This window comes from Pinus tabuliformis, chromosome 3_1, assembly GCF_031772625.1.
Source record: "Pinus tabuliformis cultivar Carrire ecotype Pingquan chromosome 3_1, CPIR1, whole genome shotgun sequence".
In the NCBI taxonomy this organism is placed as follows: domain Eukaryota; kingdom Viridiplantae; phylum Streptophyta; class Pinopsida; order Pinales; family Pinaceae; genus Pinus; species Pinus tabuliformis.
In genome coordinates this window covers 535,416,314-535,488,402 of record NC_142301.1, presented here as the reverse complement: position 1 = coordinate 535,488,402, position 72,089 = coordinate 535,416,314, and the positions used below count along the sequence as shown (strand labels likewise).

Genomic DNA, 72,089 nt, shown 5'->3' with positions numbered 1-72,089 from the left:
ATGACATACATGTGACAACAATTGACACAAGTCAACACTCATAAATTTATCTAGTTTCATTGTTTTCACACACACAAGCTCTCATGTATGTATAAAATTCTTCAACTCTCCCATAAGTACAACACAAGTACAATAAACCCAAAAAATGTATGGGTACATAAGAGCTGAATTGACAAATTTGCTACAAATGAAGTGAGTAGCATACTCTACTTTCACACACCTTCATGGTGAAAATATGCAAAATTAAGAATGCTTTCAAAAGAAATGCATTCACATACAAACTTGCAACCACAAATTGCCTTCTTTACTGCATTAAAGTGAGTCAAAAAGAACTCTTCTTTCAACAGAAAAGTAATGCATCCATAAGGCAAAGAAATGCATTTATCAACAAGACAAACTAACATTGTAATGCTTCAAGAAAAATAATGTTTCATATAGGTGATTTATTTATGAGCATCACTTTTACAAGTTACCCAACTATGGGGTTACGCAACTAGTGCAAACATAAATTTGTAAACTTCAATTGGACAAATAGTCCACCCATTTCTTACCCAACTAGGTGAATGAACCCTCTATTTGAACTTTCTCTTCTTCTGCAGTTGTTTCAAGGATGGTTGCATCGTGTGCCACTTTTTCTTTTGTCGCTTCCTCTTCTAGTGCTTGCATGATCTGCCTGCCCTTACCAGGATGAAGATGTGGAAACAATTCACAACACTTCTCGACACAATGACCACTGATATTGCAGTGAGTACAGAATTTATCTTGAACTCCTCTTGGCTCACTTGCCTTTATCTTTGGATGAGATTTTCTCCTTTCAGTCCCACATTCAATAGATATAAACATCTTCTCAATGATTGCTTTCTTCTTTTCGCAATTATCTACACAACGGTTAGATGAAAGGCAAAAAGTACATGGAAACATTTTCCTTAACATGTTATTCAATGCCACGTTTTGTTTTCCACCATGAAAAGTATTCGATTTCTGAGCACTTGAATTAATATCAGTCGAATTAACAAAATGATTATACATCTTTTTGGAGTCTTTTGGCTTATGTCTTGTGCATGAAGAACTTGCATGGCAAGAAGAACTTAGCTTTGTTTCTTCCTCAACTTTTTCATCTCTATTTGGAGATGTTTTGTACTTCAATTCCTCCTTTCTCTTGTGGAACCAAGCAGGCACCATTTCTGGATGAAAATCCCAACATCTTTCCTCCTCGTGTCCTCTCTTATGGCAGAAGGCACATGATACCCATGAGATGCTGCTAGAACACCATTCCTCTTTTGAAACATAGCCTAAGCCTTCATATTTAGGCCACTCCTTGACCTCATTTGGATTTTTAATGCCTTGTTGGTTTATTCCAAGGCCTCCTCCCTTGTACCCCATCTTGGACAAGAGTTTAGATCCAATGCCTTTACTATATTTTTGAAAGACTGCAAATGAATTTACATCAATACTTTCACACAACGAAGAAGCATGTAAATTCTTGCCATTTGCTTCATCTTTCGATTGACATACAAAGATGTTTTTGAATTCCTTTTCGATTTGAGATGTGTCCTCTTGGACCCTTCAACTCTCTTCTTTCAGCTCCTCAGATTTGGGCGTTGATAGAACCTCATATTCCAACAACGTAAACTTTGAAACGGGAACTGATACTATTACTCGCTTCGTAGAGATAGCAAAAAAGTGACCCAATTTTGAAAAGGGGCGATCCAGAACATACATTTTTTTAAAGCATAGTTTTTGGCACTTTAAATAACCGATACAGTTACCCATTTCGTAGGGGTAATAAAAAAATGACCCGATTTTGAAAAGTGGTGATGCTGAATACACTTCTTTTTTTCAGAGCATAGTTTTGACACTTTAAATTTTTCTATGTATCAAATATAAATATTTGTTTTTAAATGTTAGTGATTTTCAATGCTGATTTTGAAACGTGTTGATGTAGCATACCTTTCTTTGTAGAGGACTTATTTTTCACATTTTAAAATTTATTATGTCCAATTTTTTTTGAAATTATGATTACTTAATGAATTTTTAAGTTGTTTTAATTTTCATTTTTTTTAAATGTTGATTACGTGAAAGAAAAAACAAATATTAAAATATATATATATATAAAAAAAGACAAAAAAAATGTTAAAAAAAAAAAAATTATCTCACAAACCATAAAAGAATTTGGTAAAAAAAACAAAATTTAAACAATTATGTATAAAATTAAGTAAAAATAGAAAAGTTTAAAAAGAGATTAAAAAAAAACAACAACAACAAACAAACAAAATTAAAAAAAAAAAAAAAAATTAGTGAAAAACAAATTAAGAAACTAGTAAAATTGATATTAAAAACATTTAGAAAAAACAAAAATAAAGTCAACTTATAAAATAAAAAACCAAAAAAAATATAAAAATTATATATATATATATATATATATATATATATATATATATATATATATATATATATATATATATATATATATATATTTTCAAATTCAAATTTAAAAAAAAAAAAGAAAAAGATATTTAAAGTTTTAAAATAAATATGTATTTTTATTTTTTTAATTATTTTTTATTAAGCCCGGGATTTTTTTATTTAAAAACAAAAAACAAAAAAAAAAATTAAAATTAAAAAATTTTAAACTTTTTTTTAAACAATTTTTTTTATTAAAAAAAATAAAAATAAATTACCCTCGCTACAGCCTGGCCACACGTGGTGGCGCGGCCCTGGGCGGAGGGGCTACATGCAGACCCCTCCACCGATGGCCGAGCGACCACGGGCGACGGAGAGGCAATACCCAGAATCGCCTCCCCATCGCCCAACCGCTCATGGTGGCGCGGTCCTCAGCAGAGGGGTTTGCATGCAGCGCCGCGCCACCACAGGTGGTTGTGCGGCAGCGAGGTAATTTTTATTTTTTTTTTGAAAAAAAAAAAGAAATAAATAAAATAAAATTTTTTAATTTTTAATTTTTAATTTTTATTTATTTTGTTTTTAAATAAAAACACTTAAATTTTTATTAAAAAAATTAGGGTTAATTATTTATTAATCTTGTTTTAAATAAAAAATATTATTTTTTAAATTGTTTTTTTTTTAATAAAAACTTTAAATTTTTTTAACAAAAATTGTATATTTTGTTTTAAATCTTCCTTTTTTTTTAAATACACATATTTTTTACTTTTTAATTGTTTTTTTTTGTATAATTTAATTTTAGTAGTTTTTTTTTGGGTTAATTTTCTATTTTTTAAAATCTAGTTTGTTTTTAATTCTCATTCTTTTTTATAGATTTTTCTTAATGCTTTTTTTTATTTTTCTATTTTTACCTATTGTAGTTTATTTTAATTTTTTTTTCCATATTTTTGTTTTTTATCTTTTGCCAAATTTTTATGGTTTACAAAAAAAAAAAATCGATTTTTTTTAAATATATTCTTCTTACTATTTATTTGTTTATAATTTTTAGGTTTTTTAATTCTTATCGTTTATAGGTTAATTTTGTTATTTTTTTTAACTTTTTTTTGTTTTGTGTTTTTTCATTGTTTTAATTTTTTATTTTATTTTATGTTTTCATTATTCTTTTGAAATTTTAATGCTTTTCGGGGTCATGATAAAATCTTTTACACCATTATTTCGAAATGTTGGAATTTTACCCTTGAAAAAAAAGTGTTACTCCAACGTCAACACTTTTCGTTTTGAGGGCGTTTTTTTGCACATAATGTACCATTGAAAAAAAAAGTGTTATTCGAACAACTACACTTTTTGTTTTGAGGGTGTTTTTGCGACAATTTTTGCACAAAAAATTGGTTTTCACCGCCATTTTTAAAACATGTTGAAAATTTACCCTAGAAAAAAAGGGTGTTGTTCCAGCATCAACACTTTTCATTTTTAGCATTGATTTTTATGTTTTTACGGGGTTTTTTGGCCAGAGTTCCTGTTTTGAGTTTATAGTTCCCGTTTCAAAGTTTACATTGTTTTCCACATCATGTGGACAGAAGGTGCAAACTTGTCCATTTTTCCTCTCTGAAGGACTTTCTACACTCGCATCTTGCATAATAGTTGTAGAAAAGCATGAAGATTGTGGAGAAAATGGAGGTTTATCACCACTCTTATTATCTTCTTCACTTGAAGAACATTCTCCTCTTGGAGGTCTAAATCCTGCATCTTGCAAATTGGTATCCCTCTCTTCATAAAGGACTTTCACCATTTTTGTAATGTCTAGGAAAGCCTTTCTAAAAGCCTACATATCCTCTGACATCCTTGCAGGTTTTCCTCCTTGGGACATGCTTTGTTTGAATTTTCCTTCACAAGTATAATGAATTAAAGAGATTCAAAACAATTCACAAAGCTTCACAAAATTCTTTACTGTGATTTGAGAACCAAGCTTTCAATCTAGAGCTTCTCCTTGCTTCAGCTTGTACACACAAACTTGCACACAATTAAATGATCCTTGCACAAATCTTAAGCAATCAAGCAAATAAACCTTTGCTCTAATACCAACTTGATCTGTATCTGAATTTTAGCTTTGTTGTGATAATTTCATTTACAGATTTAAAAACACACGCTTATCCATTGCTTCAGGTGCAAGGTTCTCTTATGATGTTTGTGATTGGAAACAAGTAAATTTTATGTCAAGTTTTATGTGAAATCATTAGCGTAATAGCATGAAAGTAAGTACTCAAAAACAGTAAGAAAATGAACAGAAATCCATCAAGAAAAACACTCAACACGATGTTTTGATAAAGTAGTTCACCCCTCTTGGGCTACATCTCCTTGGTCCAACTTCCATGGCTTGGGCTTCTATATTTTCTCAAAAATGGAAAACAATATAGCTTACAATGATCTACAACTCCTGAAACTTATTTAAATGGACTCAGAGCATTCCAAAACCCCTAATATGACCCTCCAAACTCCTCAAATGGACCATAGTTGTTTTGGGCATGATCTCCTTCCCTAGTGGCCCTAGGCTTCATAAAAATTCCCTGTAGAAATATTCTATTGCCTTTGAAAATTGCACCAATGAGTTCCAAAGCTCAAAATCATCCAAAATTGACTATTCATTTTCCAAAATTGGTGGAAGATTGAGCAAGATGTGCTTCATTTAATTTTTCCTAGGAAACCCTGCTAAATCTGGAGAGACTCTAGTTAAGTCCACCAAAACTGGAAATTCCGCTGAATTTGGCTCTCCGCTGAAATAGACGCCAACTTAAAATCTAGTTAATTAATACAAAACTAGATTAATTAATCTTTACACACAATTAAGGGCGCGCTTAACGCTGGCCCCAACCCCAGCACAGGGCTGGCTCCCCTCCTTCCCCCGCCATTGGTTTTGCAGTTGCTTTAAACGCAATTTTGTGGTAATTTTTTTCAATGGTTCTGTCGGTGGTCCAATGGTAAAGGCATGGAGTTTAGGTGGGGGAGGTCATGGGTTCAAACCCACATCCGCCCATCCCATATATGTTTTACCATACGAATTAATACATTGTCATTCAAAACTCAAACTTTGGAGTTATATATGTATGCGGATTTTGGTATAAAGTTTGAAAATTATATATGTGGATTTAATATAATGTTTGTTATTATTATTATTATTATTATTATTATTATTATTATTATTATTATTATTATTATTATAATATTAAAATAAAAACAAATTCAAATTCCACCTTGGAGCCAACTAGGCAATTTCACCTTCCCACAACTAAACTGGTGAATCTGGAGGTGACACTTGTCACAGCCCCATTGGGTGAAAATTGAAGAAGATTCCCCTTATTGACTCGACTACTGATTGGACTGCCATTTCATCATTTTGTACCATTTTGCAATTTTTTTTAGTTGTTTAGGAAAATGAACAACAAACCTTTTCTCCTTCACCGGACTCCATTTTCAGTTAAATGAATTGCGTTGTGATCGTCTTGACGAGATAGATGCAGCTGTACAGTTTTTGAGCCAATCTAAGAACTTTTATTTTTTGGCAAGTTTTGGCCCCTAATCTAGATTATGATCACTTATGTAGATATCTTCCCCTAGATCCCAAAATCGGGACTACCAAATTGATTTTCATTATATTCCTTTCAATGTTACAATACATATATAGACATGTTGAAGCATCCATAAACCCCAATCCATTAACCCTGGGTTAGAACATAATCGTAGTTCCCTTGACTAGATCTACAAAATACCATGGGGAAAATACCATCATGCCCAAAACCATGTGCAAAAACCATGCACAAAACCATAGGTAGGTTCGTCCACCTAATATAGGGTCCAAAACAAATTTCCCCGGGGCGCTGCCCTAGACCTCTTATAGGGAAAACCCCCCGACAAAGGGGGTTTCCACCCCTCTATTATGCCCACTGCAACGAACAAGGGGATCTAACATCCCTAGTCATGGAAAGAATATAACAGACATCCAACATTGGGGAATAGGTGTACTTGTGCATCAAATTAGAGAAGAGCTCCTTGCGGATTGGATCATGTGCCAAGCTGGCACCACAATTTTGTGGACCCTTCAACATTATTGAGAGGATTAGGCCAGTATCCTATCGACTTGCACTGCCTCTGAAAATGAAATTCCATGATTTCCATGTATCAATTCTTAAGAAGTATGTTAAGGATGTTGATCACGTGATTGACTAGTCTGTATTGCAGGTGGAACTAGATGGAGAATTCCAGTCGAAGCCTTAATGTATATTGCAGGAAAAGGTTCTCATGCTTTGGAACCGAGCAATCAGGCAAGTTAAGGTGTAGTTGAAGTACTTTGGGCCTAATGAAGCTACATGGGAGATGGCAAATCAAATGTGAGCTATGTATCCTTCCTTGTTTTCTAGTTGAGGCAAAGCAGTTTTGGCTTGGTGTTTTGGTATATTCTTTGGTATATGTTTTGATGATGTTGTCTTATGTGCATATGTATATGGATGTAATTGCCACCAGGAGTTATGTTATAAAGCTCTAATATGTAGTATGTTGTTGTGACGTCATGTTATTATGTTGTCATATTGGTTTTCTTTTCAGCATGGTGATCAGTATAAATACTACATCAAGCTAAGTTATAGAGCTACATCAGCAATATATATTTTTCTTACAATAGTTTTGTAGTGATATATGTTTTTGAACATTGAGGATGGTGCTCCCCCAAGAGGGAGGGTTCTGTAACAGCCCTGGTGAAAATTCCATGTAATAAAAGTAAATAAAGGCAAAATAATAACCATAGATGATGGGACCCTTATTCCAAGTTGAATGTTGGGAAAAATCCTAATGATGGGGATCACTTGTGATTGCTTATGGCTAAGGAAATTGGCAAAGGCTTTAGAAAGGAAAAATGGTATTTTTTGGCACATTTATTTATGAAAATAATGGAAATTAGGAGAAAAGGGAGGTGAAAGGTCACATGTTGCATGTGAGGAGTAAATTGAAGGAAAATAATGGAAAATGAAGAAAATAGAAGCCTCATTCATAAAAAGGCTTCTGAGGATCAGTTGGTAACCTTTTGTTAATTCAAGTTTGGAGCTCTCTCATTATTCTCTCTCTCTCATACTCTTGGAGAGTTAGAGTTTTCTTGGAGCACTCTTGGAGGGTGTGGCATACTTGGATTTTGGAGCAAGAAGGAAAAGGAAAAGTATGAAAGTGCAAGAGGGCATTAGGATCAATAGCTACATCAAATTTGCTTACAGGTACCGAGTTGCATCTATGTTTCCTTCACTATTTTTTGCATGCATGCCATATGCATGTGAATTTTTGGTTGTGATTTGTCATTGGCATGGAGGATGGCTGGGATTGACAATGGATTTCCTAGCCTTGCCATTTCCTGGATAGCCATGGTGTTTGTGGGTTTATTTTCATTATTTTGTTTTGGTTGGTTCTCATGTTTCCTTATTTTGGGTTGAGTTGTTAGTTCCTGGAAGCCCTAGTTAGAAAAATGCTCTAGAAACCCTGTAACAACTTGGGTTGAGCTACTAGTCCTGGTAGCCTTGGTTGGACTAACGCTTTGGAAGCCCTTGGTGGGTTGAGTTACTATCCTTGGAAGCCCTGGTTTTAAAAATGCTCTGGAAGCCCTGTATAAGTTGTGGGTTGAGTTACTAGTCCTTGAAGCCTTGCTTGGAACAAACACTCTCAAAGTCCTAGAAGGCTTGGATGGAGACCAATCTGATGATGGTTTTGGTGATATCCAACTAAGTGGTGGAATTATTGTTTGATGAGTTGAGGTGGATGGCCTCTAGAAGATCTAGATGAGTTTTGATTGATGTTTTCTATGAGATCCCGTATTCATGCCTAGAATATGGCATAGAGGTGAATGGCTAAAGAGATATTTTGCTCAGCCATTCTACAGTCGGGTGGAAAGTGGAAGTCTCATCTTGGGTTTGGATTTTGCATCATTAATGAAAGGTTATTTCTCCTTGTATTTCTATGAGCATTTTGATGGATTATATGTGGTCTATATGGTTGTACTTTAATCAATATTTCTGCTACTATTATGCTAGTTATATATGTGTTTTATGACAGCCATATATGGCTTTCGCCATGTTAATACTTGTAATCTAATGATCAATGTATCTATGATGTAATGGATGGAATGGCAATTGATGTATTGAGGCATCAATGGTTCTTAGCGATTTTCAGCTAAGTATGAGACATCTATGCTCGGAAATGTTAATTACACCTATAGATTACACATTTTCAATATGTTTGATGAAATTCATGTTGTGGCTAGTAGAGGTACAATCAAGGTCTTAAACAATTATTTTCTTTAGTACTATCACTTCCATGTTATTTTAGTGATTTGAAGAGATTTTTCAATTATGGGCAAGGACCTAGGCTTTGGGCCTGAAAAAGTGGCTCAAATCCCAGAGTCGTTGGCATAGCACTGGCATCTTTTCTCTCTAGTCGCTAGTAGGAAAACTTGTGAGAGCGACTTTAGGTTTTTAGTCGCCCTGATGCCTATATCATGGGAGCGACTGAGGCTTAAGTTATCCAAAAGATCAATCAGACCCCAAGGCAAGTTGTCTAAAGTATTGAATGGGTTCCTAAGGGTCTTGTAGTTGATTATTAATGTATATATGGTGTGTTTCCATCAGTTCCACTTCCTTAACGTGACTTAGGAGGTCGAATCATATCATAGTGGCCTCTCGTCACATGTTTTCCCCAGCTGGTCGGTTGCTTGGGTAGATGTCGGAGGAGGGTGTTACATTTAGCCCCTAGTTCGAAATCAATTTGGACTTTTAGCTATCATTTATGATAGATCCATTTTACGTAGTCCTCTTCTGAAGGCCATATCCTAATAAACTTATATATGAGGGAACAATCTTTCATATATTGTCTATATGCTTCTCGTTTATTAGGTCAAACCTCATATTTAGGGTTTTTTGTTCCTTTCGGTAGGCATCTACTTTTGAATTAGGATTTCCATTGCTCCAAGAATCATAGTATCCCATGTATCTCCTTCTCCATGTGAATCTCTATATCGTCCCTTGCCAGACTAGTTTTCCAAGTCATAGTTTTTTTGTAGGAGGGGCTCATACCCATCCCAACGTGGACACTCATAGAGGAAATCATATGTGGCTGAAGTGATGGTTTCCAAATCGAAAAAATCTCCTTACTAGGTAACGTTGGCTGACGAAGGTGAACAGAGATTGTATAAAGACTCTGTTAAACCAAACCTTAACCCATGGCAGAGCTCTCTCATTCAAATAGAATATTCATTATAAAAAATATCATAAGAATTAACTAAACTATAAGTATATTAGAATAATAATAATTATTATTAATGGTAAAAATAATCACTTCTAAGTGTTAAACATAGTAGTCTTTAAGTGCGACCTTTCAGAGTTTCCGATGGATTTTTGGCTGGAATCCAACGAAAAAAATATGTGGCCAAATCTTGATTTGTGTTATTTAAATTGGTTTTTTGACTGCATTTATGGATTCAGCCCCCTCAAAAATCCCTATGCACTTTGGTTGTGAAGAGTTCACCTGTCAAACTTTTGATTTCAATGAATCCCTGTAGTATTCTAGAAAGATAGATCGGAAAATTAACAGGAAAACTTTCCGAAAAAATAGTACTTAAAACTATTCAAACATATATACATTTTTAAAAAATATCTAACAAGATTTTAAACCGTGGAGATTCACCTCTACATTATCATGGATATTTTTAATCTATAAATTGACTTTGTTGCAATGTCATAGGTCCATACCATGGTTTATCAATGCCACATGCCCAAAAAAACCTTAACTCATTTCAAATGACACTAGTTCATATGACAATTTTTTTTAATTAATGAATTTAATTAAAAAAAAAAAACATAACTCCTTTGCAAATAAATCTCACCCATTGACTTGTCTATACTTCTAAGAATATTATAAAATATTTTATGTAAATTAAATTTAATCAACCATATATATATATAATAGTAGTCTAACGAGGCCACAATTTTAATTTTGCCTAGAAAATGGTGCAAATTTCAGCATGATTTTAGCTAAAATCCCATAGAAATTTTTGGACATCTAGTTTACAATTTTAATTTTTCCCGGAAAATGGTGGCACTTTTGGCATGATTTTGGCCAAAACCCGATAGGAATTTTTGGAAATCTAGTTTACATCTCTAAGTTTCAGGATTTTGGGTGCCCCAGGGGTTTTTGATAGCATTGAATCAATTTCCACCATCAAAGAAAAATTCAAACACTTCTATAGTGAGATTTTTTGAAAAAGAAAATAGTTGAATTAGAGTGATTTCCAAATAAAATTGTGACCGATAGACAACACATATATAATTTAAAATTTTATAATATATATATATATGTTAAATTTTATAATAAAATAAATCTAAAGACCATTAAACAAAATATAAACTAAAAATGTAAGTGCGTTTAAGTGACTGTGTACATCCATAAATATGTCATCTCATGTAGATTGTCTCCTTTTAACGACTAATGTTGATACACCACGAAACAAACGGAAAACACTTCATTAGCTGATGCACATTTTCGGTAGGATTGATGGTTTATGCTTGGAGTTGTTGTAGTGTTCCCGAAATTTCACAGTGGATAGCATAATACTTGACTATCAAATCTCTGTATTTGTCCGCCAATGTGCCAAACATCGACAAAGTGTTCATTTACTATTTAATTGCCATTAGAATTTGGGAGAGGAATGCCTTTGATAAGGCGTACGCTATTTTTCAATGTATGAGATTTGATAAGGGTTATGTAATTTTTCAATGTATGAGATAGACCAGGGTTAATAACCATTACACATAGTGTTGGGCGAGTGAGCATCTTTGTTGGGTGGATTAGAAGATACTAAAATCTATGTTTTTAATTAATTTATTTTATACATTACATTTTGTTGATTAAGAAAGTTATACCAAAAACTTTTAGTTCATATTTTTTAAATTGTATTTTTTAGGTGATTAGATAAAATTTATAAAGCCATAAATTTATGAAAAAGATATTTAAAATGGAGATATTCTAATTAATTTTAATCTATAATGATTTGCTATTTTATATTAAATAAAAAATAAACATTCGATTCAAATAAGATGTAAATTTATTAGATAAATTATCATATTCATTTCCACTTATACCAATTTAATATGTAAAACATGATCTATGTAAAGATGAATATAAACTAGCTAAACACTTTCCTTCTTACACACATACAAAAGCTTTATAAATATTATATGCTAATTTAACCATATTTTATTATTGTATGTAGTAGTTTCCCTCTCACTTCACATAGGTTTGTGCCTTCATTAGCATTTGAAAGTTTTACATTTATAAATTACATTATTTATTTTAATTTTATTTTGAGCTTATTTATTTATTTTATGATTGGGTGGTTAATTAGATGTTTATTTTTTTTTATTTTTTTTTCACATTCTTTTTCTATTTCCAACTCTTATAAAAATGACATTTTTGATGTTTCTAAGTGTTGAAAGAAGCTTTTACAAGGAAATTAACTCCTTAGAAGTCTTATGAAGCTATACGAATCACCCAAATTCCTCCTTTTAAGAGCCATTTATTTGGCCTTCTTCCAAGAAGCCAAAGAGGCCATTGATCACACTTTGACCTCATTTGTTTAAGTTTTTGGGCATTCTATTCCAACCAAGGAAATATTTTAGCTAGTCAATAGTCAGAGATCAATATGACCTAGTTGTTCATCCTTTTATCTTGTTGAGTAAATGGCAACCACAATCACTGAAGGTCACAGAAACATACATCTAAGTGCTTTGACAAACTTTCTAGCAACTCAAATGTTCTTTAACGAACTCTATAACACTTTACCTCAACTATTTTGTGAAGATTGTTCAACTGCTTTTACAAACCTTCCAGCAACTCAAATGTTCTTTAGTGAACTCTATAACACTTTACCTCAACTATTTTGTGAAAATTGTTTCTTTTGAGTCTCCACTTTGCAATCAAAAATTTAACTCTTATATCTAAGTCCATATCATCAAAAGATATTATGATCACCACAATAGACTCATAGCTTATTTAGACTATCTAAAGCATACCAAGTTCCCTTCTTGAAACTCACAAGAGTCTTTCACATCCAAAATAACCCCAATCACTAAATTACTAACTCCATCACCACTGACCCATTAACCAACACAAACTATAATCATTGGTCCACTAACTCACAATCCCCTTAACCGTTGATCAACCAAGTAACTAATGTGTCCTAATCATTGACGTGTTAAATTCAACTAGAATGGTTAAATATAGTCCAACATGGTAAACAATGTTGGAATATAGTTATGAATTTTTTGATTGACACTACTAACCCATTAACTTATAAATCCTTTAAGCATTGTCCAATTAACCCCTTCAAAAGTAGGTTCCCAATAACTTTGCTATATCACAATCCATTGAATATGTTAAGCATACCAAAACTAGCATAGAGATGCAAAAATTCTTTGTTACACATTTTAAACAAGGAGTAAATATGAATGCATGAAAATGCTCACGTTTTTCTAATACAACTTAAGTGCAACATCTAAATTTCTTTAAGCTTAATCTTAATCACTAATAAGCTCTTCAAATATCACTAATAACTATTAGTCTTAAAATAATTTATATGTTGCAAGAAAGTTGCCTTGGAAACATGTAAGCCTTTTTATAACATTTACTTGTAAAAAATAATAATTCATTAATATTTTTATTTATATTAAAATATATAATAAATTTAATAAAAATATACCATACATTAAATATTAACTAAAAATCAATTAATAAATTATTATTTTCTAAAAGCTTAACAAATATTTACTATTACATTACAATAAAGTAAAATTATATATATATATATATATATATATATATATATATATATATATATATAATATTTTATATGTTTTATTTTTCATCATTTTATAATTTTCATTTAATAAATTTGGAGTAATAACAAAATTGACCCAAAAAAAAAAAAACATGTTAACTGGAAGTTCAATCCCTGAAACATGTATCACTCACAAAACTTACAAATAAAAAAATAAAACTTTTATTTCATAATAAAATAAAATAAATTCTTAACTTAAAAATATTATTTTTTGAAACACTCATAAATATTTACTATTACATTAAAATATAAAAAATAATTATAAACAACTTTACTTCTCATAAATAATTGTAAACAACTTACTTCCCATATTATTTTATTGGTGTATATTTATTATTACATTAAAACCTAAAAAATAATTAAAACAACTTTACTTCTCATAAATAATGATAAACAACTTTACTTATTTTATTGGTTTATTATTTACTATTACATTAGAACACAAAAAATATTTATAAATAATTTTACTTTTCATAAACAATGATGAACAAATTTATTGTTGATTTTATTTGTTTATTAAAACATATTCATTTGATTATTATTATTTTCCATATTTATTTTATAATATTATTTATTATTTTATTATAAGTGTAAATTTATTTGTTTTTCAGCAATTGCTTCTCAACCCACGAAACCATTAAAAACACAAAAATTTTATTCCATAAATAAAATAAAATAAAATTATTATTAACTTAAAATTATTATTCTTTGAAATTTTAGTAAATATTTACTATTACATTAAAATAAAATAAAATAAAAAATTATAAACTATTTTATTTTTCACTTTTATTTTTTATTATAAATAATTTATATTTACTATTACATTAAAGTAAAAATAAAAAATTATAAACAACTTTACTTCTCATTTTATTTTTTTATTATAAACCACTTTACTCCTCATTAAAAAAAACTTATAAACAACTTTACTTCTCATTTTATTTTTAATTATAAACCACTTTACTCCTCATAAAAAAACTTATTAATTGGGCCTGGAGTATGCCCTAAAACTGCTTCTGCTTGGCTAAGAGCTCGTCTTCCTCGGACGTAAGGAAACAGGTTAACGGCCCAAGACCCAGACAGGAGTGAAAGTCTGCTCCCTTACGGACCACCAGCGAGTTATTTCAGGTGGCGTGGTTTTCCTTGATAACAGTGATGTGTCAACTGACATTCGCGGATAGCAGCCAGAGATGGCTGTCCTCAATGTTGGTTTGACACACTGAGTTTGATAGGTTTTTCCACCTTAAAAAAAAAACTTTACTTTTCATTTTATTTTTTATTATAAATAACTTTACTACTCATCTTATAAACAACTTTATTTCTTATTATTATTATTCCATAAAGCGCTTGAAAGTTCAAGCTACTTAATTTATACCTAAAGAATGTTTAGTATGTGGTGTGTATTTTATGCGGTTAAAGGAACGGTCGCAAGGATAAAGCATGATAGTTCGACCCATGCATCATCAAGTCACGTTAAAACCAGACAGATACATGCATTGTGGCCGGACCCTCCGGTAGGACCGTATTTTTATTGGTTGATAAATTGTATATCAGGATCTGCTAAATTGATAACTTGAGATATGCATCTCTGCGAATTCTGCTTCATATGTACTGCTTCTGGATGATAGTATGATGTTGCAATTTTGAAAATTAAATCAACCATGGCAAAAGTCGGTTCTGGTAAATCCGCTGCTTGGGTGGCTGCGATACTGCTCTCGCGTTTATTGACTGTTATTGCTCAACCAGGTTATTGATTATATCATTATAAATTTTGAGTTTCGCTTAGTTTCGAATCATTCTTACAATTTCGTTTTTCCTTGATCGGCAATAGTTTATTTTTTATATGCTTTGCTTGACAAGATACCCTTGAGGCTGCAGGATTTCTCAGTATTGCTTGTGGAGGCAAAACAAATTACACTGACGAAAACAATATAGAATGGGTCACTGATGCTAGTTACATAGGCGTCGGTCAGACAACAGACATAGGAAAAGTCATTGATCCAGACTCCGGTTCCTCCGTGCATAGTCTACGGCACTTCCCTAAGCCTCTGACGAAGTCTTGCTATCAATTGCCTGTGCAACCCAATGTGCATTACCTCCTAAGATTATGGTTTGCCGTTGGAAATTACACAGGATTTCAAAATTCGTCAAGCTTCGCTTTCTCTATTGAGACGCTGGGTATGTTGACTACGAAATCCCTAACGCTTACGAATAAGACGAGACCAGTGAGAGGTGAAAAAATCTTTGTTAGTTCTGGCAATATGTTGTATATTTGCTTGATCAGAACCTCTGAGACTGGTGATCCCTTTATCAGTGCTATCGAGTTGAGAACCCTCCAGAGTGGCATGTATCAACATGCTAAGCCAGGAAAATTGTTGAGTTTAGCTTCGAGATATGATGTTGGTGCAAATTCATCGGTCAGGTAATTGTTTAGAAGTTGATATGCTTCACTACCGAAATCTAAGCTTCATACACGAAGAAGTAGAATTTTTTAATACCAACTAGGACAACGCAGAGATGCTTCCTATGTGCACACCAATTTTTGTAGCCTGAATATCTTTGCTTGGTGATTTGATCAGGTATCCACTTGACAAGTTCGACCGTCTCTGGCTGCCAGATGTGGGTTTAAAACGTGCAATAAATCCAGATGATTTACCCTATATACAAGGTGCCAATTCTGAAGAGCCCATTCCAACGAACAATACCCTAGACCTTCCTCCATCTGTTGTGATGCAAACGGCGTGGGTGAGCAGCGCCTCGCTAGCACTCAATCTAGATGGATCATGGGGCACCAATTCATTACTGCTCTTATATTTTGCAAATATACAGCCGTTTAATATGGGTGAAACGAGATCATTCTACCTTGAAATAAACGGTCAACCATTTGCTAAACCCATTACTCTGGTGCCAAATTCTTCTGCGTTAGAGCTACCAATCCCGTTAAACATGGTACAATACCGTCTGAGTTTCAGCATGGCCTCTAACTCGAGTTCTGGTGCTATAATCAACGCTCTCGAGTATTACGTTATGGTTGATACGGAACGGGAAACAACTTTAGAAGACAGTATGTGCTCTATATCTCTAACACTCTTCATCATGTTGAAATTGATGTGTTAGGCGTAACCATGTAGTGTTTAACCTGCAGTTGAAGCTCTTAATGCTATCAAAACAAGGTTCGACATAAAAAGTTGGATTGCTGATCCTTGTTACATTATCGAGTGGGACGGAATCAGCTGTAGTAATATCTCTTCTGTTAGAAGGATTTCGGAAATGTAAGATCAATTTTCATTTTTACATTTTATAATTTCTAGCTGAAATTGCGAAAGCTTACCAATTCGTATTGTTTCTAGCAATTTGGCGGGAATGAATCTTACAGGATCGGTACCTCAGAGTATTGGACAGTTGACTGCATTAGTTAACTTGTAAGTAGAATTCTTTGTGTATATCCGTTGCCTATATTTTCATATCAGAAAATACGCAGACGATTTTGAATTATCTTCGAAGTCCAAACATTTTACTTTATCAGAGACATGAAATCCACCCTTTTGGTTGAAACTAGATCTATGACTTTTGTTTAGAGTTCCAGCAGCGTTCTTTGGAATTATTCAAATGTAAAATAAAATAACAGTAAGCGAGCTTTGATGAACTACAATCTTTCATGCCGAAGAACTTATGAAGACAACGTAGCTTATCTTTAAATATATCTGTTCGTGTTGACATTACCAGGTCACTAGCGAATAACCATCTGACGGGACCATTGCCAAATTTCTCCAATTTAACCATGTTGGAGAGACTGTAAGTGCCTTGTTCTCACCGTAAACCCTACGCTCTGACGAAACCATGATAGGTCGTCATTTTTATAAAGCATCCACTCAGTTGGCTTATCGTGTAAATACCTACAAAACAAAGTAAACCCTACGCTTTGACAAACTATTATTGATCATCATTTTTATGAAGCATCGATTTTATTTGCGTACTGTGCAGACATCTACAAAACAACAACTTGAATGGTAGCGTTCCAGACTGGCTCTCTGAACTTAAATACCTGAAGGAGTTGTACGCCTCTCTCCAATCTTGTTATTGTAAAATATAGCTTCATTTTTTTCTTTCCTTTCACTTTTATGGTCACAGGTTTATAGAGAGCTCAATAACTTCACAGGTTTATACAAAACAATAGCTTCAGTGGTGTAATTCCTGCCCAACTTCTGTCCAACCCTTCATTGGACTTCAGGTAATCTAAATTTTTATTGCCTGTATTACTTGTGTTCAACGATGGATTCTCTCTCTTATTTTCAGGTCTAAAATTGCGGCAGACAGAAACGCAACTGAATTATTTTGACCTCTGATGTTCTTCGTTTGATGTGTTGCAGATACTCTGGGAACCAGAACCTACATGTCCGGAAAAAACATAGACTGCGGCTTATCCTCGGAATAGCAATACCTGGGGGTATAGCCATCCTTTTAGTGTTTATAGTGGGCTTTTTCTTGCATCGCAAAAAACAGAGGAGAATAGAGAGCAGCATGCTGGAAAAGGAATCAAAACATGGCGTCGACGAAGGTAGGGAAATATCTTGAATTTTACGATTTTGAATAGTGAGAGTGCTACCATGAGATAAGGCAACCTAAGGCTGTCCTATAATGTGCAGACAACTCCATGATCATCCGGCCAAATACAACAAAGTCCCGCGCCTTTACTTTAGAAGAGATAACAACAGCCACTCAAAACTTCAGTCACAAGATTGGGCAAGGGGGTTTTGGATCAGTCTACTTTGGAAAATTGCAACAAGGAAAAGATATAGCCGTAAAGGTGCTTTCCTTGTTTGGAGGACAAGGAGTTCAGGAATTCCTGAATGAGGTAATTAGCATGTAACATGGTTTAATTTTTCTATCAAATCTAATCATATTGACACTAGTTACACTGCTCTCATGAGTAATCAGAAAAAGAACAAATTATATAACTCGTGAAATTCATGCGTGGCTTCACTTGATGAGCAGGTTGATGTTCTTTCTAAAGTCCACCATAAGAACTTGGTGTCATTACTGGGATACTGTAATGAAACAAGCGAACTTATGCTGGTCTATGAGTACATGTCCGGAGGGTCCTTAAGGGATCACCTTTACGGTAAATATGATGCCGAGAGCTCTGTTCGATTGAGTTGGTGCATATTAGATAGAACATAGACAAAGAAGTCAAAATTTGTTTTCTGTTTTTCCTTTCAGCTCCTACTTCAGAACTTTCTCAACTGAATTGGAAAACCAGGCTCAAAATAGCCTCAGATGCAGCACAGGGTAATTAATTATCTCCTCGTCAAATAATTTCATGTTTTGTGATAGAGCTCGTCGTATTATCTAGTGATTATCATGTTTCTGATCTCATCCACATGCGGTTTCTGTTTGAAGGACTGGAATACCTTCATGTAGGTTGCACCCCAAAGATAATTCACAGGGATATCAAGACGGCCAATATCCTTCTAGACAGGAATTTCAACGGAAAACTAGCAGATTTTGGCCTCTCAAGAATGGCAATTGAGGGGGAAGCTTCTTATGTTACCACTTCAGTGAAAGGAACATTAGGATACTTGGATCCAGAGTATATGACAGTTTGCAATATTTTTAATGCTGAAGCATTTAGATCACCTACTAATAGTAGACGTAACTTCATTTTTGTTTCAGCCGCTTTCCTAACTCTCTTATGGGATGCTTTCACAGGTATTTTAGCACACAAATGTTGACCGAGAAGAGCGATGTTTATAGTTTTGGAGTTGTTTTGCTGGAGATTATTTGCGGTAGACAGCCCGTAGATGCAAAACTATCTGAAGAGGAAATGAACCTTATTCGATGGGTAAGCAATCTGATTATCGAATTCCCATCATTTAATCCTATGTTACCAGAAACGAGAAACGGGAAACGGAACGGGAAACGAGAACGATACGAGAAACGAAGTTTGGAGGTTTCGCATATAAGAAACGAGGAGAGAGAAAAACACCATATTAAAGGTGAACAATATAGAGAACGCTAAAATTTAGTAGAGAACGCTACTTGCCAACTAACTTAACCAAGTCAAATTTATTCCAACTACCCTAACATTTAATCATTTACTTATTTAATGGTCACTTTCCTACATTCTTATGACACTTTATATTGTACTGTGGTTTATTTTGAATCTGCAAGACATCTGCTGCTTTTGAGTATCTCAAAGGTATATCATGATAAAATGCCTTAGCATGTAAAGTTCTAATTCCTTTCTGTGTCCCAAATTTGCGTCCAACTCTATGGATTTGCCTTTTGATTTTTAGTCTGAAATACACCAGAAAAGATGTATGTAAGTAATGAAAATAGATATATGGATTTGCCTTCTGATTTTTAGTCTGGAATACACCAGAAAAGATGCATGTAAGTAATGAAAATCGAATATGGATGCATCGAAGGAACCTGTTTTAGCAACAGTGCATATCCTTTCATGATATGCTTCTTCTCAGAGATGGCATGACAGAGGATGAGTTTTAAACATGTTTTAATATAACCTCTATCTATGGCCCTTCATAATTACAGTCATTGAAGGCGTTTCTTCAACATTGGAAGGCTACTATATTCGACAAAGGTTAAGGTCTTTAAGGTCGATTCTGTTTGTTTGTTTAGTTCAGGTGATTGATAGGCTTTTGACATAGTAACTTTAATGTTGAATGAACATTCTACAATATGCACAGTTTTTGCCAGGGTGACTCTGTAACGGTTCTAACACAAACAGCTGTTACTGTTCCAACAGCCCTGTTAGAATGTAATTTTCAGGAAAACACTGTAACTTGAGCAATATAATACCAAGGTTTCATCATGTTAATTTCAATGTCAATTCTTCGAAAACCAAAATGTGGTTTGTATTATGTGGTCTAGACTCTAGAACGCGCATTCATAAAAATGTGGTTTGTATTATGTGGTCTAGACTCTAGAACGCGCATTCATAAAAGAAAACCAGAGATTGAAGTGTGTAGGTAGTACCTTTTGACAATGCTGTTAAAGATGCGGGCGATGAAGCTGCTTGGCTCTGATCTGTGCCTGGTTGCATGTGAGTAGTGATGGGTTTGCTCGCTTCCGTTCTCAGCGCGTTCTTTCTTCAGCTGCTGGCTCACAAATACCCTGGACTCTGGAGTTCTTATGTTTAATTTCCATAAATTAACAGTCCAGCTCAGAAACTAACAGTCCAGCGTAGCAGACTAACAGTGAACTGCCAATTAAACTCTCTGTATGTGTAATCAATTGATAATTAAACTTGATTTAACGCAGTTTGAAAAAATTAAATTTAATTTGAGTCTGACAAAATATATGTCTATCCGGAACGGCCAGAAGAAACTGCAAGTCTATCTGGAAACGGCCAGAAGAAACTGTTTCGTTTCGGCAGAAACCGTTTCTTGCCAATGAAAACGAAAACGGCCGTTGCAGACGGCGTTTCTAGTATGGTCGCGGTTTCTGCGAAGGTTTCTGCCAGAAACGGGGGACATCGTCCCGTTTCTGGTAACTAAATTTTAATCTCAACAACGGACTATAATTGTGGTGCATCTTGTTCTACAAAATAACAATAATAATATTTCTGTTTTAATCATAGGTCACACCGTATGTGGAGATGGATGAAAATCCTGGCAAATTAGCGGAAATCGTAGACAAGAGGTTAGGTAAAGATTACGACATCAAATCCATCACTGTCGTTGCCAAATTAGCGATTCGATGTGTTCAGGCAGTACCATCATCTAGGCCGCGCGTCAGTGAGGTAGTGGCAGAGCTTAAAGAGGCTCTCAAACTTGAAGATAAGGATTCTCTAATTTCGAAGACTGATATCGAATATGGAGATTTTAGTACCAGCCAGGTCTCTTTATCCGTACATTCGAGTGGACCCAAAGAATTGGAATCTGCTGAAAGCAGCAGCTCGAACAGACCTACAGTACCTGCAGAAGGACGATAAGTTCAAACGTCATGGATATCGATAGTCAGGAGAACTAAACATTAATTCACCTCAAATCAGCTCGAAAAGCTGAAACCCGTTAACAACAAGCTTTAATTGGTTGCTTTGAAAGCTTAAATATCTGGATATTTCTATCATATTAGATGATACTGAGTTGAGGTCGATGTTAGTTTGTTTATTGATGGTAGAATTATTTATATTATAATCCTTTACACAATTATGGGCGATTTGCTTGTTTGGTGCCTGCGATCCGTCTATTTGTCTAGTTGCACAAATTAACCGCTATCTCACACTAGTTTTAATTTTTCTGCGTCATTTGAAACTGTGATGGTTACTATTATCAGTCAGACATGAATCTTTATGGAAACTCAGAACCAAAGTACAAGCAAGTAAACATTTGAAAGATAATCATAGATGATAAATTTTGGGCGTTACTGCAAGGACCGTTCATGGTTACTGAGAATAACAATATCAAGGCGCTCCAAGGGACTTGTTTTGCGGTTTCTTAACTTTGAAAATACGCAAGGATGAGAACACGTGGTTACCGAAAGGAACAATTTAGAGGAATAAATTTAGGTTGAACATTTTTAGGTTATCCTGCAATGTCATTCGCGTTTTGCATTCATCTTTAGACCTTCTTAAAAACATCACTAATCAGTTGTGTCCCATGATTGTTATTTATCTAAAACTCCTTTCTTTTTTTGTTTAGATATGGCGATTATTTCTAGGTTATTATGGAATGTTATTCATATTTTGCTTTCTTACATAGTTTTCACAAACAGAGCTAGTTATGTTTACAATGTAAATTTTATATTTTCGTTTTTGGAAATTAAATCTAATTTTTATTTAAAATCAAAATTAGATTTTGGAATGATTTTTTTTAATGAACAAGTAGGTGTTTAGGATGAGTTACATATTTTAATGGATACGATTTATTTTATTATTATTTTATTTTAATTATTAATGATGTTTTTGATATTTTAACAAAATAAAAATATGTATTTAAAGTAGATGATTTCTTACTTTAATTTGGTGTTGAGTACATTGAACAAATCATGTGGAGCACTTACACATCATGCTACAACCATATAATTACTTTTCATGATCTAGATATAACTATAGATAGTGAAAGTCATATACATACATTCTTAATTATATGGTGTTTGAATTTGTAGCACTCAGCCCGACCCCCTTGGGCCTTCTAAGTTGAAGGAGAGGTGTTACTTTGACCTAAATGAACTTCCAAGATCTCATTATGGAAATAGGTATACAAAATCCCTTCTTTTCCCAAGCTAATGGAATTAACTTGGGATTTCACCATTATGTTCAATTCAACGAGAGCTATCTAACGATATAAACCTTATCAAAATCCAACACCGAGATCAAAAGTTATGGCCATTTAAAGATTGAGGAGTAAACCATCGCCGCTCAAACTTGCACTTACAGGTGGAATCTCAGATTAGTCTATGTGGTACTGCTATAACACCTATGATCCCTAGTGTGGCTCCTACCACGTCATCATGCCCCCACCCTCTGCACCTTTGCGCTAGTACATTGGCATTACCATAGTAGACCTCTAAGGCACAACATAGAATTTTAAAATCCTCTACTAGGTAGTATTAGCATCCCCTAGCCTCCATTAACTATGGACTCCACATAAAACAGATAGTTTCATCCTCTTAGGGTTATTGTCCATGATGACAATTTTTCCATCAAGTGCTTAGGAGATTTCACATCCCCTGGCTTCGTCAATTGCAACCCATCCCCTAAATTATACTCTTGAAACTCCCAAGGTTCGTGAACCACGATGATGTCATCTTGAATTCATGTTGACATCAACCTGTAGTGACATCTTTCTAATATAACAATGGTGAGTTATCTGTTAATTGATAAAAACAATCTCGTTTCCCCATCACCCTCTATTCTGGCTTAGCCTATGAACTCGCACTTTGAACCTCTTGGGATCCACGAGCATGACATGACATCATGCTGCTATGTGGCCTCTCCCAAAGGTGCCACATATCACTCAATTGTAGACCACTTAGCCCTCCAAAAGGGCCTCTTATGCTTGCCATGTGTCATGCCTCCCATGTGCCACATCGTCTCCTCATCCACTTCATTTTTTTCACTGGCACTTAGTCTTAGGACCCACTAGGGTCCCAACTCCTCATACATAATAATAATTCCCTGTTATAATGTTCTTAGGTCTATTGTTGAGCCCATCCTTTGTCCCTTGATGTAATTGCACACTAATTCACTTCCATTGCAACACCAAAGGGAAACCCCTTGGGTTTCATCAAGGTGGCATACTTTCTCAACCTCCAGGGCAAGAATGAGAAATCCCATGGTAAAGTGACGAGAAGAGTCTCTCTGTCAATGCCCTCTAACACTTAGAGATATTTGTGTCTATCCCTCATGAGTTGTGGATAACCACGAAGTCGTAATCTTGTGGTTATAACACTAAGGCACAAGGAGCACACCTTCATTGTGAACGTGTAGAGCATAGGGTCTTTATTGACTGCAACATATCCACAAGGAAAACCTTGACTATAACCTCTTGATTATTAGTTCACTGGCCCTCTGGGCCTTAAATCCCCAAACACACTTAAGCATAGGAAATTCAATCCTTAATGTAAAGGAGACAATTTCAAGGGTGACTATATAAAGATTAAATGTAGTCATAGATACATGAGGCAACCTTCCCCTTAAGTATCACCATAACCATTGCATGGAAATTAGCACTTTGTAAACCCAGTAACAACCACACCACACTTTACTGGTCCATCCATGCACAACATGTAACTCCATGAGTAAGAAAAAGTAAAGACGAATAAATAATTCAAAGTCCATAAAATCTATGATAAACATATTTAACACATTAGAACATCCTTCCCCCAACCACAGAGGCTCCATGCCACTCCTGACATGAAGGCCAAGGAATTCACACACCACACTAGCACATATGAATGCTTAAAACATCCATCTGAGTCATGCGATTACTATAAACATACAAGCAGGTGCACCTCATGCAACCATACACAACGATGCATATAGTTCTGTAACCATTAGAACAACAGAAGCCCATAGATCATAATCCATATCTTGTTCATGAATGATATAAGTAAAAAATCATTCAACAACCTCTTTAACCCAAAGCTCCCACATATGCATAGCACATAAATGCACTACTCACAAAATTACATGCGAACATGGTCAGAACAGTGAGTTTCCTAAACCTTCTAGATATAGAGATAACTAATACATAAGATGTTGTGATAGTCAAGCAATCCCATATGCACCTTGCTCATACATGTTAGCTACCCAACTTATACTCATATCAACAGGAAATAACTAAAAGGGAATAAAGTAATGAAAGAGTTCCTCGATGATGTTAGACCACTAGGAATAGACACGTCACATCTCCTACAATGATTCGAAAAAATTAAATCCACCTAGCTTAGATAGCTCATAATCACCATAACACATTACATAACCAATCACCTTTGCTATATGATGAACCACACATTATTACTTGAATGTTACAAGAGATAATTATTGGTCATTCATAATACAAGTATTTACAATAAGTAAACACTTATATGAATTAGATAAAGATGTTCAAAACTAGAGGAGGTACTCTGACTCTGCTCCCAACTGTAGGTTAATATCCACTACAATATTTCTTGTAGATAATGAACCCCAAGCTAGATTCATAGTCTAAGTAGTGAAGTGCTAAAGAGAATATGCTTCAACCAATCAACGAAACACATAGGGTTCTAAGGATTCCACAATGATTCCACATGCAACCATAGCATGACTCTTTTACAACCACTATGGCTCCTTCTCCTCAACAACAACTTCTTGTTCTTTTCTACTCCTTAGTTAAGCATACTAGCATGCCTTCAAACCAATGTATATGCTTATGCGTTCTTTTCTCCAATCTTTATGCATGGTCTCTATAGAGAAAGGCATTTTTCCTTTTCTTGTCTCCTCTCTGCTTATTCCCAACCATTCCTTCCATGCCTCATTTTGCTTGAGAGTTTTTGTTTTCTTCATCTCATATGCTCCCCTTGTGTGTTGACCATGCCAACATGTTCCACAATAATAGGTGATCCAGGTGGATATTGGTGGCCACCTGCCAAGTCCACCTGGACCCCCACTATTGTTTCTCTCAGCATTTTCAGTTTCCTTAATTGTAGCACAACTTACTATTTTTAGCAGTTTTTCGAGTCCTGAACTTCCGGAGCCGTTTTGAAGCCCTAAATGACGTTTTTTGGGAAATCTGGGGGCAACATGGGTCCATGTATCAATGTTTCCCTTCCCAAAGTGGTTGTGCTCAGATAGATATTTCTAACGAGCTATTGTACGCGTCAAAGAGAGATCATATGCCAAAGTTACGACCCCGGGAAGTTGATGTACCAATTTACCCAAACAGGGCCCACAGTTTGGCGTTTCATCTTCTAGGGTTAGGTTTTGGAATGTTAATGGTTTTCCATTGTTTTTCAATAATAAATAGGCCTTCGAGCCTCATTGTAAGACAGTTCAGAGGCGTGTAGCCACCACATCTCTTCTTAGAGATAAGCTACCATTGCCCTAGCTGGTTTATTTCCATTACTGTTTGTAAGCATATTTCAGTATTTTACATTAATGAAATGAAGTAAATTTCCACTGCATCTCTATGTTTATGGTTATCTCTGTAATTTGTTGCGTTCCTATTTAAGTCCGGATCAGTGGTATCAGAGCGGTCTGCTTTTTTCTCTGTTTTTCTTTGCATGTCCCCAACGAGGTCGGGATATAAGGAGTTAGGGCTTGAACTGGTCGAAACTTTGCAAGACCAGCCTCACAAATCCTGACGGCCTCCCATGGCGGATGAGAAGAAAGACGAGGGGGCAGGAGATCCTATCAAAATCTTGCTCTAAGAAGCCCTCGAGCGACAACGGAACACGATGATGGACAGCTTTGCCCAGATCCTTTGGCGGCTACCCAGAAGCAACGCATCTGCTTCCAGCAGCTACTCTGGAAATGCCATGCCCTTTAAGGTACAAGTTAATTTTGAAATCCCCATATTCGAGGGTCAGATAGACGCAGATGCCGTAGATAAATGGTTAAATGTGCTAGAGGGTTATTTTTCTGTTCATGAATTTTCGAGTCGGGAAAAGAATGTTTTCGCTCTTCTTAAAGCAGCCCCCCACGTCAAGCACTGGTGGGAAACCTACTGCGAGCAGAAGGATGAAAGCACCGGCTCACTATTTTCAGCTGCACCCACCTGGAAATCATTCTGGGATGCCATCAAGGAGCAGTACTACCCTGTCGGAAGCTATGAGGATGAATACATAAAGTGGACCACGCTGCGGAAGGGAAGGGACCAAGACATGCCGGAGTTCACCAATCTTTTCCATACCCTTTGCACAAAGTTGGGTATCAAGGATTCGGAGTAGCATTTGATACTCAAATACCGCGGCTGCCTACACAAGTACATCCAGGAAGAAATACAATTCTTGAACATCTCCTCGCTCGGCACAACATACCGATATGCCATCAAGGTCGAGCAGAAGTTTAAACAAAAGAAGCGAGACTTTGGATCTGTGAATCCAAAGCAAGGGAAAGGTGCCCCTAAACCGCAGAACAAAGGACAAAGCCAAAGCAGGGCAGCCCAAGACAACCCACCAAAGCTGCAAGCAAAGAACAGCGCCATGAAGCTGAAAAAGGATACGAGAAAATGGTGTGAGTTCCATAAGAGCTCCACTCACAACACAAGTGAGTGTCGAGCCAAGCAGTCACTGGTGGCTGAGCTAAAGGTTTTAGAATCAAATGCATGTTCTGACTCTGAGTCAGAACCCGACAAGGGAAATGACAAAGGGAAGCAGATCATTGATGCAGATCCGAATGCCACTGTTGCTACTGCCAAGATCCAGCAAAATGAACCCAAAGATCCAGAGGAGGAGGAGCGTCTCTTCCACTCCCAGATGTGGGTAAAGGGTTCCCCGCTACAGTTCATTGTCGATAGCGGGAACCAAAAGAACCTCATTTCAGCAGAGGTCGTGAAGCAGTTGGGCTTACCGACCACATCACATCCACAACCGTACACCATCAAGTGGCTTCACCAAGGACGGGATCTTCACGTGAGCCAGCAGTGTCACCTTCCATACAACATCAAGCCCTTCACGGACGAGGTATTGTGTGACATTGCTCCCCTTGAAGTTTGTGATGTATTATTAGGAAAACCATACTTGTGGAAGCGACATGCTCTGTATGAATCAAGGCCCCGTGTTGTTATTATTACATTGGGAAATAAGTTGTACAGGATACCAGAGGTAGCACCGCCTACTGCTATCTCTTTGATTACTGCAAAATAATGCAGTAAGCTCATTTCCAAAACCGGGAAATTTGTTTTCCTGATGATACGCCCTCAAGGAAAGAAGAAGACAGTGGTCGCGGCCTCCAGACAGGGCCCATTTGCATGACAACTACAGAAGGACAAGGTCGTGGAGGAGTACGAGGACATTTTCACCTCCCCCGCAAGGGTTCCTCTGCATTGTCAGATCAAGCACTCCATCGATCTGACCCCAGGTGCACCGCTACCCAATGGACCAATTTATCGGCGCTCTATTCTGGAGAACGATGAAATCAAGAGGCAGATTCAGGAGCTCCTGCAGAAATGTCATATCTGTCCGAGTTCATCACCTTGTGGGAGCCCGTTCGTGTTGGTACAGAAGAAGCATGGACTTGGAGACTCTATATTGACTATCGGGCGCTAAACAAGATCACTGTCCGTAATAGGTTCCGGATCGCGCGGATTGATGACCTCCTCGACCAACTAAAGGGGGTGAAATATATCAGCAAGATCGATCCGAAGTCAAGATATCACCAGGCACCAATCGAACCCTCTAATGTGTGGTAGACTGCCTTCAAAGCCAAGGAGGGCCTTTTCGAATGGTTAGTTATGCCTTTCTGATTGACGAATGCTCCTGCAACCTTCATGAGGCTAATTAGAAGAGGGATTAGTGAAAGGGGTTGCTACAAAACCCATCCCCTTAGAGGAATAATGTCCTATGTGCTATGTTCCTAAACACAATTTTAACAGTGAGCTTTATAACACAACTCATTTACAATTATATTTACATCCATAGTTGCTTACCTAACAACTCAATGATAACGACCCATGAAATCATCCATTTTCATAGTGGCTACTTTTAGTTGACATCGCTCTCAATTCACCTTGTCTATTTGTTTAATTGGCTTTGAGAGTGATGTTTGCCTCCCATATTTAGCGATGCTTTCCACTATGCTCAATGCTTCGTCAGTAAACAAATTAAGCTCATTACTACTCAAGAAATACCCAATATACCTTTGATCCAAATTAGCATTCTGGTGACTCTTTAAGACCAATTCAATTTGAAGTTCCAACATCCCTTTTTTGCTTCCTCAGTCTCTCGAGTGATGCAGGGGATGAAGTTCATTTTTTCATGCAATCACTCACTTTCCAATTAGGCGTCTAGATGCAAGTGATGCAGTTCATCTTTTCGTGCAATCACTCACTTTCCAATTTCACGTATCCAACTCACTGCTTCTCAATCCCTCGAAGAATCCATCCTGATCGAGGAATCCGTCCTTTGGAAAGTCTTCCTCACATCAAAATAGTCTTCATAATGATGGCACCTTGCTACCTTAACGCACTCATATCAGTCATAACATGCCTCATAAAAGTCATGCATATAACTTTTTATAAAATAAATATTGCAAAGTTAAAAAGAATATCTACTTTATATAAAAAATAGATCTAGTTAAATGACCAAGGGCATAAGAAAAAATAATGTTTTTAACTATATTGTATAGTAATGAGCTTTACTATTTTCATAACAATACAATTCTTAAAATGTAGCCGATATATATATATATAAAATAAAATAATTTTATGATTATTAAAACATATCAATTCATAAGAATTTTTTCTTACGTCGTAGTTTAGTATAAGCCGTATATAATAATTTTAAATTTTTTTTATAAATTAAATTTTTTTATATCTAAAATTATAATTTATATATATATATATATATATTTACGGTTTGAGAAAACAAAAACCAAAAAATATTGGAGTAAGTTCACTTAAACGATGGAGTCGCATTAAATCTACGCATTGATATCATGGCGTATTGAAGTATTTGGGGAGGGAGTTGCAGGTTCTATTTGATTTGTTTAAGAATGTTTTGGACGATGTTTTTAATAGAGGAGTTTAAGTAGGTGATAATTTTGATTAGAAAATATAGATTTTTTTAGGCATGTTTTTTTGAAAAAATAGTAAAAATTTTGAGATTACAGTTTTTAATTGTGAGTGCTAAATCTATTTCTATTTAGATTAAAATACTTGTATAAATCAAACTTTTGCAAAATAAAAACATCCAATTTTGATGTAAAAGTTAGCAGGTGAAATTTCTCTTCATTGGACAACTCCATTTTTAGGTACGGTGCAACGCGACGAAGAACGATCAGGTTAAGGTACCTCTTCCACACGAGAGGATGACAAACGTATCCCTCTCACCTTTTGGAATGCGAATAAAATGAAGGAAAGTAAAACACACGAGAGAGTATACATTTGACGTCCATGCATTTAGATTAGCTGTCCTATGTTTTGGTACTTCCTATTTTTGGTGAAATTTAAACTATCATCATATTTAATCATGTTTTCACTGGCTTGGAATTTGATGTTTCCGCATCATTTTTAAACTTCGTGCCCATAATTGACGAATCCTGAAACTTCACAGTTACGGGAAAAAAATGCAAAACTGTACATTTAACGTCCATTTCCTTTCGGTACTTCCTTTATAGGTGGAGGCGGCTTAGCTTGAATGTTACCGTGTTTAACTTAATTAAATTACCTATAGCGTTAAACAATAAAATGGATAAAGTTACGGTTACGCTGTTTACCCTCTTTTCGCGAGCCAAGCATGGTTTCTTTTTACCACGAGTCATTGGGTGAAGTTGGCTTGTCTGCCGCTAATTTAAGTGTTCAAGTTTTGCTTACCTCTAACTTATGTTTTCAATTTTAGCTATCGACGGCTACAAGAAGATGACGACTCTCTTGTGCTCGTTGACACGTAACTTTTATTCATGCATGTTAGCCTTTGTGTCAAGGTTTTTGACTAGAGGTTGCATTACATTATATTGATTAGCTTCTTCACACTTCATAGTTAAACGATGTTGCATTACATTATATTTGATGGCTTGCTTCACATTTCATAGTTACACTTCATTTGAATTTGAATTTTTCAATGTAAGTGTATGGCTCAAACCCTGAAATTTTCAAGATACAAAAGCCACGAACCTGGATATGAGTTTCCCCGACAAAAAATTATGTCTTTTAATTAACCATCTCGCGTATTGCATTAAACATACTATGCTCCGTGGAACTTTGCAATTTTGACTGGAGTACGATTACTATTACTCTTAATTTAAGTAATTGTTAAAGGACAAGTATAATTTTTTTTAATCACTAATTTAACCAAAATTTATATAATAAAATTTACATAGTAGAGAGTACCCGCTACCCAGATTAGATATAACAAAATTAAAATTATATATATATATACAAAATACTTGTTTATTTTAACAAATTTTTCATTAAAAATATTTAACTTTTATATGCTCATTTCATAAGCTACTAAATATATTTTAAAAATATTTAACTTTTATATGCTCATTTCATAAGCTACTAAATATATTTTACAATTATATATATATGTATATAATATTTTTTATTAAGTTTTAAATGATTATTATTTATATGTCAAAATATGAATCATTATTATTTAAATTATTTTTGAAATAATATATACTAAATAATAAATATTTATTAAACAAAATACTTTCACAATTAAATATTAAATATTTATCAGAAAATATAATCTTAATCAATTATATATAAATTATAATTTATTAAATATCAAATTACAATATTTTTTTTATTAAATAACATTATTTAATTTTAAATAATATAAAACTATTTTTATTTTATATATAAATATATTTATAACCTATTTGATACATCAATCAATTTTTCAAAAACAAAATTACCTACATAACTATTTTCCAACATTTACAAACATGATAAATAATAAATATTTAATAATTAATTTATAAATGAATTTGAAACATTAAAGCCCATTATGACACCTCACTAATAAAACATAGCCAACTGTGCACAACCATGCACTAATCTTAAACAAATTTGAGACATTGAAGTCCATTATGGCACATCAGCCCTGAATAAAGTAGTTTTCCAATAGACCAAGCGTTCATAATATTATATACAACCATGAAAAGAATGTTATAATGTATTTTTTTACTTATATAATTCTTTTTCTCCTTATATACATAGACATATACCAAACTGATCTTGAAATAAATTAGTTTGTATAGATATTAAAAAAAAATTATGTGTTTTGAAGTATGGTTAAAAGGTGTAAGAATTGTACATCTTGTTTATATCTTACTTTATCCCTCTCTAAAGTTAATATAAAATTATATACTTCGCATGGATATTGAAATATTTTATTTATGGTTAAGAGTAAAAGAGTGAAATATTTTTATAACATTTCCCACACAAAATGTTGTGTTTTATTATAGCGGAGTTTTTTTTTTTTTTAGATAATCTTTTTTTTTTCTTTTAAAAGGGACACATGTCAACTCGTTGAACATTAACAAAATCACACATTGCCCTCATACTAGGTTGTAGAATAAGCCTTCCAACATAATTTTCCTTGTAAGTCATCCAATTCATTGATTTCTCAGTGATGTGTCAGTCATGTGTGTTATCTAAGATTAGCATGATTATTCTTCACAATTTTAGGTCTTTATAATCATGTAAGATTTAAGAAATTGAATCAAGCAATCCACTAAGAAACAACTCTCATTTGAGTGTCTTATTTTGTGATTTCCTTCTCTATCCCTTTATCAAATTGATATGAGAGCAAAAAATTCAAAGAGGCAAAGTATCTGAGGTGTGCAAAAATATTATCCCAAGCTACTCAGAGAGAAATGGAGTTAGCATTGTTCCTTTCGCACATCTTTTATCTGAACAATAATCATTATCATTGAAAAACATGATTGGTCATGGTTCTACAATGTCGTTGCATCAACACTACTCATTGAGGGTTTAAAAACCCATCTGTTTGGAAGAAACCATCAAAATATTGAGAAGCTTCCACAACTGTCGTGCAGCGTAGTGGTTGTCTTTGGAGCAATCTACAAATCTAAGCCTGCATGAATTGATGCACAATACTGAGCTATCGTAATCAAGTTTGTTTGGTGTACAGACCGTTGACACCTAATCTTTGAGATTAAGAAAATTCATGTGAAAATTGTAAATAGTCAAATAAAGGAAATTGGAAGATGGAGAGACATTGGAAGATGAAACCTAATAGTCTTGCTCTCCTTGTATATATCCATGTTTTCTCTTAATGAAAAACATAATTCATTCATGGAGTTACTGTCCCAACCTAACATGATATCATGGAACATGCCTAAAATTAGTCCCTTTCTATTGTAACTCTGGCCATATTGTCCCTCTATACATAGTTTCTGTGTTTGGACAAAGTATTGAAATATCTCTACAAATTTTGGAGCACTGCGTTTGATTAAGAACTAGAATAAAAAAATGGAAGGTGTATTTGTGCTGCAATCGTCCCTGTAATGTTTGTTGATTAATTTATTGTGCATTCTCTACGTGAACTGTGCTATGAATTATGCTTGGTGTGTTTGAGTTTGGTCGTTCTTGCAATACGTTGGAGACTGTGTAATGCTTATGGTGTGATGGTAACTCCTACAATTCGTGTATGTGGTGTCACTTCATGATGCATAACAGTTCAACTCATGCGTTTTGGTGCAAGGTTGTTTCATTTACATTTCAGTGGTATGTATAGTGCAATTCTTGTTGTGTTGATGATGTTGTGTTGAATAGTTGCCATATATGGTGAATGTTGATTTTTTTTTGAGATATGTGTGGTATGTGCATTGGTTGTTGAATGTTTTGAAGATCGTGCTGGGCACTTACAACTCATTGAAGTCTTTTTATGGTTATATTATATGTAATGGCATATTATATTAGTGCGTATTGTCCGTGAGGTTCTCACATATGTAAAGTGTGTATTCTATGGTGAAGACCATAAGTATATGAAAATGTGTTCTGTCTTTTTTGAAGACCATAAAGTATGAATAGAGAAAAGATATATATATCACATATTATATATTATATGAGTAGCGATATATTATATGGTGGTGTGACTATTTATATGCACAATAAAGAGTGATGTTTTTTCCATTTACATATTAAACCAGTGCTCTACTTAAATATAAGATATCAAAAAAGGTTGTCACTATTTTATTGAAAGAAAATAATCAACGATGCATTCACTTATCTCTATAATTGGATTGGTTCTGTTTGGAAAAGATAACTACCATGAGTGTTTCGGGAAGATAAATCACACCTTGATTTTTACTGAGTTATGGAAGGGGGTTTGTGAAGTAGAAAGAGGCAATCCTCCTCAAAAGCCTAATTCTAAAAAGGAGCTTGCCATATGGGAGAACAAGAACATTAATTCTTATACCTTGATTGCAACATTCGTCAATGAAGAGATGAGTCATCATATTACTCCTTTTACAAATGTTTTTTGTGCTTTAAAGAAGCTGAAAGAATTATGTGACTCACACTCTGAGCTAGAAGCTGTTCAATTGATTATCAAACAATTTAATTTAGAATTGTAGGATGATGATCCCCTTTCCTTAGCCTCCGAGATAAGAGCCATTATGTATGACATAGAAGCCACTAGTGTTAAAATAGATGTTCCTCTCACATCTTTTGTCAAGGAACTGTATGTGTCACACTTATTCCCATTATCTTGAGTCGTTACAATCTAGTGGCAAACTTTCAAAGATTTATTTTGACTATCTTGTGGACAAGTTTGTTCAAAGAGAAAAAAATATTGAGAAGAATAAGACAGTTGCTTAGTCTCCTGAAGTAGTTGTATGCCTTGCACAAAAAGAGAAGAATCAGGTACAAGATTCTTCTAAAGGAAGAGGTGGTCGAAGAGGACAAGGAAGGATGAATGCATTTCCAAGGAGAAAGGTCTGATCTTCATTGCATAAGGTGTAACATAAATGGTCATGATGCTTCCACATGTAAGATCTCATGGGATAGGATTAGACAAGAAAGGGATGAATAGAAAGGAAAACCATCAAATAAAGGGAAAGGGAAAGCACCCAAGTACACTCATTATGTTGTGGCACATTGCAACATTGGAGTAGTTGAAGACTTATTTAATGCTTCACTTCATGGAAAGATGCTTAGTTGCTTGATTCGGGAGAAACTTGCCACGTGACTTTTAGAAGAGATTTCTTTGTAAAATTCACTGACAATGTTGATGGAGTAGTCTAATTTGCTGATAAGTCAAAACTCAAGCAATCAAGGCTTGGCATCATCAGGCTCAAATTGCATAGTTTTCCAAACTTTCTTCTACATGATGTTCTTTACCTCTCGGAGATGAGGAGAAGCTTGTTTTCCTTGGTTCACATCCTCTACCAAATACACTCCATTCACATATTTCATGGAAAGGTTGAGGTTAGAAAAGCATCATATAACTCACTTGTCATGACTAGCATAGAAGAAGAAAGACTTTTGAAGTTGCAAGGAACCTCTGCTTATGCACAAAACTTTTCATACAGTTCTCATTATGATGAACGTATACTTCCATCAAGCTTTTTATGGCATGCTAGATTTGGACATTTGAACTATGACAACCTTCGTTTGTTGAAGAGAAATGGTGTTACTGGTTTTCCTACATTCCTAGGAAACTTAACCAATGCAATGCTTGCCTCTTAGGAAAGCAGAACAAACATTTTTTTCATGATTATCATTCCACATCACATAGAAATCTTGATCTCATTCATTATGATTTGTGTGGCCCTGTGTTTGTTCCTTCTACAAATGGTAATAAATATGTGATTACATTTATTGATGAGTACACCAGAATGTGTTGGGTTTATTTGTTGAAGAAAAAATTTGAAGCTTTTGAAGCATTTGTTGGTATCATCCCAAGACCCCTTTTTCCTTCCCAAAAACATATCATTTATCCATACATTTTCATCATATATCCCTCAAAATCCTTGGAAATTGATTATTAATAGTCTTATAGTTATTAAATTGCATAGAAATTGATTTAGGGATTTTATGTTGAAGAATTAGAAGTTTTTGATGAAATGGTTACAGGAAGTACCCACATCCTGTAATGAGCTTATCGTTTGACATGTGGCGCAGCAGATGGGCTAGAACGAAAGGCATGGACGAAAAGCAGAATGTCCAAGCATGGACAAACACCTATCTCCCAGCCAAATCGATCCTCCTATGTACGGGTTCAACTCAAGTCAAAGCATGGCACCTGGTAGACAAAAGCAGCAACAACAGCTCGTTCTATTTTCATTTTAGTTTTTGTTCTTTTTGAAAACACTTAGCATGGAAACATTTTGAAAAGGCTTGATGTAATAAATGCGGCAACAGCCGAATGTACATTCATTGTAGCAATGACATGGCTGTGGATATACATATGTAAATACAGTCCGGTTAATGGTTAATGTTTTTTTCGTTGAATCGTTCCAGAACAGAGTTTTAAGTTTAATACTAAGACCTATTCACAGTTACGACGTGTGTATCTCTTGCATTGATTTGGTAGCCGGTCGATTATAGCCAGTGTACCCTTAGGACGTGGACGGGCCTTGCGTTCAATCGATATACTGTCCATTTGTTTCATTTACATTTCGGTTATCGTATGTTTGCACAGTGATTGGATTTCGATTTACATAGCACATGGTTTGCATAACAGTTACATAGCTTTCGATTTACATAGCACATGGTTTGCATAACTTTCGATTCCCATAGCTTTTGATTTCCATTGAATGTATATGGTGTGCGCTTATGAATGGTTTGCGTTTGTGGTTGTGCTGCACAGTCATCACTGAGATTTGGAAGGACGTCCTGTAAGGGATTCAATCCCTGTGTGTCTTGTAAAAGCATCATCATAAACTCTGTTTTTATTCCACAATTCATTTATGCTTTCTATACAGTTTGATATAGTGTAAATATCATCGCATGCTGTGTGTTTACTGAACAAGGGTTTTCTGGGTAATATCTTTGTAAGGAGATTAAAATCATTGTTACAGTCATCCACAGTGCTTAGGTTTGCACAGTCATACATAGTGCTTAGGTTCAGGGTTTAATTTGGTAAATGCATCTCATGACAAGCATTGTAATCAAGTATATCAGTAGGGTAATCTGAGTGTTTGAATTATAGGCTACATATTCCAGTCTTCCGTAAAGAAGCCTTGTAACCTACATCATAATCACTTGGCCAGCGATCCTTTATGTCTATATATTTTAGACCACGCCTCTAAGCTTACGCACCTCGGTCGATATTAAATATAGAGTCTAGACTAGTACGCTAGCTGAAACACTACATTTTGGCGCCGTTGCCGGGGAGGCGTACTTAAAGGATTCAAACAAAAAGAAAAAAATTTCAATACACAAAAACAAACAAAAACACAGTTAGAAATCATGTTCATTTATGCCTAGACTTAGAGACAATCAAGGGAGATTTGTAAAAACCCCCCACCATCTAAAAACTAACCCATCATCATCAGGAGCAGACTCTCTAGGGAATACAACACCAGCTGAGGAGGATATCCAAACATTGGAAGAAAGATTTTATTCAGGACAACAAATTACTCTTGCTGAGAGGGAAACTCTATTTGCACATAGATCACAGCAGAAGCCCTTTCCTAGATCTTCTACACAAGGGAAAAGTAGTACCATTACCAAGAAATCTTCCTTTCTCTCTTTTCCATCCAGTGACACTGACACGAAGAGACCAATTAGAATGGCTGAGGAAGGATCTGGATCAGTTCCCCACCAAGAGGAGGAGGAGTCAACTTTCAAGTTCCCTATACAAGAACCACAGGAGGATGAGGAGATCAAAATGAAAAATATACCCCCATCCGTGCTACCCAATTTCTATGGTATGGCTTCAGAGGATCCGGACTCATTCTTATTCGAGTTTGACATTGTGTGCCGAACTTATGGCTATACAGATGATGATCATAGACTGAGAATGTTTCCAGCCACATTAAAGGCAGCAGCCTTGAAATGGTTTATGGGGCTAGGTGAGCATGCCATAGTAGATTGGGATGGCATGAGGAGAATATTTCTAAGGAAATATCAGCCTTATTGCAGATCCAAAGACTCTAAAGATGACATCTTTAGAATGAGTCAGTAGGAGGATGAAACCTTAGAAGAATATTTAGAACGGTTTGTCTATAACTTGCAAAAATCTAAACACCGAACAATGCCTCCTGATCTAGTCTGCACAATATTCTTGAAAGGTATCCGGGAAGAATACATGGATGATCTCAACTTAATGGGCAAAGGTGACATTTCTGCCTTACCCTTTGAAGAAATAGCTGAACTGTGTGAAAAATATTCAAGGAGTAAAGCCAAAATGGGAAAGAGAACCTTGTCATCTAGGGTCACAAAAACTGCCTCTGCTAGTGTCACCCGGGCTGAAATTGGTAATCTTTTAGAAGAGTTCAAAACAGATTTGTTGAGCACTCTAGGGAACCAAATTGATACCTTAAAAGCCAAAACGAAACAGGAGGAAGAAGATAATATCATGGCTATTTTCTGCCCCAAATGCCGCAAGAAACATGCATTAAAAGACTGCCCTCTAGAGAATATCCAAGTTTGTGCTTTCTGTAATGAGCATCATGATATGTTTAGCTGTCCTAAAGTTAAAATTTTGCATAACTGTAACATGGCAGCCAGTACAGAGATGGAAAACGTGTATTACATGGGCGCAAAGCGACCATGGCAGCGAAGGCAAGCACCCCAAGGTATGTTTCCTAATCAAAATCTGCAATTTCCTATGAATGATCAGATGTATGCACAAAACTCATGGAATGTACCCATGCCATGGCAGCATGGAAACCAATCACAAAATCAATGGAGACTGTCTCAACAGTATTCCCAATCCTATCATCCATATCCTCAATCATACCCACCTTACTGACAGCCATATCAACAATACCAACAGCCATATCCATCACATTCTCAAACATATCAGCAGCACCCTCAGCAAGTTGTTTATGAGCCCCAACCTTCTCAACAAACACTGCTTGCTCCTCCACCAATAAATGTGCCACAACTGCAATTTCCAACTAACCCACAACCTCCCAGACCCACTCAAATTCCTGCTCAAACTGTCCCAAATCCGAACAATAGAGCAGAGAGGCCAACCTATAATGTAGAGGAAGGAACCTCATACTCCACAATGCCTTTGCAAAACATTAATCTGAGGTCTGGTAGGGTGCTCCAAAAGGATTCTCCAATAACAGATCAAAAAGAAGAAAACTTAGAAAAAGAAAATGAAATGACAATTCAAACAAAACCAAGCAGTGATACCAGAGATAAACAGATGCAATCACTGCATCCACCTTTTCCAGACCGATTGGTCCAAGTAAAACCACCACTGCCTCCACCACAATTTGATGTCTTGGATGAACTTAAAAATGTCTACATAAAAATCCCACTGCTGCAAGCTATAAAGGACATTCCTATCTATACCAAGGCCATCAAAGACATGTGTCTCAAGAAGCCTGCTAGAAAAAGGATTGATCCTCAGACAATTCATGTTTTAGGAAATTTAGCAGGCCTTATGACCAATACCATCTCCATGGAGAAGTATGTTGATCCTGGCATTCCCAAAGTGACCACCATCATTAACAACATACGGATTCCAAACACTTTGATAGATCTTGGAGCCACAATTAATTTCATGACCCTTGAAACCATGAGAACACTCCAGCTCATGAATTTGCAACATACCATGATTGTTCTTGAACTAGCTGATAGGTCCAAAGTCATTCCTGAAGGGATTTTGGAAGACATCATTGTCTCACTAGACTCTAGGGAATATCCAGTGGATTTACTAGTCCTTCAACCCAAATCCAATTTAGGAGGACACCCTATCATCCTAGGTAGACCATGGTTAGCGACTGCTGATGCATTTATCGGATGCCGATCAGGCAACATTATTATTTCCAGAGGGACCGAACGAAAACAACTCACCCTCTATCCATCGGCACAATCACCAGCAGTAACACATAACTTGTGGCTTGATGATAAATTTAATGATAAAGAAGAAGTACAATCTGTTTTTAGCATTGACCAGATCTATGATTTCCACGAAGACAATAATGATTTGGTCGAATTATTTCTTTCTCAACCGGATGTATCTGAAAATTTGAGAAACGAACAATATAATGCTACAGATGTACTTTTGGCTCAAAACTTTCAAGAAACATGCACTATCCACTCTTTGCAATCTACATTTCACGACATCTTTCCAGTTCAATCCATCACCAATACACAGAGTCAGGTCATAGAGATCAGTCCAGGGAAAACTTTGAACATAGGAAACCACCTAGACTCATCTCAGCAAGAGAAATTGATTGGACTCTTGAAGAAGTACAAAAAAGCCTTTGCTTGGGATTACACTGACATGCATGGGATTCACCCCGATACATGCACTCACCACATCTACACAGATAGCACCATTAAACCAGTGAGGCAACCACAAAGAAGAATGAACCCCATGCTCCAAGACATTGTCAGAGAGGAATTGCAAAAACTTTTGAGAGTCAACTTTATATATCCTATTTCTGACAGTCAATGGGTATCCCCATTGGTTATCGTGCCCAAGAAAAATGGCAAGTGGCGCATCTGTGTTGATTATAGACAGCTGAACTAAGCAACGCTCAAAGACTACTTCCCACTGCTATTTATTGACCAAGTGTTAGACACCCTAGCTAGCAAATCATCATTTTCTTTTCTTGATGGTTTCAGTGGCTACAACCAGATCCGGATTGCCTCTGAAGACCAGGACAAAACCACATTCACTTGTCCTTGGGACACCTATGCCTACAATGTTTTGCCATTTGGACTTTGTAATGCTCCAGCTACATTTCAGCGAGCTGTGTTAGCTATTTTCGCTGATTTGATTCATGATTGTGTTGAAGTGTATATGGATGATTTTTCAGTATATGGCAATTCATTTGATCATGCATTAGAAAATATTGAGAGAGTTTTGAAAAGGTGTATTGAAGCTAACCTGTCCCTCAGCAACGAAAAGTGCTTCATGATGTTAAATGAAGGGATAGTGTTGGGACATTATATCTCTTTTCAAGGCATCCAGGTTGACCCAGCCAAGATCCAGATTATTGCCGATTTGCCTATTCCACAGAATCAGAGAGAGGTAAGAAGTTTTCTTGGGTATGCTAGCTATTACCGCAGATTCATTGAACATTTTAGCAAGATAGCCTTACCTTTGTTTAAACTTCTAACCAAAGATGTACTTTTCAACTGGACTGAGAACTGTCAACATGCATTCGAACAACTTAAAAAGAAACTATCTACCGCACCAGTCTTGAGAGGGCCTAATTGGAGTTTACCATTTCATATTTTTACCGATGCATCTGACACTGCAGTAGGTGCATCATTAGGCCAAAAAGAGGAATCTTGTACTTATGAAATTTATTTCATTAGTAAAAATCTAACACCTGCAGAGCTAAACTATACAGTTACAGAAAAGGAAACACTTGCCATCATTTATGCTGTGAATAAATTCCGACATTACATAATTGGTTATGAAGTCTTTGTACATACTGATCATTCTGCCATTAGACATCTCATGAATAAACCAATAACTAGTGGCAGAGTTACCAGATGGTTACTATTGTTACAGGAATTTAACATCACAGTGTTAGATAGACCAAGCAAAGAGAACCAGGTGGCAGATTTTCTCTCTAGACTGCAAAATCCAGGTGAGGTTGTCCCAGTTGAAGATTCTTTTCCGGATGAGCACTTATTTGCAATTTCCATAGTAACTCCTTGGTATGCTGATTTGGCTAATTACTTGTCTACGGGAAGGACACCTCCGCATTTCACTGCAAAGGAAAGGAAAAGACTGATCAAACAAAGTGCTAGATATTCATGGATTAATGGCGATTTATTTTACACTGGTTTTGATATGATCATTAGGAGATGTGTAAGAAATGATGAGGTAATTGACATTTTAAAATCTTGCCATGATGAACCGTGTGGTGGGCATTTTGCAGTGAAGCGGACAGCCTTCAAAGTCCTTACTCTTGGATACTACTGGCCATCCATTTTCAAGGATGCCAAGAAGTATGTAAAGAGTTGTGACAACTGCCAAAGAATGGGCAGACCAACAGCTACTGATGAGATGCCCCTTCAGCCCCAAGTTCACTTAGAACCATTTGACAAGTGGGCTCTGGACTTTATAGGACCTATTAACCTAGTCTCCAATGGTAAGAAGTACATCTTAGTATGTACTGATTACGTCACAAAATGGGTAGAAGCAAAAGCACTGGTGAGAGCAACCGAACACACAGTAGTCAATTTCCTTTTTGAGGAGATCTTTGTGAGGTATGGAGTACCAAGGGAAATTGTAACTGATCAAGGTACTCAATTCACCTCAAAGCTCATGAAGGACATCACAGACAAGTACCAAATAAAGCATAGGAAAAGTACCCCCTATCATCCACAGGCCAATGGGTAGGTGGAATCAACAAACAAAACTTTGGAGGGGATCATTACCAAAACTGTTGCAATGAACAGGAAAAACTGGGAAGAAAAGCTCAAAGAGGCACTCTGGGCTTACAGGATTACTTGGAAAGATACCACAGGATTTACACCATACCAATTGGTGTACGGTAAGGAGGTCATGCTTCCTATTGAATTCCAAATTCACACTTTTAAATTGGCTGCAGATTTACAAATTGATTTGGACCAAGCACAAAAAGAGAGAATCCAGCAGTTGAACCAGCTGGATGAGATGAGGCAGCAAGCAGAACAAACCACCATCCTCATGCAAAAACACAGGAAGCAATGGCATGATTCACACATTAAGAAGAAGCACTTCAAAGAAGGTGACTGGGCTTTGCTTTTCGATTCAAAATTCAAGGATCATAAAGCCAAGTTCACCACCCATTGGATGGGCCCCTATGAAATTATTCAGGCTTATGACAATGGTTCAGTCAAGCTCACAACTATTGATGGCGAAGGTCACTCCTTCACAGTCACTGGTCATCGCCTGAAATTGTACACCAAGCCCATCAGCAAGCAAGATTTTCTCCATACACTATCTCAGCAAAGTAAGATACTGCAGCCCTCAGCTGCAGTATCACTGCCTTAGTTTCATTTCCTTTCAATTTCAAAGTCAAAAAGAAAAATAATAAAAAATAAAAAATTTATAAAACAAAAACTAAAATAAATAAATAAATAAATAAATAAATAAATAATGGGTTAGATGTGAAAACCAGTCTCTGGCACACTATAACCCCGAATTCCTACTTGAAAACCAATTCGTTGGCGGGTACGAATTCTCTTTCTTTTGTTTACTGTTTAATTTCTCAGCTGAATCATGACTTGAGGACAAGTCAAACTTTAAGTCGGGGAGAGAGGCATCAACATTTTGTTACTTTTATCTCTCCCTTGTAAATTCTTCAAGATTTCTTATTCTATATCTTCACTGTAAATTTCCAAAGCAGCTTGTTACCAGCATTCCAGACTTCAATAAATAAGTTGTTTTGTCATGATTTTATTTCAGAGGGACCTGGTTATAAACATTTTGCAGGGGGACCTGTTCTGTTCATACATCTATGCTACCAACACCAGCAATTGACACCTGTTTGAGACACTCAAACCAGCAGTAATGGGACCTGTTTAAAACATTCAGTTGGGACTTGTTAAAGAAATTGACACCAAGGGCTACTTCAATAGAATTTCATCAAGCTTCTACAAGGATTTGGGCACCAACACCCCAGCAAATGGCAAGCTCAGTGAACCTGTAACAATATAAGGAGCTGCATGAACATTTTCAAAACTTTCTAAGGGACCTGTTACATTCAGTTTTCTAAGGGACCTGTTACATTCATTTTTCTCAAAGGACCTGTTACATCTTCAAAATTTTCTCAAAGGACCTGTGCATTCAATCTTCCTCAGAGGACCTGTTACAACAAGCAAAAGAACAGTCAAAAAGGGACTAGCTACTCAGCATGTCAATACAATAATGATCAACAAAAGAGTAATGTATTTCTGTTCTTAAACATTTAAATTCCTAGATTGGTTTTTAATGTAACTTTGATGACTGTGAGCTGTTATAATTGATTTCAAGGACACCTACATCCATCTCCTATCACCCCTTATCCCACCGATTCTCATCATTTCCATACATCAACCCATTCATATCCCTAAAACCCATTACCAACACATCCACCTTGTCATATATCCTACAGTCATACCAACATCCTCTATACGACCGAATACCAATTGAAAAGGGCACGTGGTGAGTTGTGTTTTTAAATACAAAGGAAGAGACAGATGTAAAGCGGCCTATATATATACTACTCCACACAGCCAAATCATAATAAGCGGCCTATATATATTTCAATCCACACAGCCAAATCATAACTTCGCCACCCAACGTACCCAATGATCAAAAGGCACTCCCCGAAATCATACCCAGCACTATAGCCCAACATTATAGATATGCTACCAGCGCTCTTGTGGTGACATCCATGCAAGTGTACAGCACTGTATTTTTTTAAATGAATAGTTACATTGTGAAGTGAGTACATGGTTATCTCACCATCATTTCCACATTCGATTCCCGTAACTTTCAAAGTGAGAATCAGAAGCAAGGAGCGCCGAGGAGAGTATTATCATTTGGGTCGATTTACACAGTGAGAATCAGAAACAAGGAGCGCCGAAAGGGGAAGGTATCACCATTCTATTTTTGACTTCCATCACAGTCATATCAACCGGCCGAGCATCATATTGAAGACTAAGGAAGCGATACACCAAGTAACCAACTTGAAATTTCTGTGTTAAAATTGTAAGAATATAGACAGAGAAGGGTTAGAGGCACAACCCTCTGCCATCACCATGACTAATAGGGTCGAACCGAGTGTGTTTGACAGCTCACAATACCATTATGATTGTATTGAGATTCTCAGAGAAATACAGTGGTTACCATTTCTAGAGAAATTCCATGGAGGTAATGAGGAAGTCACCAAGCAATTTGCCTTCACCTTTAATGGAGAAAAGGCCCTAATAGGTAACTTCTCCTTCAGAATTTCAGAGGATACTATAGCTCAGGCAATAGGGATTAGTCCAGAGGGGGAGAAGTACTTTAAAACCAAGCAATTTAAAGAGAAATCATGGACACAGTTCATGTCTAGATCTAGAGTTTCCTCAGTAAACTGGAAGAAGGGTGTTCCAAGAAGCTGGTTAGTGCATCCTTGGGATGAAATGGTTTACATCCTTCAAAAATTCATAACCTGTGAGGGTAGGTACAATATTTTTTATCTATACCACATCAAAATACTCCTCCATTTGAAGAAACAATGTGTAATCAATGTGCCATATTTTCTGCTACAAAGTTTAACCAAGATGGCCAAGACTATCCAGAAGCAAAAGGGGAATGAAGACAAAAGCTTGTACCATTTTGGCCTAATTAAAATCCTCATTGAAAATGAGTTGCAGAAAAGAGGTAAACCATGGAAAGAATTCCTAGCTGTCAATCAAATTAGAGATGAGGAAGAAAAAGAAGAAGTGCAAGAGGACTCAGGGTTTATGAAGGACATTGATGAAGAAATTCCAGTATCCAAAGCCAGCAAAGCACCTTTACCTGTGGGCAGCATAAGGACCAGGAACATGCAAAAAGAAGATGCTAAGAGGGCCGAGAAAGACAAATTTTTTACCACTTACTCAAGAAGAACAAGGAGGACACCAAAAGCCCAGTTGCAAGAAGACCAGTTTGAATCTCATGCACCTGCACAAATGGATGTTGAAAGTAGTGACCATTCACTACCAGCACCAGAAGTTGACATGGAGGTAGAAAGCAATAACAAACAGGAAAAATGTTCACCACCTCCTATTAAAAGACAGAGGAAATTAGAAAACAAATTGAAGAATTGAAGGACGAGCTCATGGAAGCTAACATGTTGGAAAAAGTTATTAAAAGAGAAAATGAAATGCTCAGGGCGCAAAGCAAAGAAACACAGAAGACAAATGAAAAGTTAAAGGAAAGAATCAGTGAATTGGAGACTGAGCAAACTGAGATTTCTAACTGGGCCACTAAGTGGTACAATCAGAAGAAGGCTCTTAAAGAAAAATATCAAAAGTTAAAGCAGGAGCTCAAGGGACAGAAAGATAACCAGGGGAAGAAGAATGTAGACACCTTGCTCAAGACAACAGAGATCTAGGCAGGGACAGAGTTCAAGGGAAGCACTTCTGGGATAGCATGAGGACATGCTAAGTCCTTAAGTCGGGGAGAGATGTTGGTATCATCCCAAGACCCCTTTTTCCTTCCCAAAAACATATCATTTATCCATACATTTTCATCATATATCCCTCAAAATCCTTGGAAATTGATTATTAATAGTCTTATAGTTATTAAATTGCATAGAAATTGATTTAGGGATTTTATGTTGAAGAATTAGAAGTTTTTGATGAAATGGTTACAGGAAGTACCCACATCCTGTAATGAGCTTATCGTTTGACATGTGGCGCAGCAGATGGGCTAGAACGAAAGGCATGGACGAAAAGCAGAATGTCCAAGCATGGACAAACACCTATCTCCCAGCCAAATCGATCCTCCTATGTACGCGGTCAACTCAAGTCAAAGCATGGCACCTGGCAGACAAAAGAAGCAACAACAGCTCGTTCTATTTTCATTTTAGTTTTTGTTCTTTTTGAAAACACTTAGCATGGAAACATTTTGAAAAGGCTTGATGTAATAAAAGCGGCAACAACCGAATGTACATTCATTGTAGCAATGACATGGCTGTGGATATACATATGTAAATACAGTCCGGTTAATGGTTAATGTTTTTTTCGTTGAATCGTTCCAGAACAGAGTTTTAAGTTTAATACTAAGACCTATTCACAGTTACGACGTGTGTATCTCTTGCATTGATTTGGTAGCCGATCGATTATAGCCAGTGTACCCTTAGGACGCGGACGGGCCCTGCGTTCAATCGGTATACTGCCCATTTGTTTCATTTACATTTTGGTTATCGTATGTTTGCACAGTGATTGGATTTCGATTTACATAGCACATGGTTTGCATAACAGTTACATAGCTTTCGATTTACATAGCACATGGTTTGCATAACTTTCGATTCCCATAGCTTTTGATTTCCATTGAATGTATATGGTGTGCGCTTATGAATGGTTTGCGTTTGTGGTTGTGCTGCACAGTCATCACTGAGATTTGGAAGGACGTCCTGTAAGGGATTCAATCCCTGTGTGTCTTGTAAAAGCATCATCATAAACTCTGTTTTTATTCCACAATTCATTTATGCTTTTTATACAGTTTGATATAGTGTAAATATAATCGCATGCTGTGTGTTTACTGAACAAGGGTTTTCTAGGTAATATCTTTGTAAGGAGATTAAAATCATTGTTACAGTCATCCACAGTGCTTAGGTTTGCACAGTCATACACAGTGCTTAGGTTCAGGGTTTAATTTGGTAAATGCATCTCATGACAAGCATTGTAATCAAGTATATCAGTAGGGTAATCTGAGTGTTTGAATGATAGGCTACATATTCCAGTGTTCCGTAAAGAAGCCTTGTAACCTACATCATAATCACTTGGCCAGCGATCCTTTATGTCTATATATTTTAGACCACGCCTCTAAGCTTACGCACCTCGGTCGATATTAAATATAGAGTCTAGACTAGTACCCTAGCTGAAACACTACAACATTCAAGAACTTTGATGCATGGATCGAAAATAATACACAATCTCATATTGGCTCCATTTGTACTAATAATGGAAAAGAATATACTTCAAATGAATTTGAAAACTATCTTCGCTAGCATGGGATCAAACATCAAATAACCATGCCGTATAATCCCCAATAGAACAAAGTAGATGAAAGAATGAGTAGGACAATATTAAATTGGTATGCTCAACGATGTTTTTCAAGAACATTACACTGATGTTTTGGGTCGATGTAGTTCTAAGTGTTGTGTATATAAAGAATAAGTTTCGATCTCATGCTTAGAAAAACAAGTCTGCCTATGAAATGTGGTTTGGTCACATTCCTTCGGTGAGGCATCTTAGGGTTTTTGGTTCCACCTGTTATGCCTTCATACCTAATGAACAAAGAAACAAATTCAACGCAAGGATTCTCAAATGTATCTTCTTGGGGTACTCAGATACCTCCAAAACATATCATCTCTATGATGAAGTAAATAAAAAGTTTATAATATCTAGACATGTGATATTTCTTAAGTCTCCCAAGCCTAACAATGTTGCTGAGCGACATCTTGATTGTTTGGACAGAATCAAGCATGCAAAATTTTTCTAAGAGATTGATAATGAGATTCCACATCTTGAAGGGGGGATTGCTATACTGGATCAATATGTGGAATCTCCTTCTGAAGCACTGATCCATGTGGCTCTAGAGAGGCTCAACACTTGACGTCTTTGGATTCTGTCGAAACTAGGACCAGAGTGAAGAGCTCATCATCCTCATTCTAACAACGTAGATGACACTCAAATTTGCCCTTGTATGTGCAATTTATTGGCAGTCAAAGTTCAAGTCAAAGGGAGCAATACTTTTGTTGCTAGCTAAATTTGGAGGGTTGATAAATTTGGTGTTCCTCCTAAATTTGGCATAATCCACTAAAATTGGCAGCCACTAATAGAGTGAAAATTGGGACTTATCAGCAGTCGAAAATGACCAAATTATCACCTGTTTAATTTTTTCGGTGACCCTAAAAAAATCTGGTAGAGATTTGTATATTGTTAATTAAAAAATAGAAAATGAAAAACAAATTTGATTGGAAGGCCACCAACCTCACTTATTGTTAACTATATATCAAAAATATATATTTAAAATATGGGTGGGTTGCCATTGACAGACCTGCCAAATGAACCACCATTTAATATGGGGGTTGGCGGGGATCGAACAAGCCCATCTAACTGGTCGGAACACCCAATGAGTGGCCCTATCAAACAAAAAAAAATGAAAATACTATATCATTACCATATTTAAGAAAAAAAACACTAGCACTTTGTTGTGAAGTCCCACTAGGGGTGGGGTCGACCCTAGAAACTCCAACAACCCAATGGCCCAAACAATGAATGCTAGCTAAGATGTGAGCGGGGTCAACGTTGACATTAACACCCCAAAGTGATATATAAAACCAACTTTTTCCATGCAATGGGGAGGAGGAATGGAAGCAAAATCAGGAGCTTGAAGACCAAGACTGGAGGGGTATCACCTAGGCACGATTTTTAAGGTGAAATATTCAAGAATATTTTGTAGAATATTCTAAGACAATATTCTAGACTCCAAGGGAATATACCTGTAGTAGAATATTGAGGAATCTAAAAGATTCCATGGGCGCCATATTTTGACAGTGTCAGAAATATGCCGAGTTTATACTCATCTAAACCGATTTTTCGCTAGGAGTTTGATGGTGTAGTTCGTTTCTTTATATGAGCAGACAATTTATCTCCTACCTTGAGAAGAGAATCTTGTGACGAATCTAAAATATTCTTCGGAGCTTAGATTTGACCGTGACAGAAAGGGGTTGTGTTTACACTCAAATTTCATGATTTTTCACCAGGAATATGATGGTGCAGAGGGTTTTTTGGTATGAGCATCCCATATTTAGGCCATCCCCAGATTTGGAGGTATAAGGTGTATTTTTTCCATGTATTCATTTGATTTTTCCGCTATTGAATGAAGAGGCCTCCCCACATTGAGTAGGGCCCAGGGACATAGTCCACATTGGATGAACTCCGTTATCAAGTTTTTCATGTTACTTGTCTTTATGGTTTCCTTTGATTTTACTATTCTTTAAAGTTTATGCACATGCTATTTTCATGCCTTTTTTACATGAAACTCTGAATACATCAATGAAGTAAAAGATACTGGATCAATTTTGGTATTAGAGCGGGTCTTTGGCTGATGCGAATTGCAAGTGTGAATGATAATGAGAAACAAGTTCCAAAAGGGTGAAGGTAAACTTAATTCCTTTGATCCAAAAGCAGGGCAGGCAACACGAAGAAGGAAAATGGTAGATCATGATGCTCATATGAAGGAAGAGCAAGCTTTTCGTAAATCTTTTTACAACATGCTTGAAAAAGTGGACAAATTATTTGCAGAACACGAGAAGACAATGGTAAAGAAGGAGAAGATAAAAGAACCAACAAGAGAACATGCTAGTGAATTCTCCACCTCTTCTTCATCTTCTTTTCATTATAACAATAGAAAAACTCATAAAAATCATTTTTATCAAGTTGGATGTAAAGTTGTATTTTCTCGTGTTTAACAGAGAGTCCAATGTAGAAAATTTGAATAATTGAATCAGATAGATTGAAGTGTATTTTCGTATTTAGCAAATTGAAGGAGAAAGGCTAAGATTTAGTTAGAATCTCCTCAACTGGGAGGTGCTACTCTCACATGGTGGGAGAACAAACTTCAGAAAGTAAGTAACAATGTGGGTAAGCTCCTTTCTTCCTGGTCTAAATTTCTTTCTTCTCTAAAAGGATAGTTTTATCCATTAGCATATTGGTATAAATCCATGAAAGAATGACAACATTTAAAACAAGGCAAAGGTCAAGATGTTTAAAGTTTCACAGGAATTTAGAAAAAAAACTTTACCATTAGGCATTCCTTTATATTCACCTGGTACTTTGATGAAGTATATTGGTTCTTTACATAATTATCTTTGACATTGTTTATTATTGTTTGAACCCACTACTCTTGACTCGGCTAGTGTGAAATCCATTCACCTTGAAAGTAGGGGAAAGCATGAACATGGAAACTATGCAAAGAAGCAAGCGACAACAAGGAAAAATGAGGCGAACCACTCTTGTACTCATTGTGAGAAAGAAGAGCATGATGAGGAGCATTGTTGGAAACGACATCCGGAATTGAAGCCAAAGAAGAATGGAAGAAAAGAGAAAAAAGAGAAGGTATCCACCATGCAACAAGACTAAGAATCTAATTTAGAGGATGAGTTGAAGGTGACAAATGTTAGATTTGCAGGTGTTCGACCAATTGACATGGGATTTGATTTAGGTGATGCGGTGAAGATCACAACTCTTGGGATTATAGGTGATGGACCTATTGAATTAGGTTCTAATTTAGGCAATGAGATGAAGATTTCAGCAGAAGTTGAGCCAAATATAAGAAAAGAACCAAATATTGCATGGCTCCAAGAACTTGAGGAGATCAACCAAATAATTCAAGTAGAGAATGTTGAAATGAGGAGAATCCTATAAGAAGCAGAGGAGGAGAAACAAATTTTGCAACATCAATTACAAGCCAAGTTGCAACATGAAAAACCATGATCGCCCACTTTAGATTCATAACCTGAGGGAATTGTGAATCCCATCAAAGTGGAGGAATTGCCTTTCTATGCAAGACTTGGTTGTGTCATAAAGGAGGTTGGAGAATGCTCCAAGAAAACTAGTGATCAATTAATGAAAAATGTTGAGAGCACATCATAAAATTCCAGTGATAGTGAGTATTCTATAAGAAGAGCTAACAAAAGTTCTCCTCACTAGAGACACACTAGAAATAGTCGTTCAAAGAAGGAGAAGAAAGTATAGAGGAGAAAGAACCATTGTAGTCATTGCAACAAGAGTGGACATCAAAGAGCCATAGTCTGGGAGCCCCATGACCATAAAGCACCTATACAGGAACGAGTCAGTGAAGTAGAGAATCAACCATAGGAAGAAGACCTATTCACCTTGATGAGTGAGAGATGGTGGCATCAAAACATTTTTTGATCATGGCCACATTTGTAAATCACATGTTGTGAAATGTCTGTAAAAGTGGTGAAGTGTTTTCCATCACTTATGAATGCAACATGGTGATATTTTTGACCTTTTAGTTGATAGCCTGGGATATGAATTCTATTATGATTTTGATGTAAACTTGACCATGATTGTGTTATAAAATTTTGGCAAGTATGGGTTTTTCTTGGGTCATTATTGGTCTTGTAATTGAACATGTATTAGAAATTAGGGGTTTGCATATGATATAGGTGTCAGCTTCATCATTCCAAGTTCCAAAGACCAAAGGTGAAGGAAAAGTAAGGTGTTGAGTCAGAGGAATCTATTGTGCAGATCAAAGTTGCAATCATATTTATGCTTTTGGACGACGAAAATCTCTTGAGTAGGAAGGAATGATCCAAGTGGCTCTTAAGAGGCTCAAAAATTGAAGTCTTCATATTTCTTTGAAACTAGAACCAGAACGAAGAGTTTGTCATCCTGAGTCCAATGGTGCAGACAAGACTCAAATCCGACCACATATGTGAAAGTTATTCACAGTCAAAGTTCAAGTTAAATGGAGAAGTACTTTTGTCACTAGCTAAATTTGGAGGCCTGCTAAATTTGGAAATCCAACTAAATTTGGTGGAATTCACTAAAATTGGTGGCCACTAGCTGAGTGACAATTTGGCACTTATTAGTGGCCAGAAATGACCAAATTTTTGGTTGTTTAATTTTTCCCATGAGTCAAGCAAAATTTGATGCAATATTTTATATTATTAATTAAAAAACAAAATTTGGTTGGCGGACCACCAACCCCACCAATCACTGGCTATATATTAAAACATATATATTTCAAATATGGGTGGGATGTCATTAGTGGACCCACCAAATGAACCACCATTTAATATGGGGGCTAGTGGGGATCAAACCTGCCTGACCAGTTGGGCGACCTCATCACACAAAATAAAAAAATTAAAATACCATACCATTACCATATTAAAAAACAAAACAAAAAAAAGCATCTATGCTTTGTTGTGAAGTCCCATAAGGGGTGGCGGTCGACCCTTGAATGTCCAACAACCCAATGACCCAAAAAATGAGTGTTAGCCCAGATGCTAGCAGGGTTGGCTTTGACATTAATGCCCCAAAGTTATATATAAAACCAACTTCTGCCATGTGATGTGGAGGAGGACCAAAAGCATAATCATGAGAACAAAGACCAAGACTAGAGGGGTTCCACCTAGGCACGATTTAAGAGGTGAAATATCTACAGAATATTTTGTAGAATATTCTAGGAGAATATCTAAATTTTAAGGGAATATTCTTGCAACACAATCGTGGGGAATCTAAAATATTCCCTGGGGGCCATATTTTGATAGTGTCAGAAATATGCCAAGTGTATACTCATCTCAATCGATTTTTCGCCAGGAGTTTGATGGTGCAGTCTCTTTCTTTATCATAGAATTTGATTTACTACCCACCTTCATAAGAATCTTGTGAGGAATCTAAAATATTCCAAGGGAGCCCAAATTTAACCATGACAGAAAGAGGTCATATTTATATTCAAATTTCATGATTTTTTTCCTAGAATATGTTGGTGTAGATAATTTTCAAATTCAAGCAACCCATTTTTAGGTCGTCCCAAGATTGGGAGTTATAAGGTGTATTTTTGTTATGTATTCATTTGATTTTGTTGCTAATGAATTAAGAGGCCTCCCCACTTTGAGCAGGGCCTTGAAACATAGTCCACATTGGAGGAACTCTGTTATAAAGTTTTGTGTGTTCCTTATCTTTATGTTTGCCTTTGATTTTCCTCTTCTTTAAGGAATATATACACGTGGTTTTCATGCTCTTTTTACATGCAATTCTGAATACATCAATGAAGTAAAATATCTTGGAACAAGCACTCCCTCCCCCTCATTGATTCGGATTTAAACAAGAACGCAAAAAATTACAGAGATAACCATAAACACAAAGATGCATTGGAAATAATACTTCATTTCATTAATGTAAAATATTGAGATATGCTTACAAATAGAAAATGGAAATAAACAACTAGGGCGATGGTAGCTTATTTCTGAGAAGAGATGTGGTGGCTACATGCCTCTAAACTATGTTACAATGAGGCTCGAAGGCCTATTTATTGTTTAGAAACAATGGAAAACCCTTAACATCCAAAAACCTACCCTAGAAGATGAAACGCCAAATTGTGGGCCCCGTTTGGGTAAATTGGTACATCAATTTCCCGGGTTCGTAACTTTGGCACCCTGTCTCCGTTTGACACGTATAATAGCTCGTTGGAAAGATCTATCTGAGAACTATCACTTTTGGAAGAGCAACATCAATTCGTGGACCCATGTTTCTCCCAGATTTCCCAAAAAACATTATTTAGGGCCTCAAAACGACTCCAGAAGTTCAGGACCTGAAAAACTGCTAAAAATAGTAAACTGTGCTACAATTACAGAAACTGAAAAACTGAAAGAGATAGTTGTGGGGTTCCAAATGGGATAGGTGGGTGGCCACCAACATCCCCCTAGATCATTCCTCCCCCCTTAGGAAGCAGTGGTCCCCATTGCGTTGAGTTCCTCCATCAGTTGAACTTGGTCCCTGGTGAGTTGTTCTGTAATCTTGGATGTGTTTAGTAATGGTGGGAAGCATGGTCGAGGGCGGTCAACATTGAACACTTGGTGCAGGCGAAGGAATGGAGGAATGTTGTGGTCTAAAGGATTGTTCCCCACTGCCTTGGTACTGCTGGAAGGACCATGTCGAAGTGGTCTAAGATTCTGATGGGCTCTTGTAAGACGTTCTTTCTGCAAATGTAACCAAACTTTGTTGCCCACCTGAAACTTATGTGGTACCCCTGTGGGTGAGGAGAAGTTGTTCCGGTGTTATGTCATGACTATATCCCTTTGCTGTTGTTGTTGCATGGAGGAACCCTTTGTGGGGGTCATGGATGTAGCAACGATCTTCCCCTTACTTTGGGAGTGAACCAGACAGAAAATAATTTCCTAGTCTGTGAGATGAGCTTGCTGTCTTTCTTAGCAGTGATCAAAGAGGTGGCGGTAGGTGGGGCTACCTTTGGTATCCTATATAATGAATTATCCAAAGAAATAATGATAGCGCAAGGCCTTGAATCATACACAACATGTCGCCTCCATAAGTATGGCTGACCTAATAATACATCACAAACATCCAGAGGTGTAACATCACACAATACCTCGTCTGTGAAGGGCTTGATGCTGTAGGGAAGGCGACACTACTAGTGAACTTTGAGATCTCGTCCTTCATGAACCCACCCGATACTGTACGACTGCGGGTGTGGTGTAGTCGGTAGGCCCAACCGCTTCACGACCTCTGCTGAAATGAGGTTCTTTTGGCTGCCACTATCGACAATGAATTGTAGCGGCGAACCCTTCCCCACATCTATGAGTGGAAAAGACGCTCCCCCTCCTTTGGATCTTCGGGCTCATTTTTCGGGATCTTGGCAGTGGCAAAAATGGCACTGGGATCCGCTTCAATGATCTGCTTCCCTTTTCCATTCCCCTTGTCGGGTTCTGACTCAGGGTTGGAACATGCATCTAATTATGAAGCCTTCAACTTGGCCACCAACGACTGCTTGGTTTGACACTCACTTGTGTTATGAGTGGGACTCTTGTGGAACTAACACCACATTCCTCTGTCCTTCTTCGACTTTGTTGTGTTGTTATTTTCTTGTGCCTTCGACGGGTTATCTTGGATCACCCCACCTTGGCTTTGTCCTTTAGTCTTCGAATTTGCAAATCTAAAGTCTTGCTTCTTTTGTTTGAACTTTTGCTCGATTTTGAGAGTGTATCGGTATGCTGTGCCGAGCGAGGATATGTTCAGGAACTCCATCTCTTCCTGGATGTATCTGGGTAGGCAGCCGCGATATTTGAGTACCAAATGCAGCTCAGAGTCCTTGATACGCAATTGTGTGCAAAGGGTATGAAAAATGTTTGTGAACTCTGGCACATATTGGTCCCTTCCCTGCCGCAGTGTGGTCCATTTGATGTATTTGTCCTCATAGCTATTGACAGGGTAGTACTGCTCCTTGACAACATCACAAAATGAATCCCAAGTGGGTGCAGTTGAAAATAGTGAGCCTGTGCTTTCATCCTTCTGCTCGCAGTAGGTTTCCCACCAATCCTTGACGTGGGGGGCTGCTTTGAGAAGAGCAAAAACGATCTTTTCCCGACTCAAAAATTCATGAACAAAAAAATACCCATCTAGCAAATTTAACCATTTATCTACAATATCTGCGTCTATTTGACCCTCGAAGATGGGGATTTCAAAATTTACTTGTACCTTGAATGGTGTGGCGTTTCCAGAGTAGTTGTTGAAAGTCGATGTGTCGCCTCTGGGTAGCCGCTGAAGTATCTGCGCAAAGCTATCCATCATCGCATTCCTTTGTCGCTCAAGTGCTTCTTTGAGCAAGATTTTGATAGGATCTCCTGCCCCCTTGTCTTTCTTCTCATCCACCAGGGGAGGCTGTCGGGATTTGCGAGGATGGTCTTGCAAAGGTTCGACCAGTTCAATCCCTAGCTCCTTATATCCCAACCTCGTTGGGGACATGCAAAGAAAAATAGAGAAAACGCATATCGCTCTGATACCACTGATCCGGATTTAAACAGGAACGCAAAACATTACAGAGATAATCATAAACACAAAGATGTAGCGAAAATAATACTTCATTTCATTAATGTAAAATACTGAGATATGCTTACAAATAGAAAATGGAAATAAACAGCTAGGGCGATGGTAGCTTATCTCTAAGAAGAGATGTGGTGGCTACATGCCTATGAACTATGTTACAATGAGGCTCAAAGGTCTATTTATTGTTGAGAAACAATGGAAAACCCTTAACGTCCCAAAATCTAACCCTAGAAGATGAAACACCAAATTGTGGGCCTCGTTTGGGTAAATTGGTACATCAATTTCCTGGGGTTGTAACTTTTGCACCCGATCTCTATTTGACGCGTACAATAGCTAGTTAAAAATATCTATCTGAGGAATATCACTTTGGGAAGAGCAACATCGGCCTATGGACCCATGTTGCTCCCAGATTTCCCCAAAAACGTCGTTTAGGGCCTCAAAACGACTCCGAAAGTTTAGGACCCGAAAAAGTGCTAAAAATAGTAAACTGTGCTACAATTATGAAAACGGAAAAACTGCAAGAGACAATTGTGGGGTCCAAATGGGATAGGTGGGTGGCCACCAACATCCACTTAGATCACTCATGAAGCTCTAGCCACTGATCAAGAAGGCATTTTGAGTGATGTGATTGAGAGAATTGGGAGGATAAATCTTGATTTAGCCCCATCTCGGTCTACTGAGCAACCTAGGCCATCTCTAAAAGGTCCTTCAAAATGGCTCACAAATACACTTGAAAGTGTTCATCCCAATGAGGTTGGAAACACGGGAACAAGAAAATCAACTAGACATAATGGAGGTGATGTAGATGATCTTGATTCACCTCTTGATATGGATGTTTCTTATGATTGTGAAATAAATTTGTTTATAGATTTTAAACCAACTTCCTTTAAAGAATTCTCTTTTCATGATGAATGGAAAGAAATTATGAAAGAATATGATCCTTTGATAAAGAATGGCACCTGGAAGCTAGTTGATCCTCCATTAGGAACCAAACCAATAATCTACAAGTGGGTCTTTAAGAACATGTATAAAGCAGATGGCTCACTCAACAAGCATAAAGTCAGGCATGTGGAAAATTTTTTTGCATAAAAGGAAGGGGTTGATTACGAGGAGACTTTTGTACCTGCAAAAAAATGGGCTACCATCTGAACTCTCTTTGCCTTAGTATCTTATAATGGTTAGAAATTCCATCAAACATATGTAAAAACTTCTTTCTTCAATGAAGATATGAAAGATAATGTTTTTATGTACCAACCAGAAGGATTCATTGTGAAGGGTTTGGAACACAAAGTATGCAAGATTTTCAATCCTTGTATAGCCTCAAACAACAACCGTGAGCCTGGTACGAGAAATTGACTGAGAATCTTCTGAAACTCAATTTCAAACATTATGATCTTGATGATGCAACTTTGTTTGTCAAGAAAGTTGGAAAAACAATTGCATATCTTTTGGTATATGTAGATGATCTTCTAATGAAAAGGAACAATGAGAATTGCATTTCATCCATAAAGAAACAATAGGGGAAAGGTTTTGAAATGACAGATTTGGGACATGTTCACTACTATCTTAGTATTGAAGTAACCCAACATCTGAAGTTTATATTCCTCTCTCAAATGAAGTACATTAGAGATCTGTTGAACTAGTTTGGCATGGTTGAGTGTAGTCCTTTGATTACTCCAATGGAACAAAATTTAAAGCTCACATCCACTGAAGGAAAAGAATTTGAGGATGCAAAAAAGTATAAAAAAATCATAGGAAGTCTCAACTACCTCACTACTACCAAAATAGACATTTCATTTGTTTTTGGAATCCTCTCCATGTTTATGCAAAATCCTTGTGAGGGTGATTGGCCTGCTGCAAAAAGATTTCCAAAGTACCTGAAGGGAAATAAAGACTTTGGACTCAAGTATACATAGGTGGATTACTTCAACTTGATTGGATAATCTAATTCAATTTTTGAAGGAGATAAAGAAACTAGAGTAGCTACTTCAGGTTATGTTATGAGTCTTAAATGAGGAGTTGTCTTCTGGAGGTTACACAAACAATTAGTTCCTGTAAATTCCACAACTAAGGAAGAATATGTGGTAGTAACTAAAGAAACGAAAGAAATTGTGTGGCTTAGGAAGATTATGGAAGATTTGCAGGAGAAACAATTGCATTTAACTACTCTTCTGATTGACAACATTTATTCAATAAATCTAACTAAAGGCCCAAAGTTCCATGACTGAACCAAGCACATTAATGCAAAGTATCATTTGATTTGACATCATGTTGAGGCCAAGACGATCCATCTACCACATTGTTCCATAAATGAGTAGATTGTAGACATCTTCACCAAAGCGCTTGGAAGACAAAAATTTGAAGGATTCAGAATGATGCTTGGACTCACCAACATCCCTTCAGATTAAGGGGGCGGGGCGGGATGTTGACACCTAATATTTGAGATTAGGAAAATTCATGTAAATATTGAGAATATAAAAATAAAGGAAAGTGGAAGATGAAGAGATATTAAAGAGGAATTTGAATAGTCTCCCTCTCCTTGTATATATCCATGTTTTCTCCTAATGAAAAACACAATTCATTCATGGAGTTACTCTCTTGTCCTAACAAAACAATGTAAAGAGTGCTCGTTCAAGGTTTGTTACTATCCATTTTTCCGAAGCTGTCAATTGTCACAGAACTAAAGTTGTAGCTCGTTGATAAGCTGGCCAACTAAGAGAGTCACAGTTGGAAGCACACTTGGGAAAGAAGTGCATGTTAAACTAGCAGATGAACGACTAGAAATAGCTTAAGTCACGAAAACATAGTTCATGAAGTAATGAGCAGGTTATTAATTTGTTAGTGAAGTTTTTTATAGTTAGTGGATTTTTCCTCAGATTAGATTTTCATAAGTTCTTTAAAAGTAAATGTTTATTAGAATGAATATATATATGGAAAGTAAAGTTTAATTACAAAAAAAAGTGATTAAGGATTATTGGAAAAAAAGAAGAAAATATATAAGAAATAAAAGGAAAAAAAGTATTGGAAGTTGAAGAAAAATAAAACAGAAGAAAAAAAAAGTTTTATTTTCTTTAAGAATTTTTTTTTTTAATAGTTTTTTGGTGATTTAGATGCATAACATGGATTTTAGCAGTATTTATCTTCCTCCTATTTTTACTTGTAAAGATTATAAATTTTAGGCCATTAAGATGAGAACCATAATATAAATGGATGAATTATGGGATATTGTATTGGATGGGTTTGAGGAACCCCCAAATCAAGCAGCCTATGATGGTATAACAAAATACCAAAGAGATCAACTCATAACTAATAGGAAGGGTGATGCAACATCATCATCTCTTAGTTGACAAGGTTTGAATGATAACATTATTCATAAGATTGTTGCATCAATGACATCTCGAGAAGCTTGAAGCATTCTAGAGATGACATACAATGAAAGGGGGAGCAACATTGATCAACATTGAAATGAGCCACAAGGGATTGCAATTGTTAATGAAGTGCTTGTTGTAATCGAAGTAACATGAGAAGTTGTAGAAGAGTCCGCCAAAGAAGAGGAAGATATACATGACAAGAGTCTACAATTGTCAAAGAGAAATTTGTTGAAGAAATTGCAGACGATTTTGATATTCTAGAAATAATCGGAGACATTATGGAAAACCATGTTAGAGAAGAAGAACATAAATAAGACGTGGACACTACAATTATCATATGTAATATAGTGAAGATAGTTGAAGAAATTGTAGAAGAAAATAATGATTTTGTGCAAGATACAATGCATAAACATGGTAAAAGGAGTGACATTGAGTATACAAATATATGTGTCAAGGATAAAATTTAAACCACATTTGCAACAACAACAATAGGGGAAAGAACTTATTAGTGAATGTTGAAATTGATTATGAACTTGAGTTAGCTTTTCTTGAAAAGTGACTTGTAATGCCTAAGTATAATAAAGAGAAAATGTTTATGGAAAAACTACCATATTAACATCAGATGATGAAACCATAAAGATAAGGACAACCATCAAAGTTGTTGAATCACTTGCAATAGGGGAAGAGATGAAAACAAATAAGGATGTTTTTTTTAACTTACAGGGATTGACAAAAAGGTTAACTAGCAACAATTGAGCTATATGTAGATGCACAAAAGAAACTGGATAAAGAAGACAAGGACATATTGAAGGAGAAGAGAAAAGTAAAGTTGAAGCTACAAAACAAGAAAATATATGCAAAATATAGAGTTTGGAGCAAATGTAAGAAAAAACTTGTACACCACGAAGCTGAGGACAACATGCAACATGAAGAAGTAAAACACGTTTTTGACTTGATTTCAATTATTGTAAGCCTAAGACTTACACAAGCACACATTAGTGGTTGAAATTCAGCAGAAGTGTTAGAGAATAACCTCTCATGCTAACTGAAGCCATTGAGTCCAGTTAACTATTAGTTCAAATTATTTTTGAGAAAGCTAAATTTAGTAGTTAGTGATGTATGTGTGAGCTAAGATTAACATAGCTATTCTTAACCATTTTGGATCTTTATTATCATATAACCTTGAACGAATAAATCAAACAAACATATATTTGAGTGTGTTATTTTTTGATTTCCTTTCTTATTCATCTATGAGTGATTTTAAATATCTTTAAACTTTAATATATTTATTACTATAATGTTAGATAAACCTTAATTTTCTTCCTTTAATAAATTTTTAGTGAAAATTATCATCGCTGTTAACTAACTTTCCCAACTTTCCTGATGTTGTTAAATTTAATTAAAACTTAAAATAACTACCTAAAAGAACAAATGAGCTGCATTAAATGTGCACTTCAAAGATGGTAAATTTGATATTTCGTCTTTCGTGTTCTATATGAGGTCCACATTCATTGTAGAAACCATCTTTATCACAGGCAACATCTATTTTAAAAAGTATCTTTATAATCGGCCCATACTTATTTTAGAAAACATCTTTATAGCCGACAACATTTATTTTAAAAAGTATTTTGAAAATCGACCCATATTTTGTACACTCTGTATTTTATGGAATCAAACAAATATGCGTCGATGTCAGAGAAATTATTGGTCACGCAAAGACAAGAAGATACACGGCAATTCCTATTTCCAACCCCATTGAAACATAAATGCAGCCTGACATGCAAGGGATATAGCAGTTGCTTTGTTGCTAAAATGCCAAAGTCAACCCCATTGAAACATAAATACAAGAGAACTGCTATATCCCTTGCATGTCAGGCTGCATTTATGTTTCAATGGGGTTGGAAATAGGAATTGCCGAAGATACACGAGTAAGACTGTTAGACAGAATCCCACTTGCCATTCAATGATTGGCCCACAGTAAGGCTTAAAGTTACACTCCTGGGCGGACTTGTCGAGAATATATATATATTTTTTTAATAGATAGAAATTGTCTAAATTTTGGTGAAAATACAAACTATATTCAGTTGTGTTTTATTATTAATTTTGTTAATTTTTCAAAATATTAAATGTTATTATACCTTAAAAATATATATATTTTAAATAAAAAAATTATTAGTAAAATTGGTTTTAGCTAATTTTAATAGAAAGTTTTATTATTAAAATTTATTTGGCTAATTTTAATAGAAAGTTTTATTATTAAAATCTATTTGAGCTAATTTTAATAAAAATTTGCAAAACACATAATAATTAAAAAGTCTTAATCTAATCAGATTGTTTTTGCTGACAATTATTGAAATTATAATTATATTTGAATATAAGCGGATAATTTTTTTTATAAATTTAAATTACAATTATCAAACTTATATTTAATTTTTAAGATATTTTTTTAATAGTACTAAATCTATTTCTAACAACAAAAACATAATTCTATATGAATTCCAAACTACTTTTGACCTCTCCGCAATTCCTACGGCAGCCTCATTAGACGGCTCCAATTAAAACTAACACTAGTAATAATATTGATGAGGAAATTTCTTACAGTCCAATCATATTTTTTTTTAATTAGTTCAATGGATGCCACACGAAAACCAAAAAGACACAGGCACCCATGCACCGTCCGTCCCGACACTCTTCTGGAGAACCGATATCGGATTTCATTTCAAATGCTTCCGAGTTACTAATCTACACCTTTCTGTATCCTGCTTCCGATGCCTGTCTTCCATGTTAAAAGATGGAGTCCCTTTAAAAAAAATTGGTGCAAACCTGTCAAAAATGGGTTGTGGTAAATGGGCAGGCTTGGTGGCTGCCAGTTTCTTGTTTCATTTACTCGCTACTATTGCTTTACCAGGTGATTAATTCTACCTCTATGAACAATTCATGTCGACCCTCCTTCGGAGGATTGCTGAGTTTTCCTAATTTTCGAATCATTCTAGGAAATCTCGCTTTTTTTTTCTCATTGCTCATCGATAGTTTATAGTGTATATGCCTTATTGGAAAATATATGGTTTGACGTAGGTGAATTTCTGAGTGTCGATTGTGGAGGGAAAACGAATCACACTGAACACAATAGAACATGGGTGACTGATAACCAATTCATAGAAGTTGGTCAGATAAAGGACACACACAACGCAACCTTTCCATCTTACCTGCAAAATCTACGATTCTTCCCAAAGCCTCTGAACAAGTCTTGTTATCATTTGCCTGTGAAAACCGATATGCGCTACCTCTTGAGACTATGGTTTGCAGCTGGAAATTACGGTGCGTACACCCAAACCATTCGATACTCTATTGAGACACTCAGTCTGTTGACCGTGAGAAACAGAAGGATCAAGAATACCCATCGAGTTCGTGATGAAACAATCGTGGTTAGTTCTGGCAGTGTGCTGTACATTTGTTTGATCAGAACCTCCGAGAGATATGATCCCTTCATCTCTGCTATCGAATTGAGGGTCCTCCAAGATGGCATGTATCGATGGGCTAAGCCAGGAAGAATGATGAGTTTACAATTAAGATGTGCTGTTGGTGGAAAGTCGTTGGTCAGGTAATCTCTTTGAAGTTAATATGCTTTGCCCAAGGAACGAACTAGGTCAATACTTGATGGACTACAGATGGGCGTCTTTGATACTTCTTCTTATTGTGCAGGTACCCACAAGACGCATTCGACCGTTTCTGGGAACCCAATACTGTGGCCGTTCGAGAAGGATACATTAATCCAGGATATCCAGTTGTAAATTCAAGTAAAAGCATTTCAACAAACAAGACCCCCGATCTTCCTCCAAGTATTGTGATGCAGACGGCGTCAGTAACCTTTGCCAATAGCAACACCATAGAATTAAGATTACCTATGGAGATATTAGAAAGCGGCAAATCATTAGCTCAGGAGTCATTACTCTTATTATATTTTGCAGATATATTGCCAGTTAATAGAACAGAAAATATATCCTTTGACCTTAGCATAAATGGGAAAAACATTTACAAGTCCATGACTATTCTGCAAAATTATTCTGCCATAGAGGTACCAATATTACTACCGAACACGAATACAAGTTACTCTTTGGATCTGCACCAGGCTCCTCACTCAGCTCATCCCCCAATAATCAACGCTTTTGAGTATTTCTTGATGGTTGGTACGGACCAGCTAACATATCGGCAAGATAGTAAGTGCCCTCTCCTTGTAAAGCTCGACATATTGAAATTGGTGATATTAAGGCCTAGACAAGTAGATATTAAAGCTGCCGTTGGTATTAGCCTTTAGGCCTCACCAAGTAGAGTTTAAAGCTGCAGTTAAAGCTCTCGACGCTATCAAAAACATGTTTGATATAAAAGAATGGATTTCCGATCCTTGCCATGTTATCGAGTGGGACGGAATTAGGTGTGATAAAAGCGGTTCGTCTATGAGGATTTCTGAAATGTAAGCTGAATTCTAAGTTTTACGTTGTGCTACCTTTAGTTGAAATTGCAGAAACTTAATAGTTTTCTTTGTTGCCAGTAATTTGTCTAGCAGGAATCTTACAGGATCGATACCTCAGAATATTGCACATTTGACCGCATTAGTTAACGTGTAAGTAGAATTCTACTCTTCTGTGTGTGTATCAACAACCTAGATTTCTGTATCCTAGAAAGAAAACAATAAAAATTGATTATTTTGAATTTTCTCCAAAGTCCAACTTTTTGGACACCGGTTTTCGTTTAGATGTTTTCTTGATGACCTGCAACCATTAGTGGCGAATGGCTTATGAAGGAAACATAGTTGGTTTTTAAATATCACATGGGAAGCGCCGGCACTCATCCATTCGTTTTGATCACATTATCAGGTCACTAGAAAACAACCATCTGACAGGACAATTGCCCAATTTATCCAGTTTAACCATGTTGGAGAGACTGTAAGTATATTCTTCTCAACATAAACCGTACCTTTGTTTTTGATAAAGCCAAGATTGATAATTATTTTAGCAAGGCATCCATTCAATTTACTTATTGTGCAGACATCTACAAAACAACAATCTGACCGGTACCATTCCAGATTGGCTCTCTGAATTCAAGAACCTGACAGAATTGTACGCCCCTTTCTCGTTCTTTTAACAAAAATATAGTAATATTTAATGTTATGGCACGGGTTTATAAAGCTCAATAACTTGACAGGTTTATAGACAACAATAACTTCAGTGGCGTAATTCCTCCGCAACTTTACGACATGCCTTCATTGAATCTCACGTAATGTATTTGTTATGGCTTGCATTCGTCTTGTTCACTCACGGATTCGCATTATATGATTTTCTGGTTCAGACTAGTTATGAAACGAATGCTGTGAAGAGAAATGAATCTGAATCGAGTTGCATCAATTGTCGTTCGTTTGATGTGTTGCAGATACTCCGGGAACCCCCTCCTACGTAAGCCGTCAAAGCCAAACAAGGACAAACTGAGGCTTATCCTCGGGATAACAATAAGTGGAACCCTTGTCATCGTTTTATGTTTAATAGTGATTATTGCCGTGGATCGCAAGAAATACAAGAAGAAAAAAGCGAGCAGGTTGGAAAAGGAATCCAAACATGTCGTTGACCAAGGTCAGGAACACCTTGATTTTACGATTGTTTATATGACCCATGGTAGTAGGTGATCTTATCTATTATTATTATTTAATTTTAAGATTATGAATAAGCTAAATGTGATCTTATCTATTATTATTATTATTTAATTTTAAGATTATGAATAAGCTAAATGTGATATATAAGAAATTTGGTTTGTGGTATAAGAAATCTACTTAAGGATAAGGAATTGACCCATAGTAAATCTAATTCAACTTCGATGGATAAAGTGCAGGCAAGTCCATGGTTATAGTGCCAAATACAACAAAGTCTCGCGCCTTTACTATAGAAGAGATAACTGCAGCCACACAAAACTTCAGTCACAAGATTGGTCAAGGGGGTTTTGGATCGGTTTTCTTTGGTAGATTGGAGCAAGGAGAAGATATAGCGGTCAAAGTGCTCTCCATCGTCTCCAAACAAGGAGTTCAGGAGTTCCTTAATGAGGTAAATTAGAATATAATATGGTTCGATTTTTGGACCCGATCTACTCTCATTTGTATTAACCAAAAATACAAATTATTTATCGGTAGTAAAAATTATGCGACGTTTCACTTGATGATCAGGTTGAGCTTTTCTCTAGAGTCCACCATAAGAACTTGGTGTCATTGCTAGGATACTGCATTGAATCAAGAGAACTTATGCTTGTCTACGAGCACATGCCTGGAGGGTCCTTAAAGGATCGCCTATATGGTAAATATGTTGACCAGAGACATGTTAGAATAAGTTGGCGTATATCATATATGAAATAGCCAAAATATCGACAATATAATTTGCTAATTGGTGTATACTAATATTAAATAGCCGAAGTAGATAAACTTATTTGCCTTTTATTTTTTCCTTCCAGGTCCTATTGCAGAACATTCTCAACTAAATTGGAAAACCAGGCTCCAAATAGCTTCAGATGCAGCTCAGGGTAACTCTTTTCCTTCTTAAGTAATTTCATTATAAATTTTTCCTGATATAAAAATTCGTTCTCATTATTTATTAATATATTTCTGATCTCATCCCCCTGCAATTTCTTTTTGAAGGACTGGAATACCTCCATATAGGTTGCACTCCAAAGATAATTCACAGGGATATCAAGACGGCCAACATTCTTCTAGACAGGAATTTCAATGGAAAACTTGCCGATTTCGGCCTTTCAAGAATGACAATTGATGGGGAGGCTTCTTATGTTATTACTTCAGTGAAAGGAACCTTAGGATACCTGGATCCAGCGTATTTGACACATACAACTTTTGCAATATTTCGAGTAATTGCTAATTTAGCAGACGTAATTCATTTTTGTTTGAGCTTCTTAACTTATTTTTCAACGGATGCTTTCACAGGTATTTTAGCACTCACATGTTGACGGAGAAGAGCGATGTATATAGTTTTGGAGTTGTTTTGCTGGAGATCATCTGCGGTAGACGGCCCATAAATGTAAAATTACCTGGAGACCAACTGAACCTTATTCGATGGGTAAGCGATCCCATTGAATGCCACTGATTAAAATTCGCAACAACGTATTTAACATCAAATTCTGATTATGGTTTTTCCGGTAAATTTTCTTCTATAGACCAACAATAGTAATAATCGTTGTATTAATTTTAGGTGACACCGTATGTGGAGATGGACGAAAATCCTGCAAAAATGGAGGAAATCATAGACAAGAGGTTGGGTAGAAATTACGACATCAACTCCGTCATTGGCGTTGCCAAATTAGCGATCCGGTGTGTTCAGCCCGAACCATCCTCTAGGCCGAGCGTAGATGAGGTAGTGGCAAAGCTCAAAGAGGCTATCAAACTCGAGAAGGATAAGGACTCCCTAATTTCGGAAATCGAAATTGAATACGGAGATTTAGGTTCGAGCTCGGCCTGTTTATCTGTAGATTCCAGTGGACCCAAGGAAATGGACTCTGCTGAAAGCAGCTCAAAAATATCTAAACAACGATGATCGTAATTAGTAATGAAATGATATTTTAAGGTTTACGACATTAAAAATTGTTTATGAGATTATTAGGTTTTTTGGTTTTTTTAGTTTTTTTTGTAATTTAACTTTTTTTTTTTTAATTCAAAGTAATTCTGAGCAAGCTTAATTTTCTACTAATTTTTTTAAACACAATTCTATAAAAACCAATACTAACATATTCCCATAAACATCTCATTTCAAAATAAACTAAAACTATATGAGAAGTGACATCAAAATAGTTCCACCTCTAATATCTTTGAAGACATTACATTTCAAAATAAACTAAATCGTTATGGGAACTGACATCAAAATTTGGCAGCCAAAAGACTGTTGTGAGAGTTGTTCGCATATAAAATAAACATGTAAATATTTCAATTGGTATTTCGGTAAAACCTTATCAGCTTTTTATCCTTTATAAGTCAATTTCGTCTTTAATCAACTGTGTTAATTAAGATTGTGTGAATCACGCTGCCTTGGAAACAAATAGAAGAACAAAAACACCCGATCCGTAGTCCTGAATTAATTAATCACCATAAATTTTGATGCCGAATTACTTAAATACTAAACCCGAAGATTTTCTTTTAATAATCTATAGCGTTTAACACTTGAATTTTCCTTATTATGCTATGAAAGTAAGAATCACTGTGTTGAGACAAGTTTAACTTTGAAATGGATATGTTTGCTTGATGATTTTTTTCAAGTTTAGGATATTGGTTGTTGACTTTTCTAATTTAGTCTCAAAATACATTGTTTAAACCAAAATGTCAGGAGAAAAAAAATAACAAACCATTCATAAATGCCAATTTACCTCTGTGATTCCTTTGTTATTTTCTTGTTTAAAAAACGGTTCCAATAGCCTTGTATTGGTTGAAATGAAGGCAAATATTGTACTATATGACTCCAAACATTGTGTTTTATAATTGCTTTCTTTTTATTGCTATTCCATAGTCAAATATCTATGTACATTTATTTTCATTCTAGATAAAGTTGCACCGTTCATAATGGTGTTTGCCTTTATTGATGTTACAACACTATTTATATATTCATGTGAATCATCTTACCACATAGTTTAGAGATAAAATTGCATTGTTCATAATGTTGTTTGTTTTTATTGATATTATCATACTAATTAGATTAACGTATTTTTGTAAATCACATCTTATAATGTATTTTTTTTCCCAGAAACATGAGTTTATTATTGTATTTTTTTTCAAGAAACATGAGTTTATTATTGTAGTTCATTTATTTTTATTTTTATTTTATATATAATATTAAAAGGGCTAAAGATGACCTCTATGGGATTTGAAATGGAGGGGACAAAATTCCATTGCGTCAACCACTCTGTCCTCCTAAAAGGAGACTTGTTGTTATAAAGTAATTGCGAAAGAGAATTTTGGTGTTTGAGATATGGTTACCATATTCATGGGTAGTGTCGAGTCATCATATTTGGTGTTACCTCTTTTACTTGGATTACGAGAATGTCTTAAATTCAACAAAGAGATCTTTGCAAGTGTGTGAAAAAATTCTTGATGTTCTTTATGGAAACAAGGTTGATTTAGAAATAGGTTAGTGAAATCCAAGAAAGTTAATGTTCATAGAAATAAGAACTTTGAAAAGTCATTCCTCTATATGACACGTGCTCTCTTAAGGTATTGAAAGCATATTATTGAAGAACAGTGACCTGAAAAATGTATTCTAGTTGTGGGGAATATTTGGCTTCAATTCTTTAGTGGAACATGGTTGATTTAGCTATCCTTTATATGTTAAAATATGTTTGAATTCCCACTAATTCCACTGGCTGCTAGCCATATCTATGGTCTTTGATGTGTTCTTTGGGACTTCTTTTTTGATTCTTTGTTTAAGTTCTTAGAAATAGATAAACATAGAAAAAAATCCAAATAACATTCTAGCTCATTTATAGTTTGATGGTTATTCTTTTCTCAATAGAATATTAAGATCATAAAATCTATGCTTGTGAAAAAATAGAAGGTATATTGGTATAGAGCACTTAAAGACCTAACATTGATTGATACATTAAGAAGTAATTCATTTTCCATTGCACTATCATATGGCTTCTTAATTGTAGGCGACATAGAGAAAGAAGCCAAATAATCAATCCTCAGTACAGGTTACATAGAAAACATAAGCCATGTATCCATTTTAAATACTAGGAATAGAAATATAGAGTTCAAAAGTTATTTAGCTTAGGGATGGTAGAGATAGAGAAGAACCATGAGACATAACATTTCCAACTATTGGTACTTAATGGTATGTTAATTCTGCAAGAAGAAATGTCATAAAAAAATATCTTGCTAGAATAAATAATTCACATGCCACGTCTATCTTGCTTTTTAAGGAGGAATGTAAAGAATACTTCCATATTCCAACAAAAAAATAAAGGCACATGGAGAGGTGGACGATTTCAAATACTGTATGTAGCAACCACACGAAATTTTTGACCAGTCTGTTTGAAACCTTGAGCACTACCCAAAGGGGATGGTGAATCAGTATTGTAACTTATGACCAAGTTATACCAATTTTAACCTCTTTTATTTTCAACTGTTGAATCATGCATGAAATTAGCAGCACATCACAATGTATTAGTAGAAGTTAGCATGTGTATAACCAACAAAAAAGATGAGCATATAACCATGAGATCAACAATGCATAAACCTTAAACCATCACAACACATCAATAAGCACATCATGCAAGGACAACATATGTAAGGTGGAAACCACAAGGGTAAAAACCATTGTTGACAGATAGTCATTGTCGTTGTCTCTTCTATTATGTAAAAATTATTTTACATCTAATTCATTGGACACCACTAGTGTGAGAGCCACAACTTACTAATAATGTGAGCTGCTACTCAATCCAGACAACTTCTATGAACTTTGCAGGCCATCAATGGTAGGAAGTCACCACTGCCTCGACAATGTAGGGATCCACTTGCTGGAAGCCACTACTCCCAATAAGTCTCACCTAGCCACCACTGGACTATTCAACCACCATTGGATGGAAGCCACCACTCCTAAGTTATCAAGCCACTACTTGAAGGAAGCCACTACACCCTAAATATGCAAGTTACCACTTGCTCACTAAAACCCCCAGCCTTCAACACATCTCATAAACCTCATTTAATCTATTTTCAAACTATGGCCCAAATCATATGCATACGAAAAAACAATGAGTTTTGTTTCATCTCATTTTCACACTGGACTCACAACATACAATGAGCACATCAACAAAATATTGTATCTCCAACACATTCTCTTCACCATAACTAATCTGATCACAAACAATAAAAAAAATACCTAAACTTCCAACAATAGGTACTGTGTTCATGCCACCTGATTGCTACCTTATTCGTAGTGTGATGGGACATGTGGAGCATATGATGTGCCAAAATTGCATTGATGTTGTTAGGTCCCTATAATACTTGTGTATTCCCTTATTATTATTGTCATAGTGGCCCCTTATTGTTATCATTGTGCCCATGTTGTCCCCATATTGTCATTATTGTGCCCCATAGAAGCCCACTATTATTATTGTTGTGCCCTTACATTATTATTGTCATGTCGACTCTCATTATACTGTGACCCCTTAAACTCCTATATATAGAAAGGAGGTTTTTTCATTTGAATCATCCAATAATTGTTCATTTGTGTAATGTAAAGGAGGTTGACCCCTCAAAGAGGCTGATTTTGAAGTACTTGATCTCTCTTTTCTTCTATTTTGTGAGTTGGTTGCATAACATTTGGTATCAAAGGCTTTGGATTCTAGGGTTTAACTTATTCAAAAAGGTCATCATGGAATTTTCGCTGTAAATTTTTTTCTATGAAGCTTCAGAAGCTGAAAAAACCCCAATTGAGAAGAAATCAGGATAAATGTTGTGGGCGAATTTCAGATCTTGGCTCACTATATTTTCAGAGATATGATCTGAGAAAGTTAAGGTTTTTGCAAGCTCCCGAAGTCCATCTCAAACCAGTGACCTTGGGAAAATCATCATAACTTTCTCTCTAAACATAGGATTCAAATTTTTTAAAAATTTGACAAAAAGCGCACAAACTATAGTTGGTTGGATATCGTTTTTAGGGCCGAAGGTCAAAACAGTGACACGTGGAACTTCATACAAGATTGCTCTACTGAACCAGTCTATAATCAAGTCATCGTGGGAGAATTGACATAAATCTTTCTTGGAGAATCCAATCTTGATCAGACTTGTGGTGTTGGAAAGATGATGCAAAGGCATATCACAAAATGAAATTTTAAACCCTGTAGATCTGAACTTACAGAGATACAATAGATTCAATATCAAGCTCCTACAAAGCGAAAAAATGTGTGTAGTATTTTTAAAAATTTGCATAAGTTTGGTTTGAAAAATTAGTTTGAAGTGATTCAAAGGCTACAGTGAAGCATAATTATCATTAATTGATGCCCCGAAGAAATAAAATGGAAACACCTAGTAAGAAACTTGAAATATATAGCATGACTCATAAAGAATAGGAAGAAATGCAACATGATATATCAAAATTACGAGACGAAGTGCAACAAATTTCACTCTCACAAAAGGTAACAAAAGCTAAGATGGATGGTTTAAAAAAAGCCATGGAAGCTAATATGAATGGTGTGGAAGCTAAGATGAATGGTATGGAAGCTAAGATGGATGACGTGGAAACTAAGATGGATGATTTAGAAGTAAACATTGAAGATTTGAAGAAAGACATGGAAGGTTTGAAAGGGGGCTTGGAAAAGTTGCTACAAGAATTGCTTCCTAATGGTGAAAAGGTAGTAGAGGAAACTCATGATGAGAACAAAAGAAATGTTAATCATGATTTCATAGAATATAACATTGGATTGAAGATCCACCATGTTCCAAAGATCATTAAGGGGAATTTTGATGACAAGGATCCTGTAACATGGATACTACAAATGGAACAACATTTCGATCTCCATAACGTGCAAAACACACAAAAGGTACCTGTTGCAACTTTATATTTGGAAACCAATCATTTTGTATGGTATCAAAGGCTTTTCTCTCGTAAACAAATTGTCACTTTATTAGTTTTTATGGAGGAAATGATAGCACATTATGAAGATACAAAAAGCAACACCTTCTTTAGCCAATTTATGAATCTCAAACAAAAGGGTACAATGGTGGAGCACATTGAGGACTTCCAAAAATTGAATATAAGAGTAAAAGATATTCCAGAGGAGCATAGGATTAATGTGTTCATAGGGACTTTAAAGGATAACATC

At 35.8% G+C, this 72,089-nt stretch overlaps 1 protein-coding gene across 1 annotated transcript; it reads left to right on the top strand.

Annotated features, from left to right (window-relative positions):
- The first annotated feature begins 14,824 nt into the window (after positions 1 to 14,824).
- Positions 14,825 to 66,847, top strand: LOC149188178 (uncharacterized). Its single transcript, XM_089409887.1, has 30 exons — positions 14,825 to 15,061; positions 15,194 to 15,737; positions 15,895 to 16,379; positions 16,461 to 16,587; positions 16,666 to 16,737; positions 17,042 to 17,110; positions 17,300 to 17,371; positions 17,475 to 17,546; positions 17,686 to 17,873; positions 17,962 to 18,170; positions 18,311 to 18,437; positions 18,536 to 18,604; positions 18,716 to 18,905; positions 19,025 to 19,157; positions 20,916 to 21,267; positions 61,861 to 62,142; positions 62,310 to 62,835; positions 62,937 to 63,451; positions 63,573 to 63,705; positions 63,784 to 63,855; positions 64,109 to 64,177; positions 64,280 to 64,351; positions 64,437 to 64,508; positions 64,662 to 64,858; positions 65,115 to 65,323; positions 65,443 to 65,569; positions 65,724 to 65,792; positions 65,908 to 66,097; positions 66,208 to 66,340; positions 66,473 to 66,847. Exons 1-30 carry the CDS (start codon positions 14,977 to 14,979, stop codon positions 66,812 to 66,814), a joined length of 5,802 nt encoding a protein of 1,933 aa, XP_089266013.1. The 5' UTR covers positions 14,825 to 14,976; the 3' UTR covers positions 66,815 to 66,847.
- Positions 66,848 to 72,089: the final 5,242 nt, after the last annotated feature.

What these genes read in the sequence shown, in the direction of transcription:
- LOC149188178 (XM_089409887.1), top strand. Translation starts at nt 14,977, where the DNA reads ATGGCAAAAGTCGGTTCTGGTAAATCCGCTGCTTGGGTGGCTGCGATA. An exon ending in CTTAAAGGATCGCCTATATG is followed by an intron (nt 65,570 to 65,723) that starts GTAAATATGTTG and finishes TTTTCCTTCCAG; the next exon opens with GTCCTATTGCAGAACATTCT. An exon ending in AGCTTCAGATGCAGCTCAGG is followed by an intron (nt 65,793 to 65,907) that starts GTAACTCTTTTC and finishes TTCTTTTTGAAG; the next exon opens with GACTGGAATACCTCCATATA.